At 45.4% G+C, this 72,089-nt stretch overlaps 1 protein-coding gene across 1 annotated transcript; it reads right to left on the bottom strand.

Annotated features, from left to right (window-relative positions):
- Window positions 1–24,282: 24,282 nt before the first annotated feature.
- Window positions 24,283–60,623, bottom strand: Ido2 (indoleamine 2,3-dioxygenase 2). Its single transcript, XM_005066487.4, has 10 exons — window positions 60,442–60,623; window positions 47,820–47,915; window positions 43,441–43,560; window positions 40,911–41,029; window positions 38,845–38,859; window positions 37,443–37,542; window positions 36,053–36,170; window positions 33,562–33,613; window positions 26,517–26,665; window positions 24,283–25,353 (listed from the first exon to the last, which is right to left on the bottom strand). The coding sequence occupies exons 1-10, from the start codon at window positions 60,538–60,540 to the stop codon at window positions 25,004–25,006; spliced, it is 1,218 nt and encodes a 405-aa protein (XP_005066544.1). The 5' UTR covers window positions 60,541–60,623; the 3' UTR covers window positions 24,283–25,003.
- Window positions 60,624–72,089: the final 11,466 nt, after the last annotated feature.

Genomic DNA, 72,089 nt, shown 5'->3' with positions numbered 1-72,089 from the left:
CCCAGATTCAGAAATATAAATATTACAAGTTTTCTTTCCTCTGCAAAATCTTGATTTGTATATGTAAATGAATATATACATATATGTGTATGTATGTATAATCACACCCATACATGTATGGCTTGAAGAATATTGGAAAGAGAAAAGGGAACAGTGAAGGAATATGGGAAAACCTATTTGTAACAGAGTAAAGGATGCCAGAAAAGTGCATGGTATTCACATGCAAAGAAATATCATATTGGAACTTGCCACTCTGCACAAGAAATGTGACTAACACAAAGTAGACATTCAGCTTGGTGCACTCTGGAGAAAGAACGCAGATGGAGGTACCGATACCTGAGCCCAGTGCATTAATAAAGACGGTTCTGTACTGGCATAAAAATAGACAGACCAAAGGCACGGGATAGAGGATCAGAGAGGAACCAACACAGCTATGGCCACTGGAGTTTTGGCAAAGTGGCTCAAACATGCAGTGGACCAAAGTCAGCCTGTTCAAAAATTGGTACTGACAAAACTGAGTGGCCACCTGCAGAAGAACGAAATAGATCCATATCTTCCACACTGGACAAAAATCAATTCAAAGTGGACCAAAGATCTTAATATAAACCCCGAGATGCTGAAATGCTGGAGGGAAATTCACTGTTCAAGACACCTGGAGCAGGCAAGAACTTCCTGAACAGAACTCCAGAGGCATAGTCCAACAATCAACAGATGTGACTACGTGAAATTAGAGTTTCTACACAGCACAAGAAACTATTAGCAAAGCAAACAGACCGTCCATGGAAGGGGAGGAAATCTTTACCAGGTATGCCTCAAGCCAGGAGCTCGTATCCAGAATGTAACAAATATCTTAAAATGTACACATGTGTGCGCTTATAACATGTGCATGTATTCACGCCACAGCACAACTGCAGGTAAACACTAGAAAGTTTAAGAGGAGGCAAGAGATGGAGACAGCTGAGAGGAAGGTGAAAAGGACACAAGAAATAAGACACAACCTATTTTTTCTAATTTCAACTTTGTGACAGTTTTGGTTGTTTTTTTTTTCTTGTGATGATGCATGAATTCACCCTTCTACTATTGAAGTAGCAAGAATCATGTTTGCCAAGTAATCCAGCATGTGTTCTTTCTTCGGGGCAGTGATGATGAAAGCTGGGCTGTCTTTTCCAACCCACTGGCCACCAGTAAAACAGGAAGGAGATGTAACAGGTGACTGAGCACACTCATCACATTGCCCCTCTTGGAAAAATGGCTAAGTTTGTACTGATAGATGGAGGGGTTCGTAGTCTGAGATTTTTCCTTCTGTTTAAAAATAGAACGCAGACTGGAGAGATGGCTCAGTGGTTAGGAGCACTGGCTGCTCTTCCAGAGAACCCAGGTTCAGTTCCCAGCACCCACGTGGGGACTCACAACCACGTGTAACTCCAGTCTCGGGGGAGCTGATGCACCCTGAGGGCCAGGCCTGCATATGGCACACAGACATGCATGCATAATAGACATCTCCATACACAAAATTAAATAAACAAAACCTTTAGAAAATAAATAGCAGTCTATTTAACACGATTGCAGTATTATTTAACATGTGAGTTGTGCTGGTATACATAAACCCAAGGGTGAACTCTCAGCAATGGAAGGGCTTGTGGCTACCCCTAAAACCAAGACTGATATACAACAGGACCAGTCCAGGAACCTGACCTATATGATAGTGAATGTCATTTTGGAACTTTTAAATTTTATTTTTATTTATGTGAGATTTTTGAAATTTTTTAACTTGCAGAAAATTCAAGTGTGAATGTACTTCTGGTTTAGGAAGATGCTCTCTCTCTCTCTCACACACACACACACATTGTTGTATAGCTATACACACACATTGTTGTATAGCTATACACACACATTGTTGTATAGCTATATACACACACACACACACACACACACACACACACACGTGTGTATAACTATAAGCCTGCTCCAAAGATTACCTGAGGGTCTAGAGATGAATGTTCTAGGAGTTGTAAGTATGTCTGTGGTCAGGAATCACAGAATCCTGCCTGTGTTGTTTTCACCCCTTTGTGAAAACCATTAAATTCTTACACTATGCAGGTGCGTAGAAAGGATTAGATGCTGACTTTGGCTCAGCTACTGAGTCTAGGCAGCACCCACATTAGGCATCTCTTTCCAGCCTTGTGAACAATTTCAGTTTAGGATCTACTCCTTGACGTCTTGAGTAATCAGTAAGTCAAGTCCTTCCTTCCCCTTTGAACAGAGGAATAACCCAGGTGTGTGGCTCAGTGGCGTCTGACTTTGTTAGGTCCTTAGGAGTGGGCCCTAAAGAAACTACAAACCAAATTCCTATGTGCTTTCTCAACCACAGAGACCCTTCTGAAAGCCGAGGAGAAACCTTCAAACTCACTTCCTCTGGGGCTGGAGAGGTAGCGCAGTAGTTAAGAGCGCTTGCTGCTCTTCCAGAGGTCCTGAGTTCGGTCCCCAACACCCATATTGTGAGCTCACAGTCACCTGTAACCTCTGCTCCAGGGAGTCCACCTCTACCTTCCAGCACCACACACACTTGGCATCCACCCACACAGGCATATGCATGTATGTAAACAATGAGTACATGAACCAGTTTTTTTGGAGCCCTTTCCTTATGGTAGGATGCCTTGCTCAACCCTGATGCAGAGAGGAGGGGCTTGGCCCTGCCTCAACTCCATATGCCAGGCTTAGTTGACTTCCCATGGGAAGCCTTACCCTCTCTGAGAAGTGAATGGGGGTAGGTTGGGGGAGGAGGGGGAAGGGGAAGGAGGGAAGGGGAGGAACTGTGGTTGGTATATAAAATGAACAAAAATTTTTTAAAAAAATTCCGCTCCTCTGTCATTGCAGCAGGAAGGTGCCCTGCGACCCCACCTCTGGGTCTCTGAGCAGGACAAATGTCCTTTGCAATTCCTCCTTTTCCACCATGGGGGAGCCCTTCTGGTCACCTCACAGGTGTTGGCAGGACACTTATGAGTTCTGTTGAGTGTGAGGAGGACACTGGCTCCTCTCCCACTGTGAGGGAACTTCTGAAACGGCTGCTCCTACTGTCGTGACTTAAATTAAAGACTTCTGAAGTAAAGGGAACTGTTTATGAGTGAGAACCGAATTAAAGCTAAGCAGCCTGACTCACTGGCCACCTGAGGATGATTCACCCAAGGAAATCTCTAACCTAAGCCATTGTTGTAGTGACCAATTAAGGTCTGCCTTGGCTTCCTGTGTCTTGGGTCTCTGCTGCCAGCGTGGCACAGAGGCTCAGAGACAGAAAAGTGGGCAGCGGTACTGCAGGACTGTAGACCCCCCACTGATGAGAAACCAACTCAAGCTGGCTTGTGACACTCTTCCTCTCTCCTCGTCCTATGGAATTTTCCATAAACAGGGCACATCTCTCCTGGAACATCAGAGAACACTGCATCAGACTTAGCAATCCAGGATGATTTGGGTTCTCGCCTCTCTGTGCTGCTGAACACAGGCAGGTCACCTATCTCCTCCGAGTTTTTCCTGGGTTAAACGGAGATAAGAATGGTGTTTGCCTAGCAGGTTTGTGGAGGTAACTAATGTATGAAAGCATCTTGTCAGTTCTTCACACCTGCAGGTCCTGCCCTGACCCTCTCTCAGCTGGACAGGATGCTCGCTCAGCCTCAGGTTTCAGGGTTCAAAGCTCGCTTGGCATAAATTTAAATAGGATGTTCCAGGTAGGAAACCGAGTTGGAACACAGACTCGGGAAGTCCTTTGTCCCTCCTGGCAGTTTGCTAGAGACTCTGTAGGTTACTGTAAACAAGCAGGTTCTTGTTTTTTGTTTTTCTTTGTAAGTGGTGCCTGCCACCCTATCCTTATGTCAGAAGTCTGAGTTGTACTTAGTTCTGACTAGACTTCTAGACAGGTCGTCCCAATCCCCAAGCACCTCTCCGCTTACTCACTCCAAAAACAGGAAGCTGCCCCTGCAATCTGCAGTGACATCATGGGACTCCCAGCCCAGGAGGAGGCACGATAGACCTGGGAGATGGGGGAGCGGGAGGAGGCACAGATAGACAGGTACCTGGGAGATGAGGGGAGCAGGAGGGGAAAGTGCATCTGGGAGACAACACAGGCAGGGGTAGAGTGGGGTGGCATTAAGTCCCGGTATCTGTGGAAGTCCATCAGAAAGAGGTGGGACAGAGCAGGGGTACCCTGGGCTCATCCCACCTGGGTTCCTGAACTGGGAGGCTGTCCCCAAATCCTCTGGGAAAGAGGGAGGCCGGCTCAGCGATGGCTTGGTCAGAAGCCCTTGTTCGGAAGATGTGGGTTATAGGGTTTTTGGGAGGAGGGCATTCTTTGTGCTAACTGTCCTCATTATAGCATGACTAATTACTCTAGCCTTTATTATTCTATTTGTCACGGCTGTTGCCTGTGTCTAATACAAATAGGCAAAGGCCAGTCTGCATGGTCAAGACTAGTCAGACTTACAATGATCCCATGTTGATGTTAACCTCTGAATGCCCCATGGCACACTCATTCATGAGCCAGCGAATACCTGGGGTTAAGGCTGGCCTTAGTTGGAATGTCACCCCACAGATAAAGAAGACAAGGCTTGCATCAGAGTGCCTCCTGGATAGGCAAAGTGGCAACATGGAAATTCCATTGTACAAATTCTACTTACTTGCAGGAGAGTCCTACTTTTTCTGAAACACATCCAAGTTTGTCTTTTTCCGTTAACTTTTGATATTTGAAAGATATTGCTGGTTGGGTACACCAAACCAATTGATACAGCGGAAAGTCTCTCATCAATAGAGTCAGCTTTGAATTTAGACCAGTGGTCCTCAATCTTGCTAATGCTGGGACTCTTTAACACAGTACCTAATGTTGTAGTGACCTGCCAAGCACTATTTTCACTGCTACTTTATAACTGTAATTTAGCTGCTATTATGAATCTGATATGAAGGATGGTCTTAAGTGGCCCCTGTGAAAGGGTTATTTGATCCCCCAAAGGGGTTGTGACCCACAGGCTGAGAAACACTGCTGTAGACATTCCCATTTGGAGAAAACCATCACTTCCTGTGTCTTTTGGCTCCTTCTTTAATTTCTTGAATTTTTACAATGTTCTTCACTTACCAATAGCATTGCCTTTTATTCTAAAACTGAAAGGGCTATCTTTTTTTTTTCTTCAGTGTTGGAGATCCTAGAACATTTTTCGTGCTCGATAAATTAGCATTGAGCAACAACCCCAGCTCATGGGTTTTTCTATGTCTTAACTATAGTGTCAAAGTCAAGGATTGTGGGCCAGCTCAGTGGCTAAAGTGCCTATCACACAGACACTAGGACCTGAGCTCTATACTAGAACCCATGTGCAAAGAGCCAGGCATGGAAGGCACTCACTTGTACGCAGAGACTAACAGGTCCCTAGTGTTCCCTGGCCAGCCAGGCCAGTCTAAAATGACAGTTTCCAGGCCAAGTGAGAGACCCTGTTTCCAAATCAAAGTGGATGGTACTTGAAGACTGGTGGTCAGGGTTGACCTCCGACCTTCTCCTTATTTGCATAAGCATTTCTATGCATTTTCAGACAAAGAGCCATTAAACAACCAATGCCTGGGATTTCCACGATAACACATGACTGAAGTCATCCCCTTCAGAAAGCAAAACCTGCTTGCTAAATGTGACGGGAATCCTAGGAGTTGGTCCATGGTGTTCCAGCTAACAAGCGAAACAAAAGAGCCCCATCTGCCACAGTTTCCCAGATTGCAACATTTACATGGGAACTAAATGGAAAAGCGGTCTTCAAGATGAACTTGGAGCTCACTGCATCGGGAACCTTCAGGGAGCCACAGTACCCTACGTCTTCCTGTGGGGTCAAAGTCTGAGGACCGGCTGCACATGGGACTGCTTGTCCGTGGCAGATGAGTCTGAGCTGTCCCCACAGGCTCAGGCTTTTCATGTCCCCCATCTGGGATGCTGGCATGAGGCCTGCGGAACCTTTAAGAGGTGGGGCCTGGTTGGTAAAAGTCCACCACTAAGGATTAGCCTCTGGAGGGCCAGCCTGACTCAGGTTCTGGGTTCTCTCATCTACCACTGTGTTCAACCCTCTGCCAATGCCACAAGCTGCCATGAGCTCTGCTGAGCCTTCTCTACCCCCATAGGCTATGACCCTCCCAAACTATGAGCTAAAATAGTTTCCCTGTGTCTCTGTCAGAATGTTGGCAGTGTAAGGCAAAAGCCAACTAACAAAATCCCTTAAAGAACTGTGAGGCGTGGCAGGCACCTGTCCATTCTGACAGCAGCCATTCTGTAGGACAGGGTTCAGCATAGGCACAGCTGCAGGCTGGAGGCTGGCTCACAACCCTGAGTGTGCACTGGCCAGAAATGGACTTTGCAAGGCCAAGTACAGCCTTGAAACTCTGTTAGCAGAGTGTAACGACTACCCTTAGTTTTCAATCGATCAAAATGAAAATTCAGGAGCTAATGTTAATGCCTTTATCCGTTGCCAGTCTCTTATGTAACACATTGTGCTTTCCATCTGAGGAAAGGCATTGAAGAATATGAAGGGTACTGAGAAAACTGCACTACATAGGAACTGTGTAGAGCAAGACATAGCGACGTGTGCTTGTAAGTCAAGCTCTCATGAGGCCAAGGCTGGAGGAGTGTGAGCTTGAGACTGGCCTAAGCAACATATTGACACCCTGTTTTATAAAAAAGGAGGAGGAGGAAGAGAAGGACAAAGAAGACGGGAAGATGGATTAAATGGAGGGCTGGAGTGATGGCTCCAGGAATGAGAATGAGTCCTGCTCCCAGAGGATGGGGGTTCGGTTCCCAGCACCTACTTCTGGCAGACCACAACTGCCTGTGACTCCAGATCCAGAGGAATTTGGTAACCCGGACAACAGTGTGAAATACCTCCCCCAGCATCTATAATTTAATATAAAAACTCAAAAAGTTACAATTATTAGAATTTGTCACTCAATATTCATACACACAAACATATGCACATATTTTTAAAGTCATACCATTTTGCCTAGTGCATAGTTCTTTCAAATGATCATGCTTAGAAGTCTCCCTTGTTACCACCAAGTCCACAAGGGTAAGAGATAGCAAAGCAAAACAAAGGTTAAAAAAAAGAGGACTTCTTGGAAGTCTCCAAAAACAGAGATGATGGTCTCCCCGCTCCCAATTTTCCTCCTGCAGAGGGATGGAAAGTACTTTGAGCCACGAGACAGAAGAGTCCTCCTAAACTGGGTTAATGACACCATGGGTTGCTAATGACATCCCTGAGTAGTTTTGAGTAGGAGAGAGGAACAGGCTGCTATTCTTGGGATTGTTTTCATTCTACAAAAACAGACACTGTTCTACAGAAGAGAGGTCACCAGCCTGGGAGACCGGAAGCACCAGGACCAGGAGGGAGAAATGAGATGTTAGACTTCTCCTACTGCACGGTTTAGCTGGCCCTAATGGACACCAAGATGCTCTACGTCCTCACCCAGAAAGGTAGCTCCTGCATCAGTGGAACCCTAGTCTGGTTGTCAGGGTCTGTGGTACCGGAAGTGTTGCTGCTGTTTCGTTGTGCATTTTGCCAACGGAAAAGTAGAGCAGGACCCACTCACAGGCAGCAAGGGCTCTAGGGCTGAGCCACACCCCAGTAGCTACAGTTCTTTCAAATAATACCATACTTCCCCAAACTAGATGATTTGGGTTAGTTTTTAGAAGTAGATAGTTTGGGGTAGAGAGATGGCTCAGTCTAGAATGTGTCTGCCTCACAGTATGAGAACCGGAGTTCAGAGTCCGACACCCACATGAAAAGCCATGAGTAACTATACACCTGGCTATCACCCCAACCCAAGGTGAGGGGAAAGGGGAGGAGGCAGGAGGTAAGAGCATAGACGTGGAGCCCCAGAGTCCATTGGTAGGCAAGCCTAGCAGAACCATATTTGATAAGAGACCCTGTCCCAAAAATTACGGTGGGGAGTGGCTGAGGGAAACACCCCATGACCACCTAGCCTTCACACACGTGAATGTGCACACACTCACATGAACAAGTCCACATACCAAACACACCACAAAACACATGTGAAAAAACGAACCAACAGCTGGGCATGGTGGCACACACTGGTGCTGGAGAGGCAGGGAACAGTGGAAATCACTGGCCAGCCAGTCTAGTCTAATTGGTGAGCCCTGGGTGAGCCCCTGTCTAAAGGAAGAAGATGGTGATCTTCAGGAGTGAAGTCTCAGGTTGTCCTCTGACCTCCACGACACCTGCATGCACACACGCGCACATACACACACACACACACACACACACAGATAATTTATATAATCTGGAATTTGACACATGGAAGGTGTCCTTCCATGGTGGCAGGACGGTAATCAGTTTCAGGAGACTTCCCTACAAGTGAGAAAGCATCAGGGAAAGCAGCTCTTGTCTCCTAGACCACAGATTTCACAGACTGCAGCCTTTCCTCCTGACAGCCGGGGGTGGAGGGTGGAAACACAGGGGGCACCTCCACACTTGGCACATTAAGTGTAAAACGTGAGCTGCCCTTCCAGGCCCTCAACAGTGAGTCTAAGAACCCCTAGAAACCATCACAACACAGCAACCGGTTACACAGCATTCTCACACATAGTCTGATATGAGTTAATGACAGATGTCACTCACAGACGGGGTATCCTGCTCTGTCTCCACGGCGGTTACCCAGCATTCTCACACATAGTCTGACATGAGTTAATGACAGAGGTCACTCACAGACGGGGTATCCTGCTGTGTCTCCATGGCGATTACCCTGAAGTTGACCCTCAGAGCGCCCCAACTGTGTCCTGTGCAGAAACTAGGACTCTCACTACAGTAAGTGACACCGAAAGGAAAGCTTTCATGTGGTTCATGTGGGCTTTACGCCGTTACCTGTAGACATGAATCTCAAGTTGGCTTTCGTACCGTGGCCACGTGACCACCAGCTGGGCAGAGTCTCCTATTTTATAGGAGAATTTTCAAATTCCTGACCACTGTCCTTATTAATCACTGGGTATGAATTGACAAAAGACGTAGCATGGGCTTACCACTCACACACTCACACACACACACACACACACACACACACACTCACACACACACACACACACACAGGGAGAGAGAGAGTCTGTGTTCTTTATTTGCTTATTTGCTACTTTAGAAGAAGCACGGGCCTTGTGCTCATGAACAGTCAGGATAGCCAACTCACTGTCTCGGTCTGTTAGTGCCTTGGGCCCATCCTGAGCTGGAGACAGTTGAGGGGGAAGGCTTGGCATACTCTGGCCTTGTACATTTTACACAGTAGGTGGTCCACGTGGATCACTGAGGGGAGAGCAAGGAGGAAGACTTTATTTCCATGAAACTATCTGCCTTATTAAAAATGTATTTATTGTTTTGTAGACAAAACCCCAACTAATTGCCCCCTAAGCCAGGCTTCCACGAGACTTTCCCTGTGTGGCGGATTTTTCTCCAATGCTTGGTATTTTTACTGATACCTTCCTAATTTGTCTTCATTAACACTTTTTGGGCACTCATATAACACTGATTGTGGAGATGGGAGACTCCTTTCCAGTTAAAATAAATCTGTTGCTGTTTTCCTTTATCGTATCTATTGTATGTCATTATAATTATTAAGTTTAGCTTTTACAAATAGACTATCGCTGGCTTCGGAGCCCAGAGAGAGCCATCTGTGCTGATTTAATGCGTTTCTGGCTGAAGGCAGCACCTGGGGTGAAATAACTTCTCAAGGTCTTCCCAGTGCTCCTGTGGAGGGAAGAAAAGACTTCTAAAAATATGAGTATTTTGCCTGTGACAAGCCCAGAATCTAGAGCCCTTGAGAGTGCCATAAAGATTTACAGGTTGCTACTGCCCTCTTGTGGTAAACAGCCAGATCTGCAAGCAAAAAGTAAACACTCAACAGCCATTCCGGTCTCTAAATTGGTTAGGCTGGGGGTCAGAGTGCAAAGGGATGTTTGCATATAAATTCTACATACACTTCACAGTTACAAAGCAGTGTAGCAAATTACTCAGTAGTTCAAATTACTTTCACGGTGGCCCAAAAGTCCACATTGAAAATAAAATTTAGAGACCACACGCTGGGAGTTGAGCTCAGTCATGGAGTTCCTGCCTAAATGCTTGAGGTTCTGAGTTTGTCTTTGTTAAGGCTTGTGTGAGAGAAGTGGTGCATATGTCCATGTGTGCCCTTGAAAAGGACATGGGAGGACTGTGCCTCCTCTGTCACTCTCTGCCCTATTGCTAGTGACCAGAGTGTCACTGACCAGTGAGTTCTGGGGACCCTCACATCTCTACCCTGCCATTCTGGGATCACACACACACACACACACACACACACACACACACACACACACACACGCATGCACACACACACGCATGCACGCACGCACACACGCACACACACAGCCATGGCCAGCATTTCTCTGAGTGCTTGAGACTTGAACCCAGGTCCTCATGCTTTTTACCCACTGAGCCATCTCTCTCTGCTTTCTTGATCTTCACCAATACAAAAATGGCAGGAAAGGAATAAGATGAAAGACATTCTCTGGACACAGCTGTGTGGTTCAGTGGCAGAACACTCACCTCTTGCGCTGCATTGCATTTCTCAGACTTCCCAGGACTTGATGCAGAGCAGGAGATGCAGGTACAGTCTGTCTGGCTCAGCTCCCACCGTCACACAGCTCTGTTCTATCGAATGCATGCAGGGACTGCCTCATTGACCACATGGGCATCTTCCATCATTGGCTAAACTCCATCTTCTCTCTTGGAAACAGCGTCTCCTGCCACACTCACGGGATCAATACCAATTGCAGGGAAGAATGCCAGGAAGTAGACTATCAGCTCCAGCGGCTGTCCTGAGACCATCCTCCTAAGAACTGTGATCTTACACACTCCAGAGCACAAACTAGAAGCTGGTGGAAGTGGGGGAATATGGTCTCTGCAGATGATTCAGGTGTCTCAGCTGGTTTGTTGCATCTGTCTTGGTTTGAGCAAAGGAGGTTTCACTTAGTCAACATACTAATGCCCTAAGTTTTTGAAGCAAAGGATTAAAGAAAGAGTCTATGGTCCCCAGTTGAGGGCTAGAAGTGACCATGGGACCTGGCATACATGATCCACCTGCATGGCCTTCCCCACCTGGGCACTGGTGCTGGCAGTGGACCGTGCATTGTTCTCTGAGAGAACAAAGTCATTGGGGGATTAAAGGTAAGCGTGCAATGGGGCTGGTGTACCAGCTCTGCAGAGACACATGGCCCCAAAGATTTGTGAGTTTATAAAGCAAATGGCTTTGCAGAAAAATTCATTTATTTTTTGATGATGCTCACACTCAAGAAATCAGTTTGTAATGTTTGTAGGAAGCAGATGCTAAACTGCAGCAACTAACTAGCAATTGCATCTCAGAAAGCAGTAAAATCCGACTTCTTTATTAAGTTTACTGTTAAATGAGCAGGGGAAGACAAGCGTCTCCTCCATTAGCAAAGCAAACACAACATCTGCGTGAGAGAACGGGCAGGACTGCATTCAGCACGGGTTCATTGTTCTGGAAGCGATGGCTGACTGGCAGGTACAGAACGTTTTATCCCCGATCTAAAAATTGAGTCACATCTGGAATATAACCTTGACATCCCCCTTTTCCCTTCCCTCTTCCTTTCTCCTTCCTTCCCTCTTCCCCTCCTTTCTGAGGATGCTGGCGAGGGATGAACCCTCATCTGTGGAGACAGGGTTAGTCCTCAAAGGTCAAAACTGTGTGCACAAGACCCCCTTAACTCCATGCCCCTGCACCAATGCAGGACACAGGAAGACCCTGGCTCCTTAGAAGGTTGTGTCTATGCACAACTAGAGTTAGCTTTGATTCTTTTCTGTTGGGGAAGTCTTATGCTAATAAAGCACTGTCTGGCCAATAGGAATCTAGATAGGTGGGGCTAGGAGTCCAGGAGGACTCTGGTTAGGAGTGACACGAGGAGTTCGAGATGTAACCGCATGGGGTAGGAAGCCGGGAACTATTCACCGGTAAGAAACATACTCAGATTAACAATTATGGGGTAATTACTTAAGTCAGAGCTAGCCAGTAACAAACAAGCAAGGCCAACAGCTTCATAATGAATATAGCCTCCTGTGTGTTTATTTGGGACTCATGCGGATCTCGAAACAGGCTGGCGCGGCAGAGCCCAGGCCACTGGCGGGGGATAAACCAAAGCGGCTAGCAAGGAAAAAGCTTCTCTTAACATAATGGTGATCAGGAGTGGGATCATGAATTTCCACGCAAAATAACAAAAGCTTTAAAGGAATTTTAAAAACAGAAGAACAGAGAGAAGCACAGATTTTGGTAGCAGCATTTTTCTCAGGTGTGCTCTGTTTTGCTAACGACAAGCCGAGATTCACGTGGCTCGCTTACGGGAGTCTTCCTGACTCGGCATAAAAAAAAAAAAAAAAACAACAGCAAGATTGTTTTAAGAGACTCTGCTAACGATTGAAAAGCGTGTACGTACAGCTGGAAGTGGCAGTTTTTGCTGGATGTGAGCATGGACTGAGGCGGTAAGCTGGAGTCACGCTTACGCCCGCCATCTTGAAAAAAAAAAACCGGCAGTTTAAAACAGCCGCGGTTTTACAGATAAGACACGTGGCCAGAAAAACATAAAGATTTACAGTAAAGTCAGACTTGGATGAACAAACCTCTAAAGGTTTACAGTGTGTTTAAAAATATATGTGAGATTGAGAGAGAAAATGAAACGACAAAGTGGTAAATAAGTACAAAAGCCGGCATTGTGGTGGCGCACGCCGGTAAGATTTACTCCAGAGGCAGAGGCAGGCGGATTTCCAAAGAGAAACCCTGTCTCAGAGAAAAATAAATAAAAGTGAAAGAAATAAAGTAATAATAGATAAATAAATAAGCCACAGAAAGATGGAAAATACACAGAGAGTCTGGATACTGTACACTATTGTGTTTTTCAGTTTTTTGCTTGCTCAGGAAGGAACTGCTGCTAAAGTACACTTGATTATAAATGCTGCTGAATTAATCCAACTTCTATCTTTTAAAAATGCCTTGACTTCAAAATTTAAGCATAAGGATATGTTACTCGGAAAAGGAGTTTTTATTTATGTTTCTACAGAAAATGAAAAGCTGAGAATTCCTTCCAGGCTTTTGTGGTTTGACGAACCAAGACCCCCGGAAGCAGTGGACCAGGTGTTCCAACAATCGAAACAGCGAAGATGATGCAGTCTTACAGACCCTGAAAATATGGACTTATACAGGTTTCTGAGTTTTGTCATGATCCCCATGGTATAAACAGCGCCCCCTTCCAGCAGGAAGCAGTTTCGAATGAGCGACGTCCCAATTCCCATCTTGTTTATAAATCTTTGTTTTCATTTAAATGGGATTGTTTATAATTGGCTAGTGATCACAGCCAATCTTTTTTAATGGTAAAAAGGGGAATTATGGTATGGGTATTGTTTTTCATTTATTGAGACAAAATCAAGGTCAATTTTGTGATGCTTATATTTCTCCTCTTGATTAAGTATTGTGCTTATACTGATCTTTTACAACATAATACATAATTAAATACAGTCTATAGATAGTTACTTATAATAGAATTTCTAGTTACATAAGTTAGGTTTCTAGATATACAGAAATATATTTGAGATGGACAGTCTTCAAACCTCTCAAAGACCTTCAGAACATGGCATTTAAAATGGTTTAGGGTTTGTCTTGAAAATGAGAAATGTCTGCTCCTGGCAGCACCAATTACGTCTGAGAGGAAGATGGGCATCGAAGAAACTCGTTATAAAGTTTGCTTTCAACATGGCAAGATTAGCCATTTGGGCAAGAAACAGCTCTTGCCTAGATTGTTTGACTGTTGTTGTATCATCTGGACATGCAGGACCCACAGGAAAGTGACTACTGAACTCAGTCTTACAGGGTTCCTGCTTGATGAAGAGTCTACGAGACTTGCTGCAGGACAAAGAAAAATGACTGACAGACTGCCAACACAGATGGACAGTTTGAAATTTCCTGCTTTGCTGAGAAGTGTTCCAGACACATTGTGGCCTATGGGCTGAAGATGGATGCCCCAACGTTACAGAGGAACTTCGGGTGACTGTCCAGGCAGTAAGATACCTCTGTCAATCCTAGTGTTTATATATTATCCTTCTGTGGTCTTTGATGGAGTTGAAGACAGATAGTTATAATTATAGTTTTCCTTAGTTATGATAAAAGATAAGCTACATATAGGACTTTGGACTCACAAGGATGGGATGGATGATATTTTCTTTAAATCTTGCTAAAATATTGTAACTATGTTCTTATTTGATAACTGTTCTGTTATATACAATTTGACTGTGTTAAAGTTAAGACCTTTCTTTTTGTTTAAACAGAAAAGAGGAGATGTTGGGGAAGTCTTATGCTAATAAAGCACTGTCTGGCCGATAGGAATCTAGATAGGTGGGGCTAGGAGTCCAGGAGGACTCTGGTTAGGAGTGACACGAGGAGTTCGAGATGTAACCGCATGGGGTAGGAAGCCGGGAACTATTCACCGGTAAGAAACATACTCAGATTAACAATTATGGGGTAATTACTTAAGTCAGAGCTAGCCAGTAACAAACAAGCAAGGCCAACAGCTTCATAATGAATATAGCCTCCTGTGTGTTTATTTGGGACTCATGCGGATCTCGAAACAGGCTGGCGCGGCAGAGCCCAGGCCACTGGCGGGGGATAAACCAAAGCGGCTAGCAAGGAAAAAGCTTCTCTTAACACTTTTCTCTCCTCCTTTCCCGTTTTTCTTTCTAGCTGGGCTTTACTTTAACACTTACTTGGAAACAATGGATGCTAACTTTCAAATGAGCCAGAGAAGACTGGGGTCCATGGGACTTGGACTTGCTGCCTTGACTTTGCACTTTGAAAGCTGAGAGAGCAGGGTCCCTCTTGAAGAACAACTCAGCGCTGGCTCGCAATTCAATACAGACTAGAGCTGTAAGCACCATCTCACTACCTAGGTTTATTGCTTCCATGGTTTTGTTGTCTGGCTATTAAAATCGCATTGGGTCTTTAGTCCTCTTCTATTTAAAAATAACCTAAGCTGACCAGCTGTGCCTGGGACACAACCTACTAAGGAACCAGGGTCTTCCTGTGCCCCGCACGGGTACCTGGGCTAAGAGGATTTTGGGCACACAGCTGTGACCTTCAAAGACTAGCCCTCTCTCCACAGGTGAGGGTTCACCCTTTACCAGCATCCTCAGAACACGAAGTTTAGACATTTGCTAAGAGACTCTGTGCCCAGCGCTGGGATGCAGCTCAGCATTTGCTAGGATGCACACTGCCCTAGTGTTGACCACACAACTGCAAGAGTTATTTTAATAATAAACAAAAGAGGGGTGGGTAGAGAGATGACTCTGAAATTGAGAGCGCTAGCTGCTTTTGCACAGAACCCAATTTGGCTCCCAACACCCGCGTCAAGTGGCTCACAACACCTGGAACTCCAGTTCCAGGGGATCTGATGTCCTCTCTTGGCCTCTGTGGTCACCTGCACTAACATGGCTCACATACAGACAAGCAGACACAGGCAACGACAACACACAAACAGTGTGTCTACCAGAACAGAGAATGGCACAGGCTGAAGGGGATCCAGACTTTTTGGCCACATCAAACCATGCCCTTACCATTTTCTACCCCCATCACTCCCGAAAGACCACACCTGAGAAACGCGCCCAAGCCCCGCCCCCACTTCGCAACACTTCGTCCCAGACTCTATCCCTTCCTTCATGTCTACCCTGAGACTTGATAGCTTCATTTCATAAAAAATAATAATAAGAAGAAATCGGGAATTAGTTTCTTTGTGGGACTGATTGAAGACCACACTGTTTCAAAAACTGAGAACCATAGACTTGGAAGCCGGGGCTCATCTGGAAGCCCCTACTCTTTGAGAACAGCAAGGAGCTTAGGCATGGAGGTAACTATCCTCCTTCTGGACCCACAGCACACACAGTTCATCCCAGAGAAAACTCGAGGTAAATCAGCACATCTGTGCCCTGACGCGGAACTTCGAGAGACTTCAGCAGGAAACAAGGATGCTGGGTGGAGAGGAATGGCTCTTTTTTTTTTTTTTTTTTGAGTCACCATAATCTGGGCCTGAGACTCTGAAGGGAACAAGAGATGAGGGGCCCGCTGAGCCCCATCCCAGAAACAGGAGCAGCGACAGCAGTGACAGAGGAGTGTATGCTGAATCTCTGAGAAGCCCTTAGCCTGGCCATGGGTACTTCCCAATCTCTGCCAGATGGAGCCAGAGGATATGAGACAGGAGGAGCCCCAGCGTCTCGGTGTAGGACCTGGTTTGAGCCCTCTTTGGAGCTTGCTTCTCTCTCCCCCAGATACTGGAAGGTAGAGACCCCAAGCCAGTCGCATGTGTCCTTATGGTCTTGGGGACTATGGAACGACAGAACTACAGGGGCCGAAAGGCTTTTTAGATAGGATGAACTGGGTCACTAAGTCCACCTGACCCAGACCCATACAGGGAACCAACATTTGGAAGAGGCTGGGCAATGAACAGATGGTCCTCGATGATGTTCTCTCCTACATGGAACCATGGAACAAAAGTCTGGTTGATGCGCAGGTGTGTGTGTGTGTGTGTGTGTGTGTGTGTGTGTGTGTGTGTGCGCCTTTGAAAAGTGGGGGAACCCTAGTCAATGCAATTGACTTTAAATGGGTGCAGTCCAAATTTTCTGCAGCCAGGTAGAAGAAGACTTTGAGCTGTAACTTTGAAAATAAAAGCTACATTTATTTTTATCCCAAACATGTGGACTTACTATTTATTCCTATTTGGCATGCTTGCTTTCAAAGGGTCAATTAAAGCATTTTTCAAATACAAATTCCAGTGTCACTAGGAAAAAGAAAAACATTGTCCTAAAAATAGAACAGGGAGTTAAAATAGAATTTGCAAATGACTGCACCATGTGGGGAAGACACATCAGTTCCAAATCAGTAGCTGAGAGTCCCCCATGCTGGTGACTTTTAGGTTTGCTCAATCAGCTCCCTCACCCCACACAACTCCATGGGAGCATGTAACCCCCTGGTGTTGAGTTCAGCATGGACAGGGAGGAGAAGGTTCTCCCAGGTCGCAGAAGGTCCCTCCCAAGCCTCTGTATTAGAGCACAGTAGGGACTTGGAGAATTAAGCAAATCTACAGCCAGCTGTGGTGGCTTCTGCGCAGTCCCAGCATTGGGGAGGCTGAGAGGGGAGGATCGCCTTGAGTCAAAGGCAGCCTGAGCTAAAACACAGTAAGACCCTGTCTCAAAACAAAAACTGAAAATAAACAAAGAGGAAGAGGGGAGGCAACCATCATTGTCATTGCTGTCACCACTGTCATCATCATCATGGTTAGCAGCAGCATGATTCAGTGACTCATTCCTATACATCCCAGCTGTTCAAAGACTAAGGCTAGCCTGGGCTAAACAGCTCAATACTAGCTCAAGGCACTCATAAGACAAAATCAGAAACACAGAGAGCCTGGACTGTAGCTGAGTAGTGAAACATCTGCCTGGGATATGCAAACCTTAGTTGTAATCTCCAGTAGGGCAAAAGAAAAGAAACAGACAAAGCTCATGGCAGTTGGCACATATGTATGACCTCAGAAGGTTGAGGCAGGAGGATCACAGGTTCTAGCTGGAAGCCAGTCTGTAGGCATCTGGTCTGTGTCTGAAATGGTAGCCATACCCCTTTGGGTGTGGCTTCAGGCAGACTAAAGTGGAAAGAGGGGAGCTTGAAGGGTGGTTTTCCTTTGCAAGCTCTTTCTGGTGGGTCAGCGGATCTGGTCGGAACAGCAGGGGAATGCCCCGGCGGTTCTTACTATTTTTCTGTGTAATTGTCACCAGTAAACACACATTTATCATTTATCTTGGGTCTAGTGATATAATTACATGCTCTTCTTCAATTGGTGCCCAACATTTGCTTGGGTAGGTCTCCGCCACCTTGTGGCTGGCTGTGCAGCTTGTGGCTTTTGCATTTTGCTCTGGCTGCTGAGTTGGCTGCACAGTTTCTGAGGCCTATCGGGGAAAAGCCTGTACTTCACTGTGCCTTTTGAGTGCCTTGAATTTGCAGACACACGCCTGTGGAAAGTAGCCCAAAACTCTGAGTCTCAGCGGTTTTTCCTCTGCTCTATTTGTCTGCCTAGCTGCAAGGTTCCCTACGAGCCAACAATCACACAGATCTCCATGTTTCAGGAATTTACTTAAGGTAAATTGACTACCCATAAGCAGTGGCAGATAATGTTACAAAACAGGAAGTGAAAACCCTTTTGGTTTCTTATATGGATGGGATTTTAGAAAAGGCTTACAACCTACCTGGAATACACACACACATACACACACACACACACACACACACACACACACACACGTTGTATCCAAGTTGCAAAGTCCCCAGAGACTACCAGGAAGACAGACCCACTAAACTGCAAAACCAAGGCTTAATGATTGTTCGTCCAGTCATAACAGGGACCCCGTCTAGCAAGCTGACGCAGTAGCCTCCAGAGGGAGTGAAGTTCCCTGTCTACTGCTAGGTTTCAAAGACAAAAGTTATAGGATTACATCAGTAGGTATGGGTAGGTTTCTGATTGGTTGGCATTTGGGTGCAATTAGAAGCATTTCTCAAAGTCATATTTTGGAATGAAATACCTGTGTACCAATTATTTTCATTGGTCAGTGCTGAGAGGGAACATTCTGTGGTTTCTATGGCATTGTCTTGTTACTTGCAGGTGGCCTGTTGTTCATAGACACCAATAGTTTCAGAACTATATCCTGGAGACTACAGGAGAGGTTTTGGTCCCCCCCTGGAGTTTCTTTTGTGGCCAAACAGTTCCCAGGAACCAAGCATCTAGGAGGCTGGGATGGGGGAAGTGTCTGGAGTTTCTTTGTGTTCAGTTTTGGCCCTAGGCTCTGGGAGGCCACAGGATCTGGAGTTTCCTTGTGTCAGAGGCCTACATGTCTTTTTTGTAGCCTGTTATGGCTGCTAAAGTAGGGGGCTGAGGAAGGGTCTGGTCCCTTTATTTCTAAATTATTAGAAGTGAAGCCCTTGAGTTTAGTTTACCCCTTACACACAGACACACACTCATACATATATATATATATATATATGTATATATTATATATTATTCATGGTAGTAATTAGCTTCATAACCCATATCATATCCTTAAAGAAATTGTTTGACAATAGAGCTAAGAATGAGGAGCTTACAAAAACCATACAAACTTTACAAACTAATAATGAGAGATTAGAAAAAAGGATCAGAATATTTGAAAATTGTAATGGTGATTTAACAAACAGAATGCAAAATATGGAACATAAAACTGACCAGCTAACAGAAAAAAATTTGTTCATGTCAGATGATTCAACAAACAATGCAAAAAAAATGGAATGCTAACAGAAAAAAATGTGTTTCATGTCTGATACTAATGACAGAACATTGTTTTTGGAAGGCAATTTACATGCCATTCAGATAATCTCTAAGGATGAGAATATTAAGTCTTTAGAATCATATATGAATGAAGAGAACAAGAAACTGACTGGTTTAATGAGGTCCCTAGAAATTTATACAGGCCAGGAAATTCAAACACTCAGAGAAACAATGGTGAATAGATTACAGGCCATAGAATACCAGAAGCAGAGGTACAAACCATAGAGAATGAAAATGATTTAACATTACCAGTATCTTTTGGAGTCAGCGATGACCTTCCAAAGGTCGTTACATCATCCCCTATGGTTTACCCCATTATGGTCACTGAAAATACAACAGCTAAAAAACACCCAAAAGGATTTGTTGAATGTCATTGGGAGCCAATATGTATGAAAGATTTAAAAGGTGTAAAGGAAGCAGTAGCCTCTTATGGCATGCATTCGCCATATGTGAGGCAATTATTAGAGTCATGGGCAACAAAAATAGGGTGACCCCTAAGGATTGGGGCCAATTAATCTCAGCTGTCTTTGAACCTGCATCTCAAATTGAATGGCAGGCTTTATGGAGGGAAGAGACCAAAGTACTTGAACTTCAAGGCCAAAATAAAGGTTATAAGTCTCCCCAAAATAAAATTCTTGGTGATGGTCTTTATGCTGATGCAGAGACTCAAGCTGCATATGATGAACACATCTTGTCCCTGTGCCATAGAGCACTCTAAATGGTTAGGATAAGATTCAAGAGCCAGGGGAAGAATTGAGTCTTATACTAAAGTGTTATAAGACCCAAAGGAACATGCTAGTGCATTTTTGCAAAGATTGACTAGGGTAGCAGATTCAGAAGCTAGGTGAATACTCACAGAATCTCTAGCTTATGAGAATGCTAATTCACAATGCAAAAAGGTGCTTTGAGCCTTAAAGCTCAGATCAGCACCATTGGATGAATGGATCCTGTACACAGCCAATATTGAGTCTAATGATTACGACACAGAGGCTTGAGTAGGAGAAGCTATCTCCAAAGGTATGACAAAACATTAAAATACCAAATGCTTTAATTGTGGTAGAACAGAACATTTGAGAAGCAATTGTAGATTAGGTATTCCTAGGAATAATGCTTCTTATAGGAATAACTCAAAGAAAACCATTTGGATCCTTCCACACATTGTAAGGAAAACACCAATCTCTGGAGTCCCTACATTCTACACTGATGCAAACAAATCAGGTAAGGCAGGATACAATCAGGAGAAATAAGTAAACTGGTTCAAAGCCCTTATAACTCTGTGCAAAAGGCAGAATCATATGCTATCCTTATGATAACTTATGAATTTTACAGAACCCCCTCAATATAGTTACCAATTCTCAATATGCAGAGAGAGTTGTCTTACACATCGAAACTGCTGAATTTATTCCTTATGATGATACAGAATTAACTTCTGTAATTTTATACAATTACAAGAAATAATCAGGAGTAGGACTCATATATATATATATATATATATATATATATATATATATATATCACATCAGATCCCATACAGATCTGCCAGGTCCTTTAGCAAAAGGCAATGATCAAATTGATCATTTATTAATAGGAAGTATGCTGGAGGCCTCAGAATTTCATTTAAAAAAACACTATGTGAATAGCAAAAGTTTAAAAAAAAGATTTTTCTATCATTTGGCAACAAGCTAAGGAAATAGTAAAAAAAAAATCCTACTTGTTTCTTCTATAACCAAACTCCTATACCAGCAGGTAGTAACCCTAAAGATATACATAGAAATGAAATTTGGCAAATGGATTTGTTTCACTTTGCAGAGTTCAGGAAATTAAAATATGTACACAACACAATAGACACATTTTCAGGATTTCAAATGGGCAACTGCTCTGAGCTCTAAAAGGGCTGATTCTCTTATTACACACCTATTAGAGGTAATGGCTATTATGGGTATACCAGCACAAATAAAAACTGACAATGCTCCAGCATATGTCTCCAGTAAATTAAACAGTTTATACCATAAAGCATGTTACTGGTATACCACCACAATCCTACAGGACAAGCAGTTGTTGATAGATCTAATCGCACTTTAAAGGAAATGCTCTATAAGCAGGCAGGGGGAACCAAGACCCCAAAAAACAGAATATGTAAAATTTTACTAACCTTAAACTTTCTTAATTCTAATGAAAAAGGAAAAACAGCAGCAGAACGACATTGGACAATAGAAAAAATTTCTAAGCTAAATCAGCCAGTGTATTTCAAGGATGTATTGACCTCAGTATGGAAACCAGGATATGTGTTACGTTGGGGTAAGGGTTTTGCCTTTGTTTCTGCAGGAGAAGAAAATCTTTGAATACCATCAAAGTTGATCAAGATCTGATTTGAACAGGAAAAAACTCTTGATGAAGAGAGATGATAGGTCATCTACCAAGGTATATCCCTAGAGTTGTATGGAGACCTCACAAAGGTAGGGGGAGTGTTCTGTTCTTGTTATTACAGGAAAACAGAAAACACCCAGCTTCAAGAAGACAAAAACTTTGGATGTGTAGATGCCTAAAGAAGAAAGGATAGCTATTCGGAAAGAACCATCAAACAAAGAAGAATCTGGCTTATCGTGTCAATATCTGTTTTTGTTGAAAGCTTTCTATACATTCTTCATCTTCTTACTTCCTAGTACTCTGCCTGTCCTAATTCATGTAAACCCAATGCTGGCTTTGGAGTTAGATTTTACTTTCCTTCTCTAAATTCAAGCATGTTGTTAAAGTAAAATTCGGGGTTTCTGTCTTATATCAAGAAGCCAATTGGTGTAAGACAGAAGAAAACAAAATCTAGGGACTATTATTTATCAAAATTCTAATCTCTCTAAAATCCTAATTTCCCTCATACTTATTCTCATTGTCATTGTTACCTTTCCCAGTATGCATACCTATAAAAGTTGAACTTTCTCTGTTGACATTATGTTTAAGTCCTCCACAATGAACAATAACATTTCCTAGCAGCTATCATTGAAGTCTCTGGAAAGAAGATGGGGCTCCACTTCATTGATTCAACTTGATTCAACTTGTGATAAACACCACTCTAAGACCAGTTTAGGACTAATACTGCTACATACAATTCCTGACTAGCTAGCTGAAATGGTGCACCTTCTTATAACCCTCTGGCCAGAGCTTCAGATAAAAACTTCAGTCAAGCATCTTCTGCCACTCAGACACTAGTTACAAATGTTACTAGTCCTTTGGAGATTTTCCTTTGCCTTATTTTTTTCCTACAGTATCCCATAGAATCACCATTGCCCCATTTCAGCAGGAAGTAACTCTAAGAAAAACAACGCCCCCTTTCTCTACAATTGGTATAGAGTATTTTGGTTTTTTTTTCTCTCATCACTGAAAAAGGGCTAATTATCACCTTCTTAGTGTTGGTTTTAAGTTGTAGGGTTGGGTGTGGAAGGTGATTGTTAGACTCGGGTATCTCTTATAGAAGTTTAGGGATATGGATGGAAAGAGTGTGTTTAGGATGGGATATAGGTAGATTAACATATCTTCTTGTGAACTAATTTTAGCAACTATTAGCTATAGATAACTTAAATTGTTAGATTCTTGTATGTTGACTCAGGAGGGTCTTCTTTCTGTTTACAATGTTTTTCACACAAATATAAAACTATCTTTATGTATACATTTTGTATATTGATACAACTTAGGATATTTTATCATATTGCACTTTACAATTCTACCTCTAGTCAAGGCATTTCAGTTACATATCTGTTATTGACGTGTGTGTGTGTGTGTGTGCGTGTGTGTGTGTGTGTGTGTGTGTGTATTTTGAAGTCATTATCCTTGCTAAATTATTTTAGGAAGCTTTAGCCATTGAGCAACTATGTTTCTGAGAATTACAGATTATAGTTATCCATGCTTCTTATACCTATGAGGTTAGTCAGACATAGATATTTGATCTTCAAACACTTCTAAGACCTGCAGAATATGGCATTTAAATGTTTTAATATTAGTACTCTGTTGACTTGAGACACAATTGCTCCTGACAGCACCCAGCTATTCCCGAGAGTATGTTGGGCGCTGATGACACTCCATTTGGAGTTCATTCTCTCCTCAACTACTAGCCTCTTGGGCAAAGAACTGACCCCACCTCGACTGCTGACCTTGAACATGCTCTCCTAATTGGGCTTGCAGGAGATAAACTTAAAGAAGACAGCTGAACCCTGCCAAGCCAGAGTAAGACAGTTTTTCAATTTCCCTGCTTCTGAAATGGTCCATCTGATACTTTAGGCCTTAGCCAAAGTTGGTGCTCCGATGTTGCTGTGAGACCTTAGTGACTGTCTAGGTAACCTGCTGTTTCTGTCTTTGCTTGTAGCTTTGGAAGTCGCATGCTTGAACTAGCCTACCCTAGTATTGTTATTTTCCTTCTCAGGTCTTTGATGAGGTTGAAGACAAGATAGTCATAGCAATATACTCTCTTATCTTAGACAGACAAGATTTAGACTTTTCAGATTAGGACTGCTACAAGAGTAACCTCTGTTATACCTTTACCCTGATCCTGGGCATGTATACTGGGCATGGAGTATATAACTACTGCTTAATGTTGCTCTTGCTGATAGTAGGTTTTAATTTGTGTATGTTTACCTTTCCTTTTCCTGGAGTATACTTGACATTTGTTATCATTATATATAGTTTTTTCATCAGGCTTCAAACCTTCTTCTTTAGACTAAAAGGGGAATTGTAGGCATCTGGTCTGTGGACCTGAAATGGCAGCCACACCCCTTTGGGTGTGGCTTCAGGCAGACAGAATCAGAAAGAGAGGAGCTTGAGGTATGGCTTTCCCTTGTGCACTCTTTTTGGTGGGTCAGCGGATCCAGTAGGGAAATGCACTGATGGTTCTTTGTATTTTTCTGTGTAATTGTCCCCAATAAACACCCATTTATCATTTATCTTAGGTCTAGTGATATAATTATATCCTGGCCTTCACTTGTCTGGGGTACATAGTTAAATCCTGTTTCAAAGACAAAAGGGAGGGAAGAAGAGGAGGGGAAATGAGGAGCAGGAGCAAGGGAAGAAGAGGAAAGGGGAGTAAACATGGAGGACAAGAAAAGGAGAAAATGGGGGGATGAGAGAGTGAGGGAACAAGGAGGAAAGAGGTGAGTGCAGGGAAAGATGAGGTGATATGCCCAAAGGCAACTTGATTCTTTTTAAATTGAGCTTTGGTGTCTCTGACTTGCCCACTGAATGGAGACATAGTTTTAGCACTCAGCTGTGAGGCAAGGGGATTGGGCAAGGCAGAAAGGTTTCTAGCAAACCCAGTGTCTGGGGCTGGGGTGGGAGTGGGAACCACAGCTTATGAACAAAGAACATGGTGTTCTTTGGAGCAAAAGTATGCTTGGGCTCAGGCGGAGCTCTCATCCTGGCTCTGACTCCCACAGCATCTAAGCACAAGGATGCAGGACATGAACTGCTGAGCACGAGGATGCAGGATGTGAACTGCTAAACACAAGGATGCAGGAAGCACAAGGATGCAGGACATGCACCGCTAAACACAAGGATGCAGGACTTGCACCGCTAAGCACAAGGCTGCAGGATGGCCTCCACGGTCTTCTCCTTGATGCTCTTCAGGAAGCTCATCACTGCAGTGCCCCCAGTGCCCCTGTCCTCCAAGGCGTGGGGTAGGAGATGGCTCAGCATTCTGCTCCTGGCCTTGGCAGCAGCAGATATAATGTATCGTGCCACCATGTTGATGTGGTGACTGCGTAGCTCTGCCAGCGCTTCCACACACTGGTTATAGGCCACCAGGCAGCTCCCGGCACCAGAGGTCAGTACATAGTTCCTCAGTGAAGGAGATGAATGGAGGTCCTCCAGGAAGGCCTTATGGGAAGGAGGCATGTAGTCTCTCATTCTTTGCAGAAAACCCACTAAAAGAAATAGCCCAGAATAACACCTTAGCTCAAGGCCAACATTCAGGAACCTTTGCCTGCTGCGTCATACACACGGGTACCAGAAATGCTTGATAGACTTCTCACTCAGCCTACTCGGGCTTTTGTTATAGCTGTCAAACACTCAAATGTACATTTCTGGATGTTGACAGGAGATGCAGACAAGAAAAAGAAGCAAACATCTCTCAGATGATAAAGCTGGACAGGGATCTACTAGCCAGAGTGTACGTATCCCAAACCAAACGTAAATGGCATGACATTTCCGGCTAAGGGCCATGAGGCATGTCTACAAGCATGCGTACAAACCTTACATTGACTGGTGGAACACCCTGGTGAATTCAGTTTGCTAGATGCTTCCTACAGGGGGTGAGGGTGGAGGGTGGGACCAGGGTAATGGAAGTTACCAAGTACAAAGAGAAGACACTGGGAAATGAGTATTTTAGTAGAAAACCGGAGAGGCCAAAATACTGATTGGACCTTTAATTAATGCGGTTTTCTTGTTCGTTCATTTGTTTTTGCTTTTCATTGTTTTGTTTTGTATAGAGTCAGTGGCTAACACTGATTACTGAAATCCAGGATCAACCCTGAATGTTCCAGAGAACAGTGCAGATAAGACAAGGGAGTCTCAGTTTGGTTCTGATCCAAGTTAAAGTTTGGTAGCACGAAATACCTTTTTGTATCAGTTAAGGGCACAGCTCTACGCTGGCAGGCAAAGCAATAACTATCTTCAAAGGCTTTGAAGTGATGGGCTCCCTCTTCTGGCTAACATGAATTCAGTGGGAGGCTGGGCCGTTTCATGGGAAGGGCATCAGCAGACAAGTTCAGGCCCATTACTGCCTGCTGCAGACTGGGCCACACAAGGTCCTAGCCTTTGAATTTACAGACTAAAGACCCAAGCCCACACAACAGTGAACAGACCAGGTACTGGCTATCTTTTAAGACTTGGAAACGAACCCAAGACCCTGAGGAGATCTGATGCCCTGATATTGAGTAACACACAAACACAGCTGCCTGGTGATTTAGGCAAGTATAAACTTCAGGACGATTTCATTTACACCTGGTTTTATGAGTTGGTAAAAACACCTCCCTATTCTCTCTAATTGTCCCCTTGAGGAACTGGGTGAGATCAGAGCATTGCTTACCACTCTCCTTGCAATGCCGAATGCCCAGGAACTCATCAAAGGCCTGAAGCACAGAGCTCTGGGCTGCACTCCCTCCTGAGTACCTCAGAGGCTCTGTGGCCACACCCTCATAGACCAGCCCCGTAGGCATGGCTGGGTTGTCCTTCCACCTAGGCAGGAGCCAAAGGGGAAAAAAGAGTGAGAGGGATGCCCCACGGGACAGTGTCTTCTCTGCCCTGGACACTGAGCCATTGAGGAAGTGGGTGTGGCATCAGCGGTGGTCAGTGATTCAAACAGCTCCATCATATGTATATACATGCATCTGTTGCATCAGCACCAAAGAACAACTAAGAGGCTCTGAACTAGTCCCCACTTCCTCTGCTAATCTCAAGCTCTGTAGCAACCCCACAAATACAGCATCCCAATCACACACACGAACACCCAGACACTTGGCTGTTATTTCCTGAAGCACTTTGAAACGTTCATAGCGCTAAACCGGTGGCTAGGCTTTGATTGCTCCGTGAGAACTGTTATCAAATAGTTGCATTTGCCACATTGATGGCAAGCATGACTAACAAGAGCAGAAATATAACCAAGGTTGTGTGCACCAGAGCACACAGACGGTTGCAAGGACAAAGCCTGGAGCCCCTGCTCGCATGCCTCTCCATCCCCCTCCAACCTCTCCATGTCCCTCTCTTTCCATCTCTCTCTCTCTCACCCTTTTATTTACCCCCCATGACTTTTCCTAGTCTTGACCAGGTACCTGAAGCATAAGGAAGCATAGCATATCACCCTGGCCCCTCTGGTGCCTTTAATTGATAAACACATACACACTCACTCCCTGGCCACTTGGGCAGTAGATAAGGCTAGGCAAGTTTGACCTTCTTTCCTAACACAGCAAACACTTGAGTTAAGTTCCCAGACTCCCAGCATAACAGGATCTGACACACTCTGCATACATCCCAAAGTTACTAGTCTGCAGTCTCTTTTCCTGAGAACTTTATCATCTAGATGTCTACCTTCCCCAAGAAGTATGTTTTCCTATTTTGCAAATGAACAAAGCATCTGGGTGACATGGTAGGTTGCAGATTTGTACCAGTGTTTCTGTCATTCTAAGCCATTGTATTCAGAGAAGGGACACGTGGACCCCATGTAGTCAACAACCACGGGTTCACACACACACACACACACACACACACACACACACACGCACGCACGCACGCACGCACGCACACACGCACGCACACACACACACACACACGTACGTACTTATCCTGGACCTTCTTCTAGACTCTACTCTAGGGTTGCAAATGTGGCAAGGAATCAGGTTGCCACATTTGGTGGCTGTTTGGGGTCAACTGCCTCATGAGTGTCCATGGTTCTCAACTTGGGCAGCCACGTTCAGGAAGGAGGTGCAGCAGAGAGGGCAGAAAGGGAGGATACACAAGAAGGGGGCTCCCCCAGGATGTGAGACAGGGTCTCTATTCTAGGAAGACACAGAATTTAAGCTCAACTGTGCTGTGATAGTTATTAGACCCGGCTTATCACATTTACCCTCTCAGAGCCTTGGCGAGCTAGTCTGAGTAGTCTAAGTACGGAAGATCCTGAGGGAGGCCATGCCTGTGTTAAAGATTCTACAAGGCCAACCGACTGACTGGTCATAGAGAGTTGGAATGTTGAAGACTCTGGCAAATGACACTGGCCTATCTTTAACTCTGTCCTGCTGACCCACTATCTATATGACTCTTTGGAATGTATTATTAGCAACAAGTTTCTACCACCCCGAAGCTGAAAGTGCCATCAAATACCATCTGCATGTGACCTATGTACAGAGTCTTCCTTGTTTTGCTATAGCTTGCCTGCCTGAGGTCCCTACCAGTATACTCCCACAATCCCTTCATTGGTAATGCTCTTTTACCCTTGCTACAAAATCTCTTCCATTCATTTCCACATTGGACCATGTTATTTTGGGACAACTTGAATCGGTGTCTCTGGATATTATAACGTTTGGGCACAGAATAAACTAAGTCTTATTCCTTTGAGTTAAGAGCTGTGTTTTGCATTGACATTCATACTTATCTTGTTGGTCACTGTAAGAACTAACTCAAATAGTATTTGCCTGGAATTGATTAGACATCCAGTAAACCCCAGCCACTTATTGTTCTAGAAACCCCAGGGAATAAGAATGCCTGCTGTTGCTCTCATCTCTCGGCCACAATGGACAAGCCTTTCTGACATGTAGGGAAACCTGCTTCCTGAACCTGTTCCTGGAGTTGAATGGGCTTCAGAGAGGTCTGTGAACAGCCCAAAGAATCAGAGTTCAGGGCTAGTGAAATTGGAAATGACATTTTATGAGGAAGGAATGCTGTGGGGATAATGAACCTGGTCCACACCAGCACCGTGCTGTGATCTGTGTGAAGAGCGGCCGTGTGCACACACGTGCTGTGATCTGTGTGAAGAGGGGCCGTGTGCACACACGTGCTGTGATCTGTGTGAAGAGCGGCCGTGCGCACACACGTGCTGTGATCTGTGTGAAGAGGGGCCGTGTGCACACACGTGCTCCCACTTCTCTGTGGTCTGTATGAAAACCCACAGGATTCATAGCCTCCAACTCCTCCCTCATCTTCAAGATGATTGACATTTCTGTCTCAGCTGTTTCCCTTTTGGTCCACCCCTGAACGCCTTCTTTCCAACCTTGTTCTCCACCAACCTACCTCTCTCAGAAGGTGTACTAAGAACCTGAAGCCCCAGGCATGTCCCTAGTTAGCCTTGAACTAACTCAGAAAGGAAGCCAGCATGGCCCATGCTGTCTGGCCTTCACGATGATTGGCATCTTCCTCCTTATCCTGCACATCTGACCCTGCTCTCCAAGCCCACGCCCTCCTCAAGGTCATAGCCATTGTTCCCTTTGCTTGCACAGGAATCCACATGGCCTGCTCCATTGCTCATGCATATCCGTCCACACATCACCTGGGATGTGACATTTCTAGATCCCAATAAGCAAGATACCTGAGCCACCACACCTAGTGGTCCCTCCCTAGTATCCTTCATTCTACCTGGCATTGCCCCATGCAGTCTCTCCTTGTAACATACACTGTAGGACGTTTGCTTCGATTAGGTTTGTTTGCCTAGAATCTTCTCTCCATCTTGAAATCACAAGCTCCACAAGGGCCACATGGTTGCATTTCTTCACTGCTGTGTCCAGCAAGTACAACAGTGTCTGGAACGTAGTAATCCCTCACCATGTATTTATTTGATGAATGAATGAATGAGTGAGTGAAAAATGAGCATTCCACAAGTCAGTACTGAAGGGACTCTGGCCAGCTCGAGTATAGTGAACAGGCTCAGGCAGGCCCTACCTTTCTCTCCCTTTCCCTCTGTTAAAAACCTTCAGATTACATTCCTAAAGCTAGCCCCTAAGGTTCATTCCCTTATTTGGCCAATCCCTCTTCCTGAGGCTGACTACCAAGGTCCAGCTATCAAATTATTGAAATTCAGCAATCAAAAGCCCCCTTGGCTCACCTAATTAACACATCCAATCAAAATTAAACACCTCATCCTAACACGGGGTTTCCCCCATCTACCCTTGTGAACCGCCTTTTCCTATTGGCCAGTCTGTCTCCTCTCTATCCATAGGCAGTCCTTTGTCCTGCTGGGACAAATGCCCCGCCCCTTTTCCCTTGTTCCCTTCCCCTTCTCCCTCATCCTCTATCTTGTCCAGAGCTACATCCTAGCCCATTCTAACACAGACTTCATCTCCTCTTAAAATGATACCTGCAGGGTCATTCGTTGCTGTTTTCTGCCTGAGTCAGAAAGCAACTGCTTTAACTTTCTTCCCTGCTTAGTAAAGGATCTCTGTGAAAACAGGTATTTGGGTGTGGTTTGTGGATAATTAGGGTCCAGGAGGGAGTCCTCTTCAAGTATGACACTGCCAGAAGACTCCAGCCAAGTGCTTGAAAAAGCCCAGCTACCCTATGGGATATGGCAGAGGCCAGGAACACATCAGAAAGTGCCCTTAGGACACACACAGAAGTGCTTTGCTGCAGCCAGCCATGGTGGAGGTGATGCCGGAAACACCAGCAGAGGGAAGATGACAAAGGATGGGTCTGCTGTCACAGGCCACACTCTGCAGCTGTGTGAGACTCGCCATCTGTGTGAGAGACACTGAGGAGACCAAGGAGGTCAGCATCTCCCACAGCCACCTACAGGCTGGGCTGCTGTTTATGAAGGGACGGGGCCCTTTTCATTTCCGGTCTCTATGGTGGGTTATTTTTAGCCTTTCTGTTGTTATTTCTAGCAATCCCAAGGAAAGGGGAAGTTGAAGGAGACAAGAAAAATGAAGTGACAATTTCCCCCCAGAGGAGCTCCTGGCCTTCCTGGGAACTCTGATGGGCTGGGAACTAAGGGGACTCATCTCATTTCCACATGAAATCATCTTCTAAATAAAAGTATATTTTAAGAAGCAAATGAGAAATCACAGGCCAAAAGCAAGGCAAATGCAGAGCGGGAAAACTGACATTTTAAACACAAGTCTATTGGAAATTCTCAACAATCCAGATGTTTTTGGAAGTATAGCTACACTTAGGATTTGGTATGACCACTTAGCCACACAGGAAACAGTCTCAGGGTTAGAAGCAGAGGACACCAGATGAAAAGTACCATTTCCCCCACCCCGAAGTAATTTTGATGAAAACCAAGCTACCTTCTGGTTCCTATCACACCTCTGACAAAAGAGGAAGTAGAATTTATTCTTTTGAAAGACACTGGTGGGTAGAATTCTAAAATTAGCTCCCCAAGATTCCCAACTGAATTCCTAGGACACTTAATACTATGAGAAGTTCCCATCACTGAGATACATTATATGACAAGGCGGAAGGACTGCTCAGAATCAGTTAAGGCTGCTGATCAGTTTAGCCTTCATTTGGGAATTTCCATGACTCATCCAAATGGACTGAACCCAACCACATGAGCCCTTTTAAGAGAAGTTTCCCCTGGCTGGTGGTCAAAGGAGACATCAGGAAAGTGTGTAGTTCCAGAAAAATTCCAATGCCACCACTGTATCAGAAGCCACAACTTGCGGTGATTGGGGGTCAACATAGGAGGCCTCTAGCAGTCCAGATATCATTTCTACATGCCCACACATGCAGGCAAGCAAACAAGCACACATGCATGCATATATGCACATACACACACCAAAGCAAAAGCTCAACTTGCTAGCACTGAGTTGGGAAGCAAGGTTTCACTCACATTCTCAGCTAAAGCCACCTGGGCCAGGCACACTGGTGTATATATACCCATAACCCCTGAGCAAGGGAGGCTGAGACAAGAAGTCACAAGTTCAAGACCAGCTTAGGCTACATACTGAGATTTTTGACTCACCAACCCAATAATAAGGAGAGTCCAGTCCTCTAACTACCTTGACTCTAGTCTCTGAGCTTGCCCGGGCTTTGGGTCCACAGAACTGAGGAAACGGCCAGGTGTTTAAAGCAGCTGATCTTGTGGTGGTGGTTTGTACCACACAGGGAACTGACAGGGGCTTCCGAGCAGGGAAAAGTACAAGGAAGTCCAGCTCACTGACCCACTGACCGGTCTAGTACATGCTTGCTGGAGGGTCTCACAAAAAAGAGGTCTACATTACCCCCTTAGATCAAAACTGTTGCCATGGTGAAACACCTGAAAGGATCAACCTATCCTTGGACCTTTGATCCCAGCACCTTGGCTGTGGCTGGGGGATGTATCATGGTTGGTGGAGGGAACATGGAGGGCCAGGGTCCCACAAGCCTTTTAGGGGCATGATTTCTTCCCAGGAGTCTCTACCTCCTAATGCATCCATAACTTCTCGGTAGTACCATAGGCTGGCAGCCAAGCCTTTCAGCACACAGTCTTTGGAGCTGCCTAAAATCCACACTGTGTGTCCCTTTAGACCATTTCCCTCTGTATTTTCTCTTGATACTCTCTGGAAATCTCCTTGTGTCTAATCCTTACTCCCTGCAATAGGATTCACCACCCAAGCCAGACCCTGCCCCCCTTAAAGTATCCCACGGCTCTCCAATTTGAAGAAAGTGCAATATATATATATACATATATATGCATATATATATTCATTCCTTTTTCTCTTAATGGGACATGGCACTATAGATTTAGCATTTGGTCTGTCTCTTGCTGTGTCCAGACACTACTTAGATTTTTTTTCTCTCAACAGCATACAGCATCCATGTACCTCAAAGTCAACAAGACACAGACATTCAAAAGTGACTCTGGGAGTTGGTGAGTTGGAGAATTGGATATGATAATCTGACTAAGATCTGTCAAGGTAGGGATAACTAGGAGAAGAATGGTGTGTGTGTCTGTGTGTGTGTGTGTGTGTGTGGTGAGTGTGTGTGTGTGTGTGTGTGTGTGTGTGTGTGTGTAGAGCAGGAGAGAGAAAAGGAGAGAGATGGACATATGGGGGGAAATCGTATAGGCGTGAGACATAACAAGGGTGCCCACAATCAGTAAAGAATGACCTAACAAGGATCTCCAATTATTCCTGCTACCACCACATAGCAAAGCAACCAGACTGTATTCCCCACAACTCGGAAGGCCAGGCAATCTAAGAGCAAGGCAACAGTGGTTTGGTCAGGTAAAGACCTGGACCCTGGTTTGCAGATGGGTCACTGGATACTATGCCCTCATAAGGTCAAAGAGCGAAGGGGAAAACCGTGACTATTTCTTTCTGGCCTTCTTCTCCTCTCCCCGATTCCATTCTCCTCCCTCTCCTCCTCCTCTTCCCTCCACACCCCTCTCCCTACTCCTATCTCCCCCCGACATCAAGTTGGGCTTCTAAGAGTATCCAGGCTGATGGCCAGTGGCAACCCCTTTGCACTTAAGGACCCAGGCTTAGAGACCTTTTCCCTCTGATGGTGTGTGGGGTCTGTCCTCCTAGAACAGACCCAGGTGGTGACTTTGCCAGATTCGGTCACTTGCTCTGTTTCTTACTTTAGGAAGCTTCTGTCTGTCTATCCTCATACAAATTTGGGAAACTGTGTGGAGGTCTTAGGCGGGAAACCATCTGAACTCTACTTACCCAGAGAGGAAGATCCGGATGACCGTGTAAAATATGTCTGGGTCTACATAATCTGGAAAACAATCAAATGTGAACCTTACCACAGGCAAAAAGCAATTGGCCACATGTGGCTGGACCCGCTGCTTTCCTGGGGCTCCCCCACCCCTATCTGATCTATGCAGAGCCCAGAATGGAAGCAACAGATGGAATGTTCCCTTGCAGAGGGCATGGGCCCTCACAGGGCTGTTAATCCATTCCGTATGCTCGCCTCCTCTGGGGTGCTTTGGTTTTCTACATTTCACCAAAACCTCTTTTAAAACGTAACATTTTAAATAGACGCAATGTGCGAGAGGATATGGTAAGCCAAGAAAAGAAAATAGCACCCCTTCCCCACAGGTGAAGCAAAAGCAACGACCAATGCCCAGAAGTTCCTGTATCAGCTGAGGGCTTCCCATGGGCTGTCACTTGTCACCGCAGGTCAACAGAGCTGTTAGCCCCAAACCGCGTTGGCCAGCATGGGCAGCCATGCTTGGGGAGGATGGGTTCCACTCTGACTCCTACTTAAGGAAGCATGCCATCATGGTATCATACAACCCCAACTTTTCAGCGGCAGATTGCTTTAATTTTTAATTTTGCTTGGTTATGTATCAAGGTCACTTTGTTGCCTGTGGCAAGCTGGGCAGGGTGGGGCTGCCTCACCCTGAAGGTGGCGACATCAGCCCTGGCAGATGCCAAGTTAATGCCAGAGGACTATGGGGTGAAATTTAACCCTAAAGTGAGCCCAGGGCTGAAGGCGGGGTATTAACGATTTCACTAGACCCAAGACAAATGATAAATGGGTGTTTTATTGGGGAACAACTTACACAGATAACAGTAAAAACCTGCCACAACTTTCCTGCTCTAGAAGATACAGTCTCTGCCCTTCTGATGCGATCTGCAACCCAAGAGAGAGAGAGCCCTCCCTGAGCTTCTCTACCTTCCAGTCACAGGACCTGAAGCCACACCCAAAGGGGTGTGGCCACTAACACAAATTCACTGGCAAGATGAGATGCTACTACACAAGAGATGTGTCTATACGAGAGATGCCACCTCACGAGAGATGCGACTACACAAGAGATGTGACCACACAAGGCCTTCCTCTGGCCACATCGTCCAGGGCCAAAGTGCTTCAGGGTTAGCAAATGTGTGTCCCCACAGAACCGCTTTCCTGTCTGGCTATGTATTTTCCTGGTGGTTCCTTGACCACTTCATGATTTTTTTGACTGCACTCTCTGGTCGTTTTTGCTGTTGCTGTTTCGTTTGTTTGTTGTTTGCTTTGCTTTGCTTTGCTTAGCAAGAGCCCTGCATTGCTTTTCGGTGGCTGGAGGGGACAGCACCTCATCACCACACTTAACTGGGGTTGCTTTCTTGAGCCCTGTCTACACTGGTTCCTTTGGTTGACACCGTCGTGTCTCTCTCCAGGGCCTCAATAGCATCCTTCCAAACCTTCTGCCTCCCCGTGTCACCTGCTCTGATTCATGGAACACACCGTGGCACAAGTAAGCTCTTACAGCCCAGTCACACCAAAGCCCTTTCTTCTTAGAGTCTTAGTAGGCGCTGGCCAACCTTCCACAGTGACCTCTAACCACAGGAGGCATGTGGACGCCGTATACATGGTAGGGTGGCTGCTAACCACATGTGGTACAAATGAGATTTGTTTAATGCCTTTGGCAAGCAAAAATTCTTAACTGAAATATGGTGACAGGATTGTCCGTGAACTCTTACATAAGAAATGAGTCAGTAAGAGAAGGTTGGAAATATAGTCTCCCATATTTTCTTCTGAAATTGTTATCCTTTGTATTTATGTTCTTATCTATTATTATCTGTATGTACTATGAGAGAGGACGTAAATTCAATTTCCCTCCTTTGTTGACACAGTCTCTCATTAGATTTTCTTAAAGGAACCTGCCTTACACACCCAGCAAGCACAATTGATCAATCTCTGTGTTAATGAAAATGAAAGAGCTGGCCAGATGTTTTGAGTCTCCAGAAAGAGTTGGCCATCAGGGAAGGGGGTACCAGTTTCGTCTTCCTTGGGCAGCTCCTGCCAGCACCAGTTTAGGTCACAGAAGTCTAAAGCCAGGCTCAGGTGTCTCAGAACCACAGAGAGGAAAAGCGAATGAACCAGAAGGGGCTTGCAGACACCTCCACCAGAAAGTCTTGCTCCCAGCAGCCTAGCCAGGGAGACTGAAGCACAACCAGGCAACGTTCCCCTTGTAACCCACCCAATCTGCCCGGTACCGCAAAGGCTCAGCGTACCAAAGACGTATCTGAACCCTGAAGAAGGCAAACTGCCCCAACCACGGGAAAATATACAGAACAATTCTACCACCGGAAAAATCATTCTCTGAATGATTTGGTTCATGCTAAACTAAGGTGGAACATTAGCGCCACCTTGTGGCGAGCTTTACCATCAGCCACGTAGAGCCCCACCCAGGTCCAGGCCACTAGAGGCTCTAACCTTGCTTCTTACCATGCATCTGGGCCAAGGCTCTGGTGATGTCCTGGATGGAGAGTCTCAGCTGCTGCAGAGCCTGGAGCAGGGCGTCCTGGCTTCGTTGCAGAACGGCCTCCACCCCCTGAACCAGGGCCTAGGGATGAGATTCACTGCCTCAGTTTCACTATTCTCCCTTAAAATCCAAGGGGGAGGCAGGTGGGGCGGGTGAAGCAGCCTGCACACCTGGCACGCCTCAGGAGCATAAGCTATGAGGTCAGGGCCCTCAACATTAGCATTTTCTCGTTGGTTCTGGGTTTCCCATATCATGGTTGTTTCTACCCTCGCCTCCCCAGCTGGGACATCCTCCTGCAGAGCTCTTGTGTGATACGGGACAGGTTCCAAAGACTCCCCAGCTTCACAGCTCCAAAGAGGACGCCCTCCTTGTCTTAGACTGATCTCCTCAGCTGGACTGATGAACTAATCTTCCAGTGGACACGGCAGACAAGGACTCAAGGGGCCACAGGATTTCACTACAGTGTGTGTAGGTGACTGGGGCCCAGGCCTGGCACAGGCTACATTCCTGCTAGACCAGGAACTACACCCAAGTTCCTACTTTCACTTTTCAGAACGAAAGATTCAGCAGTAATTATGCCAGGACTGGACACTCTACTGAACAGCAGGCGCTCAGTAAAGCCATAAATCCAGCATAATCTAGGGATAAAGGTGAGATATGAATGTTCCTGCTTCAATGTCTATTGTCTTATACCCAGCCCTGCTAGAAAGAATGAGAAAGAATGGGGCCTGAAGGGGGGGGGATGAATTTTGCAACCCCCCCAGGGCTGGGTCACCTGGGTGACCTCAGTAACACCTGCTATCTGGAAGAGCCCATTTCTTCTGAGACTTTGCAGAATTGCTCTCTTGCAAGAAATTCACACACACACACACACACACTTATACACATACACATAACACTCACATACTTATACACATACACACATATACACACAACTACATTCACACACTCAACACACATGCACACACACATACACATACACTCACACACTCAAACACACACACCTCAGGTCTTAACTGAGCCTCCATTTCTGGGGGACATTTGCCTGATCCTTCAAGCATGGATTTGCTTTTATCTGTCTCTTCGTAGAACACCTTTTTTTTTAACCTATGTGACTCTAGCTTCTGCAGGACCATGAACTGTGACAGCCAGCACAGTGGGTGTTTGCCTGTGTGGAATGGTTCACACCAGGCTAACAGGATGCTAACACCACAGATAAGAACTCGGATCTCTTCCTCCACACTTGACCAAGCAGGAGAAAGCCTGTGTCGTCCATGTGGAGAAAACCACCACGGGGAGAGGACAGGATGAGTGTGTGACTGAAGATGAGGGGACTATGAAGCAAGAGGGTACCTTAATGCCAGGCGCCGCTGCCTTCTCCACCAAAACTGTCACCAGTATGAAGGCCCGAAGGCTCTCTCCCCCCGGGAAAGAGATGATGGCTTCAAGGTTACTGAGAGACAGAGGCCACCAGGAAAGAAGGAGACAGTGTCAGTCAGAGACAAGTCCCCCTGAGCCGAGGACTCTGGATGTTTAGCGTGGCCTTGATGATCCTTGACCTTTGCCCCAGTGGAAGGGTCATGGGAAGCAACCATGTTGGACAGTTCTTAGCAAGAGGTTTCTGGTCCTTCAGGATCCCCTCATCCTTCTCTAAAGCTAAGGAGTCTTGGAGCTAGAGAGATCAAAGTGAACCCCATGTTCCCTTTTATGGAACTGAAACCATGGCTCAGGGAAGTGAGGCAGTTTACCTTCTTATCTAGGGGAAGAGAAATGATTGCTCATGTCCAGATCCAGCATAGTTTAAGAACTTCCCCTAGCCCTTCTCTCTGACCCCCCCTCCCTTTCTTTCTTGCGTTTGTTTGTTTGTCAGGCAGGGTCTCACCATTTATTGCATATTGCTCTCAATCTCACAATCCTCCCACCTCTGCCTGCCAGGTGTGAAGACTACAGGTGTGTGTCCATATCTGGCTAGAGTCCCAGCCTAGAAGGAAATGCCGTCACAGAGCTGGGGCTGGAAGACTGTCAGGAGGGGTCATTTCTAATCAACCTGACACCATCCCATCTGATTCAAATCTGATCTGATCTACAAAACCCAAATAAGTAGCCCTATGCGTCTGCTTCATCTCCAGCAATAAGCAAAACCAAGACTCAAATCTCACAACGGCACAGCAGATGGAGTCAGGCGGGGCCATTGGCCCAGCAGAGGTGTGTTAGCTGGGGGAATGATGCCTCCACCTCCCTCCTGTACCCTTTGCAGAGATGAGGGGCATGTGTACCGGATACAACAATGGCTTCCCTGCCAACTTTGCTCCCCAGGGGAGCTGGGGCCTTTGACTGTAGACCAGTCCTACCCGCAAGGACCCCAGTCTACCAGATGACGAGGGATTTCAAGGTGACTCTCCTGCCACTGCTGTCTGCCTGCCCCTGGCCTTTCGCAGATGTTGTACAGTGACGAGAAGCCCTCTGAGACTGTTAGGCTCCGTCACAGGGTCACAGCCCATTGCCTTCTTACACTGCACTTCTTATTGTAGACAGACAGGGACACGTGGTTACGAAAAGAATGAATCACCTCACGCCTACAAGGTTGCCTCCCTCAGAGGTGATGCTGGGACTATTGAGTTTGGGGCACGTTTCTTGGCATTTTCATGAGTTCTTAGATAGTTGATGCTGTGCTATCCACAGAACTTGACACGCCTCTCCTCTTGTTTTATCAAAAATCAATAAAGTTTACAGTGGTTCTAAAAGGGCATCTTACCTGATTTCCCATGGTCTGGTCACGTTTCAGTGATTGGCAATGACAAAGACAAAAAAGAAAAAAAAAACAACTCAGTTGGTAACCAGAAATAATTCTTGGGGTCCCTGGTATCCAGGCTCACAAACTCATCTTCAATGCCTAAGCATACATATACATCAGCACACGCCTAGAACAGCACGGGTTGTGATTGGATAATGAGCCACTGTGACAGTGAGAACCAGATCGCAACTCACAGTGCCCATGCCCTGTGTCTGTGCAGGCATTCGTTCTTGCTGCTCTTTAAGCTGTCACTCACCCCAAGCCCCGTCTTCGTTACTGTAAGCCTACCCACCTGCTACAACTTGCCTTAGACGGCATCTGCTCTCTCGGTGGCTTTCCCCGCTGCTCTCCTGAAATCCTAAGGACACTGTTTGTGTTCCTCTTTGATTCATCACGTGCTGCTTTGTCTCAACACTGGGTTGCTTTGGGAGTGTCTCACTTCTATTTCTCTCATTTCTGCAAAGCACTAAGCTCTGCGTGGGCATCTTAAAAGATGCCAGGAGTGCGTTCACCCAAGAGAATGACCGGGAAGCCCGGAGATTGCACCTCACTTGCTGGGACACTAACTTCCCGTGGTTGTTTTTCACTCTCTTGTCCCAGAACATACGCATTCCCCTCTAAACTTCCTTTCTCCTTTTCCCTTGAATCATAAACCCAGCTTAGTCAACACAATGCCGTCATCACAATAATCCATGCACACATGTTTATTATCTCACCCATCCCAATTCTAAGCTGGATTCAAAAGCTTTCAGTGCATAGCAGTTTTTTATGACTATATTAACTGGTCAAAGATCAAGCCATGGCTACCTACAGTCATCATGCCAAGGAAAGTCTCTTTATATCCAGCCTCAACTTGTCCTTTGCGGTTTTAATTTATCACAAAAGCAAATACTGCCTTGTGTCTACAACCTGCAACAAATTTGGCTCTGAAAATGAAGTTTCCATGGATCCATTGTTTGTTTTAAAAGTCAGTAGACACATGCTTCTATGCCCGGCTCAACTGTGAAATGGCGTCAGCTAGGAAGAATTATGGCATACATCAGAGCCCCGCATACCTAGAGTCATTCATTCCTAACCATATCCATCACTCCCCGATTCCCGACACCCAGTCCTAACCTCACTTGAATGGAGGGCAGAAGGGGGGAGATACCACGTGCTGAGAAGAAACAGCACAGTGTGATTATGCAGGAGGCTGAAACTCAGAAATCCAGGTGCGAAGCGGAAGCAACAAGAAAAAGTGTCTGAGGCCAAGGTGCCTAGAGGTCACAAAGAAGAGATGTCGTCGGTTTAAATGTGTGTATTCTCTCTCATTGGGACAGTAAAGCAAAGGGTGAATGTGAACATACAGCTCACTATAAAATAACCACAAGCTCCAGAGAGAGAGAGAGAGGGAGAGAGAGACAGAGAGAGAGAGGGAGAGAGACACAGAGAGAGAGAGAGAGAGAGAGAGAGAGGGAGAGAGAGAGAGGGAGAGACACACAGAGAGAGAGGGGGGGAGAGAGAGACAGAGAGAGAGAGGGAGAGAGAGAGGGAGAGAGAGAGAAAGACACAGAGAGAGAGAGGGAGAGACACACAGAGAGAGACAGAGACATAGAGACAGAGAGAGACAGAGAGAGACACACACAGAGACAGAGAGAGAGAGGGGGAGAGGGAGAGAGAGACAGAGAGAGAGGGAGAGAGAGAGAGAGAGGAAGAGAGAGAGACAGAGAGAAAGACACACACACACAGAGAGGGAGAGACACAGAGAGAGACAGAGACATAGAGACAGAGAGAGACAGAGAGAGACACACACACAGAGACAGACAGACAGAGAGAGACAGAGAGAGAGAGACAGAGAGAAAGAGAGAGACAGAGAGACAGAGACAGAGAGAAACACACACACACACAGAGAGAGAGAGAGAGAGAGAGAGAGAGAGAGAGAGAGAGAGAGAGAGAGAGAGAGTGTGTGTGTGTACAGTTGAAGTTCCGAGTCCTCCCATTCCAGACTCTCATCCCGTTGATATCTGAAGAACCCTTTCCCTCCTTACCCTTCTGGGTTCCTCTTGGTCCAGTTTGTCAGCACCAGATCAGAGTGGACCAGGATAGCAGGGAGCCCCAACTTCCTGGAGACTTCAACAAAAGGAATGGCAAGAGTTCTGGGCAGCACCTTTAGGACAGGAATCCAGGCAATTAGTATATTCTATTGGCCAAGGAAACCACCATGGTTGCCTGTGATAAGTGACCTGGAGACCAAGCTTGAGTTCCCAGAGTGGTCCCCACCTGCACACTACACACGCCTCCTGGGAGAGACCCAGTGGGAATACTGTGTATGAGAACACATTTGCAAGAGGTGCAGAAGTCAGAAATGGAACATGCTGTACACACAATACACAGAACCTCTGAGAACTGTACAGAGTAGAGTGTTACCAAAATGTTTAGTGGAAACTGAGGACTAAGTGTAAATTGCTCTCTAGAGAGATGATAGATTATAAATTATATACATATACATATACCAGGCTTAGATGTACATAATACAGAAATGGAAATAGAGATGTATATGTACGTAGCTAAAGACAGAGGACAGTGTGTGTGAGATAGACATGGACAGAGAGATGAACTGTAGGCACCTTCATGCCAAGCTGAGTGTGTGGAAGTCAGTGGACAACTTAAGTGCCGACCCTCACCTTCCGCCTTGCTTGAGACACAGTGACCTCTTGTTCACTGCCGCCTATGCCAGCTTCCTTGTGTGTTCTGGGGACCTTAGCTCCAGTGTCAGGCCTGCTTGGAAGTGATTTGCCCACTGAGCATCTCCCCAGCCTAGGACTGAAAACAGTTTAAAGAAGACCTGTACCTGCCATTCCTCTTCCTCAGAGTTGGGGACAGAAGTGTGTTTCAGGTAGGGAACCACTGCAGAGTGTGGGACTCTGTGGCAAGCTTCTGTGGAAGGTAGCTGGAGGTCAGGGAAGACTTACAAGATAGAGGGGTGGCCTCAGGGGCTAGACATCGCCCTCCTCATAATTCAGGAGAGTGGTTTAGGGTGCATACAGCAAGGGAACTCATTAAGATGTTGTCACTGGCCTAGGTTTTAAACTTTCCAACATTGGACATTAGACGCTTGAGTTTCAAACATGAGATACAATATGCCATGGCATTGGAATCTGAAAGAGCACCATGCTGTCCTTTCTTCCCAGTCTCGAGTGTTTACATGTGGGACAAGAGATGGGGTGACCTGGCAAGCATAGCTCAGCCTTCTCGTGCAACTGGCCAGTTCTGGGATAAGCAAGACCTTGATTTCTGGGAAAGGGAAACTTAGGAAGAGGGAAGAGGAAATAGCTGGAGATCCTGTTGAATGGTGAAGTATTAACCCAGCACGCACAGACCCTGGATTCCATCCCAGCACTCTCAGCAAGCATAGCAAGAAGGAGGAATTCATAACTGGACAGGGCGGCCCATGCCCGTAATCCCAGAACTTGGAAGCTGGAGGCAAGATCATGAATTTGAAAACAGCTTGGGCTGGAGAGCAAGTCCTCGTCTGTTTTGGGCACTCTGTAAGACCTTGATGAAAGAAAGGAAGAAAGAAAGAGAGAAAGAAAGAAAAAAAGAGATAAAAGAGCTAAAAGATTTTTTTAAAAAGGAAGAAAATGAAAGGTATATTTGTTAGGATTCAGGCATCTGTACTGGCCTGACCTTAGGGTTCTGACAGGACACGCCCTCATTTGCAGCCACTAAGAGCACCACCTGTGCACATTCACTATCTTCCCTTTAAAAGGGCCCTGTCCACCTCCCATCCTCCTCTCTCTTTCTCTCCCTCTCTCTGTTCTGTTCTCTCTCTTTTTCTCCCTCTCTCCCTCTTTCCTCTCTCCTCTCTCCTGCTTTTCCTGTCTCTAGAGGCCGGTCTCCCCCCTCCCCTTTCCCCTTTTTATGATCCCTTTCCCTAATAAAAAAAAAAACCCTCTGTTTGAACCCTGTCTCATGTCATCTTTCTGTCATGTGCTACTTTTCATAATTTACAATGTTAGTTTCCTTCATGGGTTAAGAACAAGGGTTTCATGCTCTGAGGTACAGAGTGAAACTTGGAAGTCACACAGAGTTAGATAAAGGGTTGATAAATTAACAGCATGCTGGGCAGAAAGGCAGTATTAAGGGGAAAGGGAAGTGCCTGCATCTCTATGTGTCACTGGGGGAAAGCCAGCTACTTCAGTAGAATCCGATACTCTGGCCTTCCCACTGTTGACCTTGAACTTGGGACAGCTCCCCAGGTGTCCGCCCAACAGAGAGATTATGAAAATCAAGATAACCGATGTTTATAGAAATATAAAATTCTTCGGGGGTGTTTCATGAGTTCCCAGATCTAAGGAAGCTGTCGCACATTATTGGAATAGGAGTACTGAGAACTTCAGAACTGGCCGTTAGTTTAAAAGAAAATCAGCTCTGCAGGCAAGAAAAAAAACCAGTCCCAATCCTTTCCTGGTCTTCTTCTGGTTTTTTGGAGACTGGGCAGTGGAACCTGGGGCTGGCGACTTGATTCTTGGTGCAGGGACCCCAGGATCACCTGATAGGCCTGTCCTTGCCCCTCACCTTTTGCGGTTGGGTCTCCCCTTCTTGCCAGACGAATCCCATGGTGATGGCGGCCAGCACCAGGTGTGCCAGGCGTTGCTCACGGTGACTCTTTAGGAACCTGCAGTCCAGGAGGGGCATCTACTGAAGAGATGATAAGATCAGCAGCTTAAAAACTAAAGGGGGATGGGGGGCTAAGACTGGGGTCCCCGTGGCTTGAAGGTGCCGCTGATACCAGGATGCTGTTTGGCTTTCAACAGACATCTAAGTGTCTTCGTGCACGCCCACTTAGCACAGCTCTTAGAGTGACACGGGGTGGGGAGGTGCCTCGTCCTGGGTCCAGCACCCAGGCTGTGCCCAGTTTGGGCCAGGCCCTGGTCTCCATCTGTTGCATTGAGGGGTCGCAGAGTAAGCATCAAGGTTGAGATAAGAGCCCCGCCCCTTCCTGGCCCCGACATTTCTGCTGGAGCCCACCTTCTTGACTCGTTTAACCTTGTAAGGGCTATGAAAAGAGTAAAATCACGGGGGGTTAGGGATGTAAACTCTCTACAAAACCAAGGCTCAGCTGGGTATAAGGCTTGCTCGGGGCGCTAGTAAATCACCCACAGCCCAGGCATATGAGATGGCGGGGCTTTCCACCAGCTCCACCCCCACCTTGTCCTGTGGGAAACCACAGCTTCTGGTGACACGGAAAGGTCACCCTGCAAAGTGGCGTCAGGTCGCAGTCGGGTCACACCAGCTTCCCCGTCCTGCCCGGTTGCCATCGGCTCATAGCTCATCACTTTGGCTTCTCTCCCTTTGCTCCACAGGCGCCCTCAGAGGGCAGGCGCCACTTGAAGCTCGCTGGGGACACTGGCTTCCCAGGGGTGGACTGGACCGTGCGGGCAGATGGGGACACAGAGCCCTTCCTCCTCCCGCCACTAGGGGGCAGGGTCTGCCTGCGGCTGTGGTGGCGCAGCCGATGATGACAGTAGTTACATGGTACTCTCTATAAGACATTTAATTTAATAGAGAGGGTCTGAAGTATAACGCTGAAGCCCCCCATGCAAGAGCCAAAGGACAAAACTGTCCTTTGGGGCATTTGCTACGGTCACAGAATCGGGAAGGAATGCGGCGGTTCTGCGGGCTGACCACAGCCATGCGCACTTGAATGATGAGTCACAGGTTTTGCTTGAAATTCCCCAGCAGCCACGGTTTTTCAAAGCAACAAAGAAGTAAAATTAGTTTTGACATAATGTGCTTTGTCGAGTCAATGCATAAAATATACTTTGACATGTAATCGCTGTAGAAGTCTTTCAGACACTTGAATATCTATTCTGTCTTCTCCCTTTTTCCTCGGCCACATCTCAGGTGTTGAAGAAGGCTGCCTACAGGAAGGACACCTAGGTACAAAAGGAACAAGGTCCATGTTTTCTGAGCATGCCAGGGTTGCTGGCCTCGCCTTCTAAACACACATATGACTCGAAAATCAGTCATAGGGACCAAAGAGGACACGGTATCTTCGTGATCACTTTGCCTTTACAAACAGTCACAGGTGATTAGGAAGAACACCCAAACGCCCCTTATCCTCCCGGGCTGAATGAAAGCAGTGGCCACACATTCTGGAATTTTCCATAGTTCATTTTCTCTTTCAAGTTCAGCTCTACTCTCGTTTCAGTTTTGTTTAAAGCACAAAGAAATGGTTTTGTTGTGACATTTTCGCGTTTGCATATTTTGTGGGGGGAGAAACCAGAGGTCACTTCACACACACACACACACACACACACACACACACACACACGTTTATTCTCATGACTTCTTTTCCTAGAATTTGCTTGTTGGAAAGGCTAATTCTTTAGCTCCACGTTGGTTTGCTGGTGCAAACCTGACGTTGAAGAAAGACTACCATTCACTTGCCTTATTTACAGCTCTCACTGTCCAGTTGGACTCTCCATAAGAAACAATGATGTCTCTTTCAAAAGCACCTATTAAACTTAGAAAGTAATTGAAATTGGCTGTAAAGGGTCAGGGACATATATATCTATGCATACCAAGTATGTACAAGTACTTTAAAATTGGAAAATGGCCTTTGGCTCACATACCACATATAGGATAGAACCAGCATTAGCAATTTAGTGTGCTGGCCCACAGTCTGAGCTCATGTGTTAATCACATTTTTGAGCTGCAAATTATTTCTATTGAGTGGAAAATATAACACTGATATTTGTGAGTACACTGAATCCTAAGGACATTATTGGATTGTGCATTTAACTAAATATTATAGGACACTATTTGATTATGTATTTAACCTGGCAAATTTAATCTCAATATTCTTTTCTCAGAACTCAGGAAATATCCATGGGCTTTTCAAACCAGCCATGCCACCATGCTGACTTCACCACTAACACGATGCGTATTTCTGACATACATTAGGTACTTGTGCATAACACTTCTTGAACTTATTGATTCAAAGCCTACCAAGATGAATATGCATAAGACAGGACATCAGTTTTTTTATACAGAATGGAATGTGAGTCTATACGGTGACATACCTACAGTTCCAGCATTCTGGAGGCTGAGACAAGAAGACCTCAAATTTGAAGCCAGCCTGGGCTACGTGCTAAGACCCTCTCAAAAGGTAAAAATGTATGTCTCTATTTCTATCATTTACATATCTATAAATGATAAGTGCACATTCACATGAAGTAGATGCTCAATAATTATATATATATATATGTAAATCATAATCTTTCTGTTGCTCAGGAAACTATACAACAAAGATGTATAGAGTGGCAGAGAGACGCATACACATGCCTATGTGGCCACTTAAAAGCTATACATTTCCATTTATTGAACAGACATAATTATTAATGGAGAACCAGGGTCTTCATCTTTTATCGTCTCATCTTCTATCTTTTATTTGCTATTGCTATTAAAATGTCTACAGCAGACGGCCTCATGTATTTACTTTTTTTTTTGAGTGACTCCTTCTGAAAGACCTGTTCATACAAATGGACTAGCTGCAGCAAAGCAATGCACATTTGACATCTCCACGGATGCCGTTACCTTGCTCATTACACTGAACCGTCCTAACTGTTTGTTCCACTGCATCCTGCCTAGCAACTCGTGAACCAGCATAAAAGAGCGAGGGTGGAGACAGAGCATTGGTGCGTGGGTGGTGGGTTTCCCCACAACGGGAGGCCCTCTGCCAACTTATACCTCAACTTCGCCTCCGATGCACATCCAACATGTTTGTGGGTTCTAGACTTCAGCTAGAGAAAGAAGCGTGAGGCGTTCCCTTTGAGGGGTCAACACTAATTCTTATATTGTTCTCCATCTTATGTTTTCCCGTTGATGTTTTTGTTAGTGCGGTGTGTCAACAGTATGTACAAGCCTGTGACCCCTTCTCTGGCAGGTTTTTTCCATGTGTTTCATGCAAAAATAAAATAACTCTTTGGGCTGCACTTTCTTACATGGGTCAGTTTCAATCTTCAGCCTCAATGGGGGTTTTGGGGGAGGTGGTTATCTAAGGTGTTACTGGGGCCAGCTGCCTGTCCTGATTTCTGGATATCTTATGAGGGCCACTCAATGAATATTTTTAAATCAATTCATGATTAGACATTAAACATCAGCAAAGAAGGTCCTGAAAGGTGGGGTGCCTTCTTGTGTCTCTGAAATCCTGTGGCTCACTTCTGACAGATGGAGATGAGAATGGGAAGTCATATTCAGATAGTGGATTGCTGTTATGCGGCCGGAACTTCCAAACGGTCCTTACAAAGGCCATTAATGCTCACAGCTATGAGATGAGGACTTCCTCCATTCCTCAAAGAAGGAAGTGAGAGTGTGAGGCGCTCTCATGCTTACTATGAAATCCCTGAATCAAAACCAATTTTCTTAGTATACCTTCTGGAGGCGGGGTGGCTCCAGTTTTCCTAGGACCAAGAAGTCATCACCTCCTGTACTTTCTCACTCTGTCACAAATGTGCCTCATATACTGACATGGGTGCAAATCTTAATGTGATGTCGATGGATTTCCTTATTTCTCCAGAACCATGACTGACCCCGAGTCTATAAATCAGAAAGACCTTTGAGTCAACTAGTATTTGACATAATAAGATCGAAGTAACCCACTTAGAGGTAACAGATCACCCACCATGCACCCTGAGGCAAGCATGTCTTCCTCATTTTCCCTTACTTTATTTTCAATTCTCACCTATAATCTTTTTTTTACACAAACCCTTATTGAGGACTTGACATGCTGCAGGTGTGTTGTTCTGTGGGAGCTCGGGAAGACAGATTTGATGACAGTCTTGGTGGCCATCGCTAGGCCAACTGTCAAGCTCCCACGAAGCTAGGAAGGAAAGGGCTATGAAGATGGAAGGTGGGGGGAGCAGTGGTGCGAAGAGAACAAAACAATGTACCTTGTGCACATGGGCCCGGAGCTGGTGGCTCTCAATTAAGTGAGGAAGCTTGTTGGCAATCTCCATCCAAGGCCTGTACTGATCAGGAAGTTCTTTCTGCATTTCAAATAGAGAGAGTCAGTATTCTAGATCTCTTTGGAAAGCAGCTTTGGAATACTCTTCAAGGTTAATTCAAGTCAGCCCAGGGTGCGAATGGAACTCCCTACAAGCCTTGGCTTAGGCTAGACTGGTCACACCGACATGCAGATGACTAGAATGCAGAGCTTGTGCTCATATTGTATGGCAAGGGAAGAGGAAGTGCAGGCAAATGGGTCCTGATGTAAAACCACATGCTTCTCACTGTTGAGTGCATGCACTTGGGGAGAAGGGAAGTGGTTAATTCTTCACCTACTGTGGGAATGAAAAGGGAATAGTCACAGACACATAAGAATGGGGCCTGGTTTTGAAATCTAAAAGTGACTTCTTTTCTTCATTTTTCTTTATGTAGTTTTAGTCTTTTGAGACAGAGTTTTCCTAGGTAGCCCAGGCTGACCTTGAACTTACGATCCCTTGCCTCTGCCTCCCAAGTACTGGGTTGTAGACATAAGCCTCCAAGTATATAGTTTCATCTTTTACTTTGATGACAGTCTCTGTGAGTTGTCCAGGCAGCCATTGACCTTCTGATCCTCCTGCTTCAGTCTGAAGCACAGCTAGAATTACAGACTTGAGCATCTATTTCTGTGAATCAGTTTGAACTGGAATGCATTCACAGAATCCATCCATCCCCATCTGTCTATGGCAGCTTTTGCATGTGAGCACTAGAGCTGGGAGATTGCATTGAAAAGCTACATGCTGTGCAAAGGAAGCTTATTTGACCTTTCAGAAAATGTTTGCCAAACCTGGATGGAGCCTCGTGGCTCTCCAGTGAACAGGCTATCCCAAATCACTCTGAGTTACGGAGAAATGGAATGAAGACTACAGCCGTGCGTATGACTCGAGTGACTGTGTGATGGGGGAGAACACAAGTGGGAAATGCAAGTAGAAGGCAGAGTAAGCAAAAGCCAGTTCTCAGTGGGTTGAGCTTACACACCTGAAGAAAGTGAAGCTATGTACCAAGAAGTGTGAGGTTCAGAAGGAAAGTCACTAAAAAGGGAAACCAGAGTATGCAGGTGCAGTAATTGACTCCATCAGCACAGATAAAAAAAGAAAGTTCTAGAATTCCAGTGAACCACAGAGAAAGACCTCATGGAAGTCAAAACTTAAGAGAATTTTATGAAAGGCAATAATCAAGAGATGAAAGGCATCAATATAGAGTTAAGTGTAAGGCTACCCCTTGGCCACGCAGCAACACAAGGAAGTGCATGCTAGTTTCTCTACTTTTTGTTGATGTTGTTGTTGTTGAGATTAGGATCTTGGAAGTTGGGTTCAAATGCTCCTGTGCTAGGGAATCCTGAGAATATTTGGATGCACTTTTTAGGAGATACATTAGTGAAAGGGAACCTGCTTTCACGGAGGTCTTCTAAAATAAGTACAGAAAGCAGTTTATAGTCTGCTGCTGTAAGAGGAGCAATGGAAAGGGCGTGCTCAAGGGCAGCAGGGCATGAAGAAGGGGAGAAGGAACCTGGAGGGATGATGATGGGGGGAGAGTTACCCTGGAGGGATGATGATGGAGGGAGAGGTACCCAGGAGGAATGATGATGGAGGGAGAGGTATCCTTGAGGGATGATGATGGAGGGAGAGGTACCCTGGAGGGATGATGATAGAGGGAGAGGTACCCTGGACGGATGATGATGGAGGGAGAGGTACCCTGGAGGGATGATGATAGAGGGAGAGGTACCCTGGAGGGATGATGATGGAGGGAGATGTATCCTGGAGGGATGATGAAGAAGGGAGAGGTATCCTTGAGGAATGATGATGGAGAGAAATGTATCCTGGAGGGATGAAGATAGAGGGAGAGGTATCCTGGAGGGATGATGAAGGAAGGAGAGGTACCCTGGAGGGATGATGAAGAGGGAGAGGTATCCTGGAGGGATGACGAAGATGGAGAGGTATCCTGGAGGGATGATGAAGAGGGAGAGGTATCCTGGAGGGATGAAGAAGGAGGGAGATGGATCCTGGTAGAAGTAGAATCAGGAGCTGGAGGCTTGGCTTGCTAAGGACCCAGTTTTTTAGCTCCTTGGCATGAAGTTGATCAAGGTGATGAGACTAGAGAGGGGTTTGCATTACATTAAGAATGCGGGAGAGGAGAAGGAGCTGACTCTGGGCACTGTAACAACATGAAGGGACACTGAGAAGCCAGGAAGTTTGGCAGTACACACGTGGAGAAGTAGAGATCAACAAGAGACTTACATATGACTTGGGGTGGGGGTGGGAGCTCTTTCCATGAACACTTGGATCCCCAGGGATCCTGGGTTCAAACTCCTGGTTAACTTGCAACCCCAGTATTTCCAACATCTTGCCATAAACTCTGAAATGTTTGAACTTCAATTAGTCATTTCTTTTCTTTCTTTGACTCTGAAGTAATTCCAAACTGGAAGCCTTGACTCAAACTCCATCAGGAAGGGTGGCTGTAGCTCCTTAGAGGAGGTGTTGCCTGGTAAGACTTGCATCAGACTCAGCCATTAGCCTCATGGCCTGCCTACTCCTGGGAGACAGAGTCATTAATGGTGTCATATTCTCCAGGAGACAGCTACAGGGGCAGAACTGGAAGAGAGCTAAGTTGAAACTGATACACATTTGGCATCAAGAGAAGGGCAGCAAGAACAGAAGCAGAGGCCGGCCTATTGCTCAGGGGTAGAGCAACTGCCTACTACTATGAGCCTTGACGCTCATCCTTAGCACTAGAGAGGAGACAGAGAGAGGCTAAATGGAGACTGATAGCTAAATAGATGACAGAGAGACAGAAGATAGACATATGATAAATAGATGTATGATAGATGATAGAGAGATAGATTATGAGATATAGATAAGATTTATAGTTAGTAGGTAATAGATGATAATTAGATGATATATGGATAGATAGATATTAGATAAATGATGATAGATACATTGATAGGTAGATAGGTGATTGATAAGACATATGATAGATAGATAGATGGTAGACAGATCAATGATAGAGATAGAAGATAGATAGATAGATAGATAGATAGATAGATAGATAGATTTATGCTGCTGTATCTGTAAACTGGCAACTTATTTCACCTCACTGGTGTGATCCGTACATTTTAGAACAGAGTAGCATATCTCCTGTTTAATTGGAAATAGAAAACCCACACATGTGAAGTCACAAAGACTCAGATGCCCCTAGAGTGGGCAGGATTGAAGAAAACCTGTGGTTAACTATCACCTGTACCTTTCCTTCTTTGGTACCTAAATAAGGAATCCTCCACTCAGAGTTAAATTAAGTCTGAATGGATTCTACCTTCCTCGTTGATGTGAGGAATCTTAAATAGTTTATTTCTTAATATTGAGACTCTAGGTGGCAGTCTATTTTTTCCCATTAGATACCAGAGGAATGTTGTCCCTCTTCATTTCCAATGCCTCATGTTTGGACTCCTGTAAAACTTAAAAACACAACCACAGAGTCATCCAAGTGTTGTCAGATTCAACCCACGGACTCTTGGCTCTCACCCCAGACATACTGAAGCCAACACTCTGGTGGAGCCCTGAAGACAGCAGCCTGCCAGTTAATGCTGACACAGCCTGAGTTTGACAACCATTGTCAGGGACCAAGCCTTGCAAGTAATCCAGATGGGGAAGACATGTTTGAAAGGTTTTTTTTTTTTAAAACAACCTATTTAAGTGGGAGGCGTTGCTAGGCTCATACAGCACAACTCATTTAAAATGCATTCTGTCCTCTGGCCTTTCCGTTAGAGACTGAAAAAAGCATAGAATTGTATTAGTTACTCTTCGTTGCAGTGTTGGAGACAATAGCAGAAGGCAAGATTCTCACTAGGCAGCAGGCATCTTCTTGGATGTCAGCATACCAGTTCGTAACATACCAGTTGCATTCATTTAGTTAACTAAGTCAATAACAACCCCCCTCCCACCCCACCCCAGGGAAGTGCATTAGACCTTTGATGTCTGAGGTCTGAGGCCTCTAAGTTCTTAGACACCAAGTCTAGTTGACTAGAGAATTCGTCTTACAAATTCAGACAGTCTGTTTTACATCTCCATGTAGCATCAGGGAGCCAAGAAACAACTAAGGGGGAGAGAGGAACATAGCTTTGGGCCTTTGGAATTTGACATTTTCTGAAGTCCATGGGGCCCTGGAAGCTTGTCACAGACCTATAAATTCCCGATGGTGGGGCCTGCTAGTACCTGTAAGATGACATAGAATGTGGTCTGGTTAGCCCCTGACTCAGACCTAACACCTATGTGAAACTGGGCATGATGGGAAGTGGTAGCTCATTAAAGAGCATATATAACAACAGCAAAAAATAAATAATTGATTAAAAAGCCAAATAAATAAACAGAAAAGGAAGAATGCTTTGCGAGCAGAGGGCGGGAGAGAAGTATCTGTACTACCTAGCTGCCCTACATGACTTCCGCCCATTTCTAATTTGGTTTCCCTTTTCTAACAAGATAGCTGCAAGCCAGAGGTGGCTCTTCAGGTAGGTTGGTCAAAACTAGCTGGGTCTCAGATAAAGGGCCAGAGTGACTACTAAACACCTCTAACTTCATTATAATAAGTTCTACATCGAATGCCCCCATGACACTTTGGTACCATACAGTTAACAGTTGCTAGGGGAATGACCAGAAAGAACCATACAAGATAGAAAAAGAAGGATAGACAGATGCCCCCACAGGTAGACCCAAAGACCTGAGTTCATCCCAGACCCCACAAGGTGGCAGGAGAGAACCAGTTCCTGAGACAGTTATCTACGAACCTCCAGAAGCCCACTGTGGCTTCTACATTCATTCTGTGTGAGATCTGTGTCTCTCTCTGTCCGTGTCCGTGTCCGTGCCCCTGCCCCTGTCTCTGTCTCTCTGTCTCTGTCTCTGTCTCTGTCTCTCTCTCTCTCTCAAATAAATAAGTGAATTTTTAAAAAGAAATGAAAACGAGATGTTGGTTGCTGATGGAATTCCCGGGAATTTTCCATCTAGTCTCAGAAAATATTTGAATTACTTGAAAGTGCCTCCCAGTTTTTAGCCTGTCTCCCCTGCAACCTCTTTGATCCTTTGCCTGGAGCAATAACAGATCACAAAGTTAACTTGTGGGTTTACCTCCCACGTCTCCCATTCTTTGCAAAGAATAAAAGTCTTTGCCACGCAGTTGATATTCCGCTTTGTTAGTGGCTTCCCAGTTCCTAGAGGAGAAAAGCATATGGTCTTTTGGGTCAAAACTGCTAACCTGGCATTAAAAAGCATAAGTTCTCTAAAGTGGACAATAAGAGCAACCCCGCTCTTAACCTCCCATCCGGATGACAACACGTGGAAGGTTCCAGTTTGCTTTGCGGTTTCCCTAGTATGTTATATAACCTATGCAGCACCCAGATCATTATCAATTTGTTACTATTCTAGATTTAAATTTTTAGTTATCTGCAAGTTCAAAACTCTTTGCACAAGCTTTTAGTCATTGGATTTCTTTTTTCTTTCTTTTGTTTTGAAACAAAATTTCACTGTGTCGTCCTGGCTAGACTGAAACCCAATATGCATCCAAACTGGGGGATACATTCAGAGGAATTCCCCTGCCTTAGCCTCCTAGCCTGTAATTACAACCCTGCACTGCCACTCCAGCAAGTGGTTGCATTTTGTGTCTATTTAAATAGCTATTCCTAATGGAATAGTCAAACATACCTATATTTCATTTATTTTCCTGGTCTGAAATAATGCTTGGAAGATTTCTCTCTTCCCAAAGCCATTTATTTATAGGATTTCTAATCTTCCTACTGATGCTTACCTTTAATCCATCTGTGTTTGTGTCATGGGACTCCTACTCCATGATTCCCACAATGAAACACAGAAAGTAAAGCAGTATATATTGATTGTCAGTTTGGCAGACTCTGGGATCACTGGGAAGAGAAGCTTCGGACACACTTGTGAGAGGTTATCTAGATTAACTGAGGTGAAGACTTGCCTTAACTGTGGATGTCACCATTCCACAGCTGGGATCCTGGACTCTATCAAATGGAGAAAGCTAACTAAGAGCTAGCCTTCATCTCTCTTTGTTTCTTTGCTGTGGATGCAACATGGCCAGATGCCCCAAGCTCATCCAGCCGTGACTTCCCCTCATAATGAACTGTACTCTTGAACTGTGAACCAAATGAAACCTTTCTCCATTCCATTCTTTTTCTCAGGATGTTTTATCATAGCAACAGTAAAAGTAACTGAACAGGAGGCTAAGGCTAGGAGAGGTTACCTCTCCCTGTGTGGTACATGGGTTTGGTGGCCATGCCAAACCTCTTCTAATGCAAAGTTCACAGGAACCTTCCAGTATTTGTCCAGAATGAACACAGGAGAGGGAAGGAATGTGAGTTAAAGAGAGTTGGTGCCAAGGAAAAGGAAAATGCAAGAGCTTCTTGTCTTCCATTCCAAAACACGGAAAGAACCAGAAGTGAGCAGAGATGATAAAGCCTTTAGCCTCTCGCTCTCTCTTCACCCTTCCTTCTCTTTCAGTTTTGGTTTTGGAGACATGCACAGGCTCTTGCCTTAGCCCCCAGACTGCTGGGATTTCAGGTGCACACAATGACACACAGTCTCACATTTCTTTCATTATAGCAATAAATGTCCTGGCTTATGTTTATTTATCTTTCAAAGTAAATTTTAAAAAACCTTTACAAAGTTCTGCATACAATATGTAATGTGTGCCAAGAATATATTTAGATCGTTAGTATTGAGTAACCAAGACAGTGGACTTAATTCAAGGAGCCCATGAGTGTTATTGTTTTAAGAAAAGATGCTGACATGTTTGCCAGGCCAACACACAATCAAATGTCTTATAAAGCATTTTATCCATAACCACGGTGTTATGTTTTCTTAATTTAGTTCTTTATTTATTATTATTATTATTAAATTTTTTGAGACAGGGTTTTACTATGTAGCCCTGGCTGGCCTGGAACTCACTCTGGAGACCAGGCTGGCCTTAAACTCACAAAGACCTACCTGCCTTTGTCTCCTGAGTGCTGGGATTAAATGTATTTGCTACCATGCCCACCATCTGTGCTGGCTAGTTTTTGCCAATTTGGCACAAGTCAGAGGGAAACCTACCGAGGGATTGCCCCTATCAGAGCGACCGGTAGGCAAATCTATGGGGTATTACCTTGTTAGTAATTGATGTGGGAAGGTCTACCCACTGTGGGCGGTGCCACCCCCTAGGCAGGTGGTCCTGGAAGGGATAACAGGATAGCTGAACATGAGAATAAGCCAATGAGCAGCACTCTTTCAAGTTCTGCTTTGGTTCTTGTATCCAGAGCCCTGCTTGAGCCCCTGACCTGATGTCCCTCAGTGATCTGTTGTGACAGAAGCTTGTAACCCAAATAAACCCTTTCCTCCCAAAGTTGCTCTTGGTTGGTGTTTTGTCACAGAAATAATAATAATAATAAAAAGAACTAGAACGCCCTCTTAGTGAGTCACTGTGATAGTACCCAGAGCATTTTATAGCTGAGCAAGGGTGGAAAAAAATGGAATGGGCTGGAGGCAACCAACTGTTCTGGGAATGATTGCCAATGGCTGTTTCCAGATGCCTAACAGTACTGTAGTGTCGGTAAGGTCAATCGCAAAAGGAAGGAAAGTTGGTCCCAGGCCTAGGACCATGTGATCTTGTTGTCATGATATTTTATATATTATAAGAAAGCTTAATATTGTTAGGTTTCAAACCGGGGTCAAACAGCTGAGGTGCCTAATTAACATATCAAAGTAGACCTGGCTACCTGCTTCTGCCAGCATCCCTCAGTCCCTACCTGTCAAAGGGCCCTCCTAGCTGGCATACCCCACCCCTACCCTAAATTCTCCAGCCCAGGAGTTGGGCTGCCTTTCTCTACATTCCCTTTCCTGTGTAATTCAGCCATTTTGGTTACCAGTTCTTCCTCTTGGGCTTCTGGCTGATGCACCTGGTTTCCCTGCATTTCCCCTCCCTTCCCCTCCCCCTCTCCTCACATGGCTCAGGACCCTGTCTACTCTGGACTCTCCTATATGTCTCTGCCTCTACCTGTGTTCTCCCTTTTCTCTACAATAAGCTTTCTCCTCCCCCATGCCTATGAGCAGGCATGGCCTTCCTTATTAGTTCTTTTTTCAATCCATCTGGTGCTGAAACCTAGAGCCAATCATGTCCTTTTTCTTATATTTCTTCCCCTTCCTTCCTTCCTTCCTTCCTTCCTTCCTTCCTTCCTTCCTTCCTCCCTTCCTTCCTCCCTTCCTTCCTTCCTTCCTTCCTTCCTTTCCTTCTCCTTGTTTTTTCATTCAGGACTGACTGCCTGATTCCCCATGGTCTTCCCAATCTTTTTGATTCTTTAACCCTGGCAGAAAAAAAAACCCATACTTTTAGTCATTACATTCTCTTTTATTTCCATGTGCACTTTCCAATCTTGACCAATGTTAACCATTATGCAATCTTTGTCTCTATGTCTACTATGGATATTCACTGTGTTTCATATCCCCAATCTGCCTAGTCAGATGTGCCCCAGGGGGCAATCCGTGATGACCTTGCGTTTCCAGGGGTGTTAGAATTCTTCCTTTCTGTCTTGTCTGAAAAAGTACAGCCTTCTATGGCAATCAATTTTCTGCCCTTTCTTCTAACCAGCTGTGGCCCAGTGCATCAACTGAGTGCTTAGAATTCCTTCTGAAGAAGAAGGTGCACATTTGTTTTCCTGGAGTATGGCCATTCCTGCCGGTCCCTCTGTCTACCCCAGTGGAGCATGTACAATGTCTCCTCACTGTCAAGTCCAAAGGAAACCCCAGACTCCAAAAGGCAGTCCAAATGTCCAGAAATGATCTCAACCTAGTTTACAGAAGAATTTCTGGTGGTTAGATAAAAACCATCATTCCTCAGGAACTTGTAAAACTGGTTCCCTTCTACCAGATGGAGTCATTTTCCCTTACCTCTGGAAGAAGGAACAAATGGCTACCTGTGGCAGCAGGCCCCTTCCGTGTCATACTGTGGCATAACCCTTCTGTGTGCTGTGATTATGTTTCATTACCATTGGCTAATAAAGAAGCCACTTTGACCTATAGCAAGGCAGGTAGAGTCAGGTGGGAAACCCAAGCAGAGTCACCGGAAGAAGAAGGGCAGAGTTGGGGGCAGATGCCATCAAGCCAGGAGCAACGAGATGTTCCAACAGGTAACTCCCCAAAGCCGCGTGGCAAAAAATAGATTAATAGAAATGGATTGCTTTAAGTTGTAAGAGCTAGCTAGTAATAAGCCTGAGCAATGGACCAAATGGTTTGTAATTAATATTAAGCCTCGGAGTGATTATCCTAAAGGAGGCTGTGGGACCGGATGGGACAGAAAAGCCTCTGTTTACAGTATCACAAAGAACCTGTTACACATTTCAAAGTCCAAGCTTGCATCCTAACCCTTCTCACCCGCTACCGGACCCTAGCTCCCCCTCCTGCTCACTGCTCCTCTCCCCCAGTGACTCATTCTCCCCGGGACCCTGCTATTCTTGCTGCATTCCCCCTACTCCAGCTCTGCTCTGCTCCTCTCACTATTCTTTCCTTACTCTCTGCCCCCTGCTGTTCTCCCCTCCCTCTCTCCACTCAGCCCTAGCCATGTCCAGTCTGCTGGCCACATTCACTCTCTACCCAATGCCTCTGGCTGTTCTCTGTCTCATATCTACAATACAAATCTTCCCCTTAGCCATGCCTTGGAGCGGTCATATCAGTTTATCTACTTCCCTTTATTTTTGCACTTAAAAATACGTTCCAGCCCTTCTAGGAGGTTTTGTTGGCCAGGGGCACCTTCATAGCTGGCTTGGCTAGCTTGTCCTTCTCTCAGTCAGGCATCCACTGCTCCGGCTCCACGATTCTAGAGTCTGCATAAACAGGGTGGGACTCAACATTCGGGTTGTTTGTTAAAACTCTCCTAATGGCTTCAACACACCACTCAGGAACCACTGTTCCAAACCACCCAGCCCTTAGTGCTGTGTAAGGAAATGTCTCAGATAGCAGTCACATTGTGTTTATGAAGGCTGTTAGAGCAATTTCCAGAGCCTGGCATTGCTGGTATGAGCTCTACTGCAGCCCAGACTTTTGCTGCCTCCTCCCGGGGACTCATCTCATGCGGATTGATTTCCTTACGGTCTTTGCACAGATATTTTGCTCTTCTCCCTGAGAGCAGAGTACAAAGAGGACAGATGTCTTATCAAAGAATTCTAGTGGTATTTTTACAGATGTGAGGAGCAATTCTCTACAGGGACACTGGAAATTAGAAGTTTTGGGTTTCTAGAAACACCATGTTAGCATATGTAAAACTTAGTCAGTCTACCTCCTCAAAGCCAGAGTACCTTACTTGTCATTCATTAGCCAACTGTGGTTTCTTCAGTGAGACTTTCTGGTAGGGATTTATTGTCAGGACCACCTGGAAGACATGCATAAAGGGCAGCCCTCCTCTCACTAGACCTCGGCCTGAGAAGAACAGGTCTTGACTATACCCTGGAGCAGTGGGCTGGGTCACACCCACTACTCTTGCCCAACCAGTGATCAATGTGTTGTGACAGTATTTGTCCAGTGCAGCTGATCTGAGTCTGTCTTGCCCTTTGGGTCAGCTAGGGCTTGATTCTAATCATAGTTCCTTCCTCCTCCTTTACCAGAAAAGACATTTAAAACCCTCACATGAATGAAAGAAAATTAAAACAGAAACAAAGACTCATACTGAAAGCACTGGGATATAAGTGAGTTACGTGGTAAAAGCAGGGATTTTTCTTTTCTGTGTGAGCAAGACTGGGAATTTCTCCTAAGGGGCATCTGTTCCCCAAGCCACAGTGGGAGGAGGACTTGCTATTGTGTCTTTTCTGGTCCCAATATTTATAAAGAGGAAAGCAACAGAAAACCCTGAACTGGTGTTTCCCTGAGGCAGTGTTATCTCTCCAAACTAGGACCACATGCTTAGTGATGCCAAGGGCGTGTCTCTGCAGCCCTTCCTCTCCTGGGAACGAAGTCTTGCACACACAGTGGAGTGTGCTTTCTGGTACTTTGGTTGCTTGAGCTTTTGGTGTTGTTTCTGTTTTGAGATAGGGTCACAGAGTTTAGCTATGTAGTCCAGGCTGGCCTGGAGCTTGTGATTCTCCTGCCTGAGAGAGAGAGAGAGAGAGAGAGAGAGAGAGAGAGAGAGAGAGAGAGAGAGAGAGAGAGAGGGAAGGAGGGAGGGAGGAGGGAGGGAGGGGGAGGGAGGAGGGAGAGAGAAAGAGGGAAGGAGGGAGGGAGGAGGGAGGGAGGGAGAGGGAGAGGGGAGGGAGGGGGAGGGAGGGGAAGGGAGAGGGGAGGGAGGAGGGAGAGGAGGAGCCAGGAGCTGTAAGTTGAAGGCAGCCATGTCAGAGTACAGGCTGCTTTGGAGCTTTGTTCCAAAGAGAGCTGCAGGAAGGCATGGCTTAATTCAGGTTGTGAGATCTACCCCTCCATCACCACTACCCACCCGGTTCCCACCTGTAGATGTGGGATTGATGTCACAGCTGACAGCTTTCTGTGGAGAACTTAAGTCTCCCCGTCAGTTTGATCCCTCAGGTAACAGCAGAAGATCAAGTATGGTAGCTCATCAACGATCCCAGAGTTGAGGAAACGGAGGAAAGTGGCCAGCCTAGGCTACATAGGGTACACCGTTTCAAATCAGAGCAAACCAAGTCTCATTGCAATCGGTATTTGAGTTGCTGATATTTTTTATTCAAAAGTAAGAGAGGAACTAGGTGGAGGCAGGGTGTTGGTGCTGATAAGCAATTACAATGGTTGCTGCCTCGGATCCCTAGACTTATCATCGAGCATCCTTTATTACTTATGGACAGTTTCTAAAGGTTGCCAAAGGCGTGGCTTGGCCGACAGCACTTTGCTGGACACATCCTCCAAGCTCAGACTGCATTTAATGGGAGCAGGCTTGCTACAGAGTGGTTGGTAAGAGGAGCATAGGCAGGAGGGTTGAAAATTGAGACTGCTTGTTTTCCAATGTTCCTTCCTCATCTCAGAAGTTCCCGATACCATCTTATCTTTTGATCAGCTCTGAAAACACCAAAGGGTCTCCCATTGTCTCTGGTGCCACCAGTAAATGAGATAAAACAATTTGTACCAACACAGAGCTAAACACATTAGCTGCGTAGGAGTCTATGGGATGCATGGTAAGAGTTCCAAAGCTGAGTGGATCTATGGAAGTGCAATTCCGCTATTCGGTGTTACGCCTGTGGTACAATGCATACCGGCAGCCCTCTGCTGTTCGTACAGGGCCCTACTTGTCCGTGCACCATGCCCGGGGGAGTCCCTTCTCTCTGACTGCACCCTTGCTTCTGACCAGGCTTCACATATACTTAAGGAAGCATCAGGGAAACAACGCTGTTTGTGCTGTTCCCTAGCAGCAGCCACCGCTGCAGTTTACTGGGAATCACAGGGCCGCATTGCCAGCATCTTCCTCTGACTGGTGACTTTGTATTACACTGACCCTTATAACAACCCCCCATGAAGTAAAATTGAGACATTGTGCCAGCTGGGACACGATGACCCTTACCAGAGGACTACAAAGAAGAAAGCCATACTCCTCAGAAATGTGGTATCTTCTCAACGACAATCGTGTGGCCGGCTTCAAATTCTGCCTCTGAGGCTCCATATTGTTTGCTTGAGGAATCCGCACAGAAGAGAATGACTGTGTAGAAGAAATGCCCAGGTTCACGGGGCTTCCCAGCTCTTGTCTCTGGGGTGAGCTGAGCCGTGTGGTGCAGGGGCAGCCGGGAAGGACCTTGCCCAGAGGTTGAATTCCAGGGGTGGCCACAGCTCTGTGCTGAGACAAAGCCAAATAAACAGTGAAGATTAGGAATTAAAGCACACAGGCAAACAAACGGATTCTAAGAGCCTCTCTGCTTTCCTTTCTTATTCATAAAATATGAGAAAGTCACTTTTAAACCCTGGGACAAAGAACATCTCCGGAAAAGGAGAGACGAACTTGACTCTCAGTTGAAGGCTGCTCAGATCTATACCTAGCACCCAAGAGTTTGGTTCCTGAGGAATTCTGATAACCTACCAAAATTACTAAACAAGGAATCAGTTTTATTGGCTTTTTAAAAACATTTATTTATATTGATTTGAAGTTACTGCATTTTTCTTTTAAAGATTTATTCATTTATTGAAATGAAGAGATAATCACATCATCTCTCCCTTTCCTCCTGCCAACCCCTCCTGCTGAGAGATCCCAATTCAACATTTTTAGACCCCTAGTGACTAGCCCATCATAGAGTGACTTGCCCTTCTGCCCTCTCCTGAGAAACCAGAGACCTCAAGATAAACTTAAAAGATAACCCTCCCTGATCCAGGAACTAGCTCACCACATTCTTGCTCAATGTTTAACTGTACAATGTCCAAAGAATGCTTGCTTGAGATAACCTTCCTGTTAAGACATAAGCTGTCATTTAACTTCTCATCCTTTATGATGTTTGCCTAACTCTCCGATTCGGTTTTTCCCTTTGAACCCCGCCCCCCCCCCCACTGCAGCTACTAGGGGTCGAACTCCTCTGCCCCTGCAAGGGTCATGAGCTCGGCCCCAGTTCACTGGTTCCCCGAATAAACCTCGAGTGCTTGCAGCAAGAACGGTCTCTCTTGAATTATTGGGGCATAGGCTTATCCTGAGACTTGAGTAAGGGTCTCCCCACTCTGGGGGTCTTTTACCACATGCCCGCCCCTTTCTCCCTCTCAAACCCATGGCCTCTCTTCCTTTGTTGTTGTTACATATATATTCATAAACATATAAAACCACCTTCTCAGTCTGTTTAGTGTTACCCGTATGTGTAAGATTTCAGGGCTGACCATGCATGTACACAAGGGAGGTACAGTAAAGAAATTGCTAACATGACAGCTCTGTAGTATGGCTAAAGGGATGTGTTTGTTTGTTTGTTTGTTTGTAGGTATGAGAGGGACTATCCAGAGGCCTCTAGGAGAATCCAGATCAGAGAGAGAAGGAAGTAGACTGAGCGTAGCCAGCAGACTGGACATGGCCAGGGCTGTCTGGGACAGAGGAGAGGAGAGCAGGGGTAGAGACTAGGAAGAGCAGTGAGGGTAGCAAGAGCAGAGAATAGTGAAAATAGCCCGGGTATAAGAAGGATGAGCAGCTGGCCTGGGGTGGGGGAGGCAAGAGCTGGAGAGAGTTTAGGCAGAGGAGTTGAGAAGGGCTAAGATGCTGGCATGGACATTGGAATCTGTAACAGGTTCCTGTGATATGGAGGGAGCCTGGAGGCTTGCCCGGGCTTTCATCTGCAACTACGGGTAGCCATTTGTCCCTTTGGCCAGAGGTAAGGGAAATGACTCCAATTGGTAGTGGGAACCAGTTTCACAAGTTTCTGAGGAATGCTGGCTTTTATCGAACTGCCAGAAATCCTCCTATAGTCCAAGTTAAAGTCATTTCTGGAAATTTGGACTGCCTTTTGGAGTTTCCTTTGAACCTGAAAACACTGGCTAACCAATTAGGCGGCTTCTTGCAGGACAGACCATTTCTCCTGCTCCAGGGTAAAGTTTTAAAAGTATAAATTGAATTGGTGGTGGGTAGAGGCAGGAGGACAAGTCCAACAGCGTTCTGGAGCCTTAGGAAACCCTCGGCTTGGAAGTGCAGTCCCAGGTCCTGCCTCAGTTTACATGCAGCCCTAAGGGCTGCCTGACATCTTTTGATCACATTAAAGGACAGTTCGTGTATTTTTTAAATGCTTCTTTTTAAATTCTGGTTTTTATCTAGAAAATTGTTTTTTATGTATAAACAATATGTTCTGATTAGTTTCCTGTCCCCCAATCCCTCCCAAATCCTCCCCACTTCTCCAGCCACCCAAATCCACACCCTCTTTTTCCCCTCTCATTAGAAAACAAATAGGCAGCTAAAATAATAGTAATTGTTGTGCCCAAGTTGCAAAGAACCCCAGAGACCATCAGGAAGACAGACCCAACAAACTGCCAAAGCAAAGTTTTAATTGTTCATGCAACCATGACAGGGGCCCCGCCTGACAGAGCAAAGTTCCCTGTCTACTGCTAGGTTTTAAAGACAAAATTCACAGGATTACATCAATAGGTATGGGTTGGTTCCTGATTGGTTGACATTTGGGAACAATTAGGAGCATTTCTCAAAGTCATATTTTGGCATGAAATACCTGTGTACCAATTATTTTCATTGGTCAGTGCTGAGAGGGAACATTCTGTGGTTTCTTTTTTTTTTATTAATATTTTTTTTATTTTCCATTTTAAATTTAGATAAGAAACAAGGTTGCTTCACAAGTCAGTACGAGGTCCCTCTCCCTTTCCCTCCCCTCCTCCCGTGCCCTCCCCCCATCCCCCCATCCCCCCCCCCCCCGTTATCCCCTCATTCCCCCAGGGAGGGTGAGGCCCTCCATGGGGGTGTCCATAGTCTGTCATTTCATATAGGGCAGGGCCTAGACCCTTCCCCAAGAGTTCAGGGTGAGAGTGCACCTCACATTGTTCTATGGGAGTCCAGAGACCGTGTGTATACTTGGGATGGGTACTGATCTGCTGTCCAAGGCTCAATAGATTACCTAGGCCTCCTTACTGACACCCAGATTCAGGGGGTCTTGATCAGTCCCATGCTGGATTCCCAGGCTGATGCCTGGGATTCAAGAGTTAACCTTTGTCTGGTCAGCTGTTTCTGGGGGTTCAACCAGCCCAGTCTTAATCCCTTTGATCATCAGTCCTCCCTCTCTGATACTGGCTTTCTTGAGTTCAGCTCAGTACTTAACCAGCCAGTAAATGAAGTTTCTGTTTCCCAGACTCTCTGGCAATAGGATTGTAGGCTGGCACTCCCCAGATCTATGTCTAAAATCCATATATGAGAGAGTACATGCCATGTTTCTCTTTTTGTGACTGGGTTACCTCACTCAGGATGGTTTCTTCTAGTGTCATCCATTTGCCTGCGAATCTCATGATTCCATTATTTTTTTTCTGCTGAATAGTACTCCATTGTGTAGATGTACCACATTTTCTCTATCCATTCTTCGGGTGAGGGACATCTAGGTTGCTTCCAAGTTCTGGCTATTACAAATAAAGCTGCTATGAACATAGTGGAACAGACATCTTTGTTATATGAATGGGCATCTTTTGGATATATGCCTAAGAGTGCAGTTGCTGGGTCTTGTGGTAGGTTTATTCCCATTTTTCTGAGGAATCTCCATACTGCTTTCCAAAGTGGCTGAACCAGTTGGCACTCCCACCAGCAATGGAGGAGTGTCCCCCTTTCACCACATCCTCTCCAGCATAAATTGTCATTGGTGTTTTTGATTTTAGCCATTCTGACAGGAGTGAGATGGTATCTCAGAGTTGCTTTGATTTGCATTTCCCGGATGGCTAAGGATGTTGAGCACTTTCTCAAGTGCCTCTCAGCCATTTTAGACTCCTCTATTGAAAACTCTCTATTTAGTTCTGCAGCCCACTTCTTAATTGGGTCCTTTGCTGTTTTGGAGACTTGCTTCTTGAGTTCTTTGTAAATTTTGGAGATCAACCCTCTGTCAGATGTGGGATTAGTGAATATTTTTTCCCATTCTGTGGGCTGCCTTTTTGTCTTGCTGACTGTGTCCTTTGCCTTACAGAAGCTTCTCAGTTTCAGTAGGTCCCATTTATTAATTGTTGATCTCACTGTCTGTGCTACTGGTGTTATGTTCAGGAAGCTGTCTCCTGTACCAATTCTTTCAAGGGTACCACCCACTTTCTCTTCTAAGAGGTTCAGTGTGGCTGGATTTATGTTGAGGTCTTTGATCCATTTGGACTTAAGTTTTGTGCATGGCGATAAACATGGATCGATCCGCATTTTTCTACATGCCAGTCTCCAATTCTGCCAGCACCATTTGTTGAAGATGCTTTCTTTATTCCATTGTATATTTTTAGCTTCTTTGTCAAAGATCAGATGTTCGTACGTGTGTGGGTTAATACCCGGATTTTCAATTCGATTCCATTGGTCTGCCTGTCTATTTTTGTGCCAATACCAAGCTGTTTTCAGGACTATAGCTCTATAATAGAGCTTGAGGTCAGGGATAGTGATGCCTCCGGACGTTGCCTTGTTGAACAGGGTTGTTTTGGCTATCCTGGGTCTTTTGTTTTTCCATACAAAATTGATTATTGTTCTTTCAAGGTCTGTGAAGAATTGTGCTGGGATTTTAATGGGGATTGCATTGAATCTGTAGATTGCTTTTGGCAGGATTGCCATTTTTACTACATTGATCCTACCTATCCAAGAGCATGGGAGATCTTTCCATTTTCTGAGGGCTTCTTTAATTTCTTTCTTTAAAGATTCAAAGTTCTTACGATACAGGTCTTTCACTTGTTTGGTTAGCGTTACCCCAAGGTATTTTATGTTGTTTGTGGCAATTGTAAAGGGTGATGTTTCTCTGATTTCTCTTTCAGCCCTTTTATCATCTGTATATAGTAGGGCTACTGACTTTCTTGAGTTGATCTTGTAACCTGCCACTTTGCTGAAGGTGTTAATCAGCTGTAAGAGTTCCCTGGTAGAGTTCTTTGGGTCATTGATGTAAACTATCATATCGTCTGCAAACAGTGGTTTCTATGGCTTTGTCTTGTTACTTGCAGGTGGTTTGTTGTACATAGGTACCAATAGTTTTCAGAACTGTGTCCTGGAGACTACAGGGGAGGTTTTGGTCTCCCCTGGAGTCTCTTTTGTGACCAAACAGTTCCCAGGAAACAAGCATCTAGGAGGCTGAGGGGGGGCTGTGTCTGGAGTTTCTTTGTGTTCAGTTTTGGTCCTGGACTCTGGGAGGCCAGAGGACCTGGAGATTCCTTGTGTCAGAGGCCCACATGTCTTTTCTGTAGCCTGCCATGGCTGCTAAAGCAGGGGCTCAGTGAGGGTCTGGCTCCTTTATTTCCAGATTATTAGAAGTGAAGCCTTTGAGTTTAGTTTACCCCCTTCAATAATAACTAGAATAAAATAAAATAAAAATAGCTGCAGTAGGCTACTGTATTATAGTTATGCCATCTCGTGAAAGCACTCCTCAGAATACTTTAAGTGCTAAAGCTGTCTTGGGTAAAAGTTGGTCTCCGTTCTCTTAGACCAGCCCTAAATGCTTTTGGTGAATTGGTCTCTGGACCAGCCACAAACTCCTATAGAACATGACTGTGAGCTAAGTGTTAACTGCTGCCCTGTAACTAGTATCTCTCTCACAAACACTCCTTGCTTATCTCAGATGCCTTCTGCCTAAGTCACTGGATACCAATGAGAACATGACTCCTCCAAGGTACAGTTGAGGAGGAGGTTTTTATTGTGATAGGAGAGAGAGAACAGTCAGAGGCATCTGGAAGGATCCAGATGAAACCAGGCCATGGGGGAGGGTGGGAAGGATGGGAGCAAGAGAGGAAGACAAGAGAGAGGAGAGACGACCAAGAGGGCAAAAAGCCCCTGCCAAGATGGCAGGGTTTTATAGAAATCAGAAGCTTGGGGAAGGGAAGGGAGGCCCCTGGGCTGGAGAGGTTTTAGGGTGTGTGTGGGGCTGCATGAGACAGCTGAGAGGAGCCAGGATGCTCTGTCACCTCACAGGTGCTTAAAAATTCCTATATGCTAATAGGCACCACAATTAGCATATTTAAATATACTAATAGTCGTCACAATTATCCATTTGTCCTGAGTTTCTTTGGGACCTGACAGTCACATTTTTATTATTTATTTATTTATTTATTTATTTATTTATTTATTTATTTATGTATTTGTCCTTAAAAGCTGGAACAAACTGGTGATCAGGGGCTGCTTCCTGATAACCTGCTTGGGACAATGAATAAAGATTCCACTGAACTTACTCAAGCCTTTTGGGAGTTTTTCTCTTTACTCACCCCTAACACAAGAACAGGACAAAACAGGCCAGGCAGTGGCCGCAACCACCTTTAATCCCAGCGCTCAGGAGGCAGAAGCAGGTGGCTCTCAATGAGTTTGAGGCCAGCCTGGTCTACAAAGTGAGTTCCAAGACAGCCGGGACTGTTACACAGAGAAACCTTGTCTTGAAAAACAAAATACAAAAAGCAAACAACAACAACAACAAAATGACAAAACAAACTAGGATTCATGTATTCCTAATGATGCCAGAAAGTTTGAAATAGCCTGAACAGATAACTAGATTTAATGCCTTTTTGTCTTGGTTAGGGTTTCTATTGCTGCAAGGCAGGAGCTGATACAAAGGCCATGGAGAGGTGTTGCTTATTGGCTTGCTCCTCATGGCTTGTTTAGCTTCATTTCTTATAGAACTCAGCACCAGCAGCTCAAGGATAGCATCACCCACCATGGCCTGGGCCCTCCACCATCAATCACTAGTTAAGAAAACTCCCCACAGCTAGATCTTCGGGAGGCACCTTCTCAATTGAGACTCCCTCATTTCAGATGACTCCAGTTTGTTTATAGAGTTGGCATAAGGCCAGCCAGCACACCCAGTATTCTGTATTTACTACATTTTCACTTTTACTTGGCACATAGCAATTGTACCTAACTTCCGCTGTGTTAGTTAACTTTCCAGAACCTACCTCTGTGCTGAGTTATAATTTAGCATAGAACACCTGCCTGAGAGGCCTGTCATTAAGGGATTTTACAACTCATCATGAAACCTGCTATTTTATATAACTAATATATCCTAATATAATTTGAATTTTAATGTGTGTGTGTGTGTGTGTGTGTGTGTGTGTGTGTCATAGCACATGTGCCTCATGTTCACAAACTGTGGCAACAACTCTGCCCTCAGGTCCAGCCATTCAAACTACAGAGGTCAATTACACAACAAATTAATAGTAAGAAAACAAAAAGAAGGAGATGCATTCAATATGGCCACACTGGGCAGAGTGACAAAGAAATCCAGTGACTCCCCTCAAGCCCATTATTAGGGTCCTGAAGTGAGATCAAAGTTTAAATGAAAAGGTAGAGATATGCACATGTAATCAGTCCTGGTCAAGATCTGGATCTGCCCACCCTTGACCCATCGTTATCTGGGCTTCAGGTAGGCCTATAAGGAGGTCTGGCAAAGTATCATGGCTGTATAAATCTATTCCTGGGAGAGACAGTTCCCTTCCCACGGACACTAGGCTTCCGAATTTTCCTTCTTGCAGCAAGAGATTCCTGGGAGTGGTGGTGGGGGGATTTCTAGTTTCTTGGGATCCATAATTTCAGTTCCCTTACAGCCTGATGACAGACACAAATGTCTCTTTACAAAATAGTCCTTTCCAGCAGGTTGGTTACAGGTTATAGGAGGACAAATTGCAAAAGTTGGCTTACTTCTACAATGTGGGTTCTGGAATTGAACTCAGGTCCTCAAGTTTGGTAGCAAACATTTCTACCCACTGAACTATCTTGACAGCTCTGTCCAATGCAATTTTAAATAAATTTAAAAAAATTGATGGCGGATGAGAAGATGGCTAAGTGGTTAGAGCATTACTGCATAATACGAGGACCAGAGTTCAGATCCCCAGAAACCCACATAAATGTGGGGTGTGCGCTCTGGGCTGCCTGGAATCCAAAGAGAAGTAGAGCCTCCAGTGCAAGTTGCTCAGAAATACTAGACACATTGACAAACTCTGGGGTTGACTGGGAGACTCTGTCTCAGTGACTGAAATGGAAAAGCAGGGAGGGATAATTCCTGACATTAAGCTTGGGCCTCCACATGCTCAGGTGAGCATGGGCCCGTGTGCTGACATGCATAGACATATACACAGGCATTCCCTACAAACAGAGAAAAATGGAAAAAGAGAGAGGGAGGGAGGTTGGTGATTTTACTTCGGAAGTTAACTCTACCACTTTGATTTCACAGATCATTATGACCATCTTGCCAGTTCAACGTCAGTGGTCCGAGACAGCTGTGCCTGTGGGGCCTCAACTTCCAAACTGTTGCCCCGTTCACTGGATCAGAGAACCAGGCTGGCTGTCACAGGTGCTTTGGCACTGAGTTCACCTTGAAGTAGAGCCCCGGATAGTGATTTCCATATCCTAGACCTGCCCTGAGAATGTCTAAGGCCTGGCCTTTAGCTCAGTGGACTCTGAACTTACATTGGAAGGTTGTCAATGAATTCATCTAGAGCCTAAGCTATCAATGCATAGGTATCCTCCTCCCTTTCTCTAAAATATGTGCAAAAGAACAAACAGCTCTGGGCTAACTCATGTAGAAGTTCCCCTGGAGGGTTCTCTGATGAAGGCTGTATGCCTCAAACAGACTGACTGTATAAAATTGGACCTGGATGCCAGGTTCCCCCAGCATCTCAGTCCTTACCTGTTACAGGGTATGGCTGGCATACCCAGCCCTGTAGCCTACGCTAACCTTCTCCAGTCCAGAGGCTGGGCTGCCCTTCCCCTAGCTGCTGTTTCCTATTTAATCCAGTCATTTTGGTTACCTGACTCTTTTGTCTACCCTTTACTCTCCTGGCTCTTCCCCTCCCCCTCTCCCTCCCCCTCCCACTCTCCCCTCCCCTCCCCTCCCCTCACATGGCCCACCCGGCTCAGGTCATGATCACTCTGAGTTCTCCCAGATGTCCCTGCCTCTGGCTGTGCTCTCCCTCATAACTACAATAAACCTCCACCATACCTAGGAGCAGACATGTCCTTCCTTTTTTTTTTAATTCCTTTTTTTTTATTCACCATCATTTTATAATTCTAGCCATGCCATTTTCATCTAATAACCCCCTGTGCCCTCTCAAGGATTGTCTTGAACATTATAAAGCCATCAAATCATAAAATACAAGAACTGAAAGGGACAATATAGAATAGATGACCAAATTAAAAAGTGTTATACAAGTGACCCAAGATTTATTGAGTGAAATGATTTGTCACGTGGTGTCTGGAGAGCTAGTGTCAGCGCTCACCTGGGTGGGGACCTGCCCACTGTAAACTCAGGCAGGAATCTGTTCCGTCACCTGTGTGGCCTTTTGACAGGCAAATTAAAATTCCAAGCGTCTGTTTGCACATCTCCAGGAACAGCAGTATTTATGCCAGAGACACTGTGCTGAGCACATTGGGAATCACGAAAGGAACAGCAGCGCGAGACAGCCAGTGCCCCTTTCCCTCACGCTCTCTCCCTGGCTGTGCTTCCGATTTCTCTCTCACAGAGCTAGCTGCATCCTTCTGACGCCATGCACACCGTGTCTCTACACCAGTCGCTCTCGGCACTCTTTGGCCACCTCTGCCTTGGTGTCTTTAGGCATTACCCTCTCGTCGTAACCACCAATTTTACCCTCAGCTTCTGATTGCCAGTCTTGACTTCGTCGCTCTGAGGTCCAGACCCACGTCGTTTGGAGGTCTGTGAATATTTCACTCAGTGCAACAAAGCCCAAGTTTACTTCAAAGGTGGCCATTTCTAGCTGTGTTCAAGCCACAAAAAAAGAAACAATTCAGTGCCCACAAACAACCAGAACACGGCTCCTTCCCGTTGTCGGTTTGTTCGCAGCCTCTCCTATCTCTGAGATACTTCCTGGTTGGCTCCATACCTGAGTTCTACTTCTCTCCTCAGAAGCATCCCAAGGCAGATGCTCCCATGATTTTCTTTGCAGAATTGTTCTCTCCTGTCAACATTCTATAAGCAGCTTATCCATCCATCCCACGTGTCAGGCTCTGCCTGCTTGAGTATTGCTAATGTGCTCGCCTGGTCTTTCCCTTTACCCTCTTCGGGACACCTACCCCAGCTTTGTATTTGAAGTTACCAGCAAGCCTGGTGCTTGGCACTGAAGAGATGCTTCCTAGCTGAGTAATTTCTCAACCTCATCCTGGAATTCACATTTTTTATAATGAAGACCTAGAATGAAGAACATTGTGCTCGTCCACGACAACATTTCTTTTGTTTATTTACATATTTACATTTATGTTTCATTTACTCACTATGTAGAGCTGTGGCTCAGATCCAGGGCCTCAGATGGGCTAGACAAATGGTTATCACCTATTTATACCCCCTGCCTTGATAAAAATCCTTTAGACCCAGCCTCAGACACATACCCAGAAGTAGGGAACCCAGAGTCATACTATATAAAAGCACTGCCCTGGATCTCTCTCTTTGGTTTACTTCCTAGAAGCTAGTTGGTTTTATGGAGAAGCAGCCCTCCTTGCATTCCATAGCCTGTGTCCTTACGAATCATAGTAGAAAGTACTATGCACAAGGCTTTCGTGCCATGCAGAGCACAAAGTTAGATAGATGTTAGAGAAACAAGCTAATGAAAATTTAGAAAAGGATGAAAACACATTCATAAACGAATATTGTAGGGCATCATCCCTGTCTTGTAAAGCCATCTGACACATTTACTTTCAGTTTCTAATTTGATGACCTCTGAATCGAAATGGCCCGAGCCCAATGGCCCAAACAGCACTGAATGTTCTCGGCCACCTTATTAATTGCTTCTTTATTCTCATGTTCAGTGAATCTCTGTAGACCTTTCCTTGACTAAGTGTTCAGGCATCTGGCACTGTTGCTACTTTTTGTTTTTTAATCTTTCTTCTAAGTTATCGATTCCTTCCTCCCGGTTTTCTATTAACATCCTCCTTGACAACATCTAACAAGCACTGGTTTGTCTTTTGCTAAGTCCTATGATCATCAGCACAGCCCACCGAGAACCCGCTGAACTCCCACCACAGCTGAGTTAGTCACAGCTGTGAGTCCTCTAATTCAGATGAGGACACAGAAGCTCAGATGTGTCCTGTTAAAGACAAGGGTCTAGTTCTCTGGAACAGATAAAACCAGGACAGAAAACCTGACCTCAAAGGAATTCCCAGCCACTTTTTGTGAGCTCCACAGTTCAGCCTTGACCTTCCCCTCTCTGATCTCATCAGATACCTCTGCAGTCCTCCTTAGACTGGCAGCCAGCAGTGCTGGACTTTAGTTGTGGTGTCCTTCCTCCAGACCCATGGACCTCCCATTCCCGGACATTTTCCCTTGGAGTCTCTAGAGCAGTAGTTCTCAACCTATGGGTTGCAGCTCCAGTGGAGGTCACATGCCAGATGTCCTGCATATCAGATATTTACATTATGATTCATAACAGTAGCAAAATTACAGTGATGGAGTCAGAAGTTAGTACATTTGTCTTCCTGATCATTATATGACAGACTGCTCCATCTCCACCAGCATGGAGCAATAGTGAGACAAACAGAATGATCACGAGTGGTCAGCTTCTCCCCAGTGGATCTCAGTTCCTGATCTGTTGTCATATTGCGGGCCCTGTCAT

The sequence above is a fragment of the Mesocricetus auratus genome, unplaced genomic scaffold, assembly GCF_017639785.1.
Source record: "Mesocricetus auratus isolate SY011 unplaced genomic scaffold, BCM_Maur_2.0 Super-Scaffold_100026, whole genome shotgun sequence".
NCBI classification, from domain to species: Eukaryota; Metazoa; Chordata; class Mammalia; order Rodentia; family Cricetidae; genus Mesocricetus; species Mesocricetus auratus.
The sequence above is the reverse complement of the archived record's forward strand: the minus strand, read 5'-3'. Positions and strand labels throughout refer to the sequence as shown.

Coding starts and splice junctions, on each gene's coding strand:
- Ido2 (XM_005066487.4), bottom strand. CDS start 60,540: ATGGAGCCTCAGAGGCAGAATTTGAAGCCGGCCACACGATTGTCGTTG. Junction 43,561..47,819: donor TCCGGGCCCATGTGCACAAG/GTACATTGTTTT, acceptor TCTCTTCAGTAG/ATGCCCCTCCTGGACTGCAG. Junction 33,614..36,052: donor AGCCTTGGCCCAGATGCATG/GTAAGAAGCAAG, acceptor ATTGTTTTCCAG/ATTATGTAGACCCAGACATA.